This window comes from Archocentrus centrarchus, chromosome 23 (genome assembly GCF_007364275.1).
Source record: "Archocentrus centrarchus isolate MPI-CPG fArcCen1 chromosome 23, fArcCen1, whole genome shotgun sequence".
NCBI classification, from domain to species: Eukaryota; Metazoa; Chordata; class Actinopteri; order Cichliformes; family Cichlidae; genus Archocentrus; species Archocentrus centrarchus.
Genome location: NC_044368.1, coordinates 1,463,183 through 1,517,258, shown reverse-complemented (window position 1 = coordinate 1,517,258; position 54,076 = coordinate 1,463,183). Strand labels below are relative to the sequence as shown.

General features: G+C 44.7%; 4 protein-coding genes across 6 annotated transcripts; 2 read left to right on the top strand and 2 right to left on the bottom strand.

Annotated features, from left to right (window-relative positions):
* Nucleotides 1-750: 750 nt before the first annotated feature.
* Nucleotides 751-5,496, bottom strand: rtcb (RNA 2',3'-cyclic phosphate and 5'-OH ligase). Of its 2 annotated transcripts, none has more exons than XM_030720390.1 (12): nt 5,168-5,263; nt 4,904-4,982; nt 4,759-4,826; nt 4,583-4,682; nt 4,004-4,160; nt 3,758-3,914; nt 3,501-3,660; nt 3,236-3,411; nt 2,402-2,590; nt 2,214-2,324; nt 2,007-2,126; nt 751-1,927 (listed from the first exon to the last, which is right to left on the bottom strand). In XM_030720390.1, exons 2-12 carry the CDS (start codon nt 4,938-4,940, stop codon nt 1,820-1,822), a joined length of 1,383 nt encoding a protein of 460 aa, XP_030576250.1. In that variant the 5' UTR covers nt 4,941-4,982; nt 5,168-5,263; the 3' UTR covers nt 751-1,819. The 2 variants fall into 2 exon arrangements, with proteins under 2 accessions (XP_030576250.1, XP_030576249.1); XM_030720389.1 differs by having other exon boundaries at nt 754-1,927; nt 5,252-5,496.
* A 2,460-nt stretch (nt 5,497-7,956) lies between these two features.
* Nucleotides 7,957-16,328, top strand: fbxo7 (F-box protein 7). The gene is made up of 10 exons (XM_030720658.1): nt 7,957-8,099; nt 9,072-9,234; nt 9,329-9,569; nt 10,853-11,083; nt 11,152-11,296; nt 12,441-12,524; nt 12,607-12,702; nt 14,111-14,287; nt 14,569-14,609; nt 15,816-16,328. Exons 2-10 carry the CDS (start codon nt 9,113-9,115, stop codon nt 16,122-16,124), a joined length of 1,446 nt encoding a protein of 481 aa, XP_030576518.1. The 5' UTR covers nt 7,957-8,099; nt 9,072-9,112; the 3' UTR covers nt 16,125-16,328.
* A 5,427-nt stretch (nt 16,329-21,755) lies between these two features.
* Nucleotides 21,756-39,994, top strand: kiaa0930. The gene is made up of 10 exons (XM_030720596.1): nt 21,756-21,900; nt 31,683-31,831; nt 33,823-33,927; nt 34,024-34,101; nt 34,191-34,292; nt 34,678-34,818; nt 35,113-35,301; nt 37,464-37,623; nt 38,494-38,649; nt 39,833-39,994. Exons 1-10 carry the CDS (start codon nt 21,756-21,758, stop codon nt 39,871-39,873), a joined length of 1,266 nt encoding a protein of 421 aa, XP_030576456.1. The 3' UTR covers nt 39,874-39,994.
* A 3,447-nt stretch (nt 39,995-43,441) lies between these two features.
* nup50 (nucleoporin 50) lies at nt 43,442-50,436 on the bottom strand. 2 transcript variants are annotated; one of them, XM_030720680.1, is made up of 8 exons: nt 50,276-50,436; nt 48,882-48,962; nt 48,715-48,798; nt 48,442-48,643; nt 46,914-47,558; nt 46,441-46,525; nt 45,527-45,645; nt 43,442-44,265 (listed from the first exon to the last, which is right to left on the bottom strand). In XM_030720680.1, exons 2-8 carry the CDS (start codon nt 48,948-48,950, stop codon nt 44,066-44,068), a joined length of 1,404 nt encoding a protein of 467 aa, XP_030576540.1. In that variant the 5' UTR covers nt 48,951-48,962; nt 50,276-50,436; the 3' UTR covers nt 43,442-44,065. The 2 variants fall into 2 exon arrangements, with proteins under 2 accessions (XP_030576540.1, XP_030576541.1); XM_030720681.1 differs by lacking the exon at nt 50,276-50,436 and adding an exon at nt 50,034-50,146.
* Nucleotides 50,437-54,076: the final 3,640 nt, after the last annotated feature.

Genomic DNA, 54,076 nt, shown 5'->3' with positions numbered 1-54,076 from the left:
GTACTTAAATATTTTCTGTCTACAGACTGCAAATCTTAATGGAATGTGGAAGCCTCTCTCTGCCAGTAAATAAGTGCTACTCTTTATACAAAAATTATGGATTACGTGCTCACGTTTTAATGGCAGAAGTAGGCGGTCATAGAAATGTAACGTACTAAGTGTTTCAGGTGGTTTTTCTGTAAAATCTGTTTCTGTATCTTTTTTTTTTTTTCAGGGAGATACACAGATGGATTTTACTCTGAAGATTGTAAACTTTTGGTTTAGCTTAGCTTAGCATAAAAACTGGGAACAGCTAGCTTAACTCTGTTCAAAGTGAAAACTGCACCTGATGAACAGCTGTCTTATTTGTTAATGACTGTAAATGAAAGACTGGAATTACTGCTTGTTTAATATCCATATTAAATGAAGAAATGTTCCTTCAGTTTTGGCACAGTTCGGACTCCGTACCAACACTCAGCTGTTACACTAATACCAGGATCTGCACCACACACCTGAAGTGACTTTTTTTTTTTTACCATAAAAGTATTCACGCTGACACTAAAAGTCAGCTCCGCCTCTTGATGTTTACTTTTCTTCCGTCAACCAGCAAAAAAACAAAAAAAATCTGATTTATTTTAAAGATTTATTAGACATAATTTTCATGAATGAATTTTCAGGTTTTATTTTCCTTTACGTCATCCTGAGCAGACTGAGAACTGAAAAATTGCCAAATGAATTAATTAGTTTATTCATGGTGAAACGTGTTGACTTTTATTTTTGAACCTTCTGTTTGAGCCGCTGTTAAAACCAATAAAGTGTTTACTGATCATCTTCCTGCCGCTTCTTTATTTAGATATCAGGATGAAAACAGATTAAACACAATCAAACAAATTCACAGATTTTATTAAAGCAAAACTGATTTATTTAATATGGAAGTATATTCATGCCACTATAACCAAACATTTTAAAGTTGGTTAACGACCAACGAAAAAAAATCAACAGTATTAATTACCAACTGTATGAAGCCATTCAGGCAGACCCACTGCTGTATACTTAATATTTGGGGAGTTTAAACTAGAGAAAATACATTAATGCACAAACAAATTAAGTTTTTTTTCTTTTTTTTTTTTAAAAATCAGATTGATGGTGGTTAATTTTAAAAAATGCAGCTCCATCGGGAACCCAGGTGGCTCAGGTGAAGCAGGCAACCACATACATACCCTGTGGTGTGGGTGGTGCAGGTTCGAGTCCTGGCCTGTCACCAGTTTGCCTGCATGTCTTTCCTCCGTCTCTCGCCGCTGTGGATAAAAGCTTTTTCTCCTTTTTCTTACTGTGATAATCAAAAGGTAAAGACGGCACCTGCTCACTTCATGCTTTCTTCTTTATTTGATGATCATTTTATGGACACTAAATAACAGAAATTATTATTCAGCTTAAAGATGTTTGTTGGGGTGTCCTCAGCCAGCAGGGTTTCATTGAGTTTGTTGAACAGTTCAAGGCATGAATTTTTTTTCCTGGATTTGTTGCTCTTTTCAACCTCAAACTTCTCCAGATCCCGATCCCCCTCTGGGACTCGGGTCGTGCAGAACGTGGAGGGAATTTGCTCGTTTCTTCTTTTTAAATCGCTGCAGGAAGCACGGCAGCCTGAACCCATGAAACAGGAAACTGCAGAGATCTTCAGTCCTGAGAGTTGAACTATGACCTCCGCTCTGGCACGATCGGCTTTATTTGGCATCAAAACAAAAACTTTTTTTTTTTTTTTTTTTAATCCTTCAACTTAAATTCCCTTGAAACAAACAGTCAGGTTTAACGTCCATCATCAGTAAACTGTCTCTGACTCTCAGCCTTTAATGACGGCGATCGGTCTCAGTTTGATCGCCTTCTTGCTGATGCCAGCGTCGTGACACGTGTTCACCACGTCCGTCACGTTTTTGTACGATTCAGGAGCCTGAGGAGAGAGAAAAAAAAAGTCAAACACAGGAAACTGTTTAAAGGAAGTACAAACCAGCCCTGACTCCTCCCCTCACCTCCTCCATCACCAGTTTGGGTGACGCCACTCGGATGGCGATGCCCATGTCGGCCAGTTTGTCCAGGACGTCCTGGAAGTCCAGGTTCCTGCGGGACTTTGCTCGAGAGAGCGCGCGGCCCTGAAACAGAGGACAGGAAGTCATTTAGAGAGGTCAAACAAACAGAGGTCGACCGTGTGATGAAGCCGAGGGAGCTCGGAATCGTACCGCTCCGTGGCAGGTGGTCCCGAACGTCTCCGTCATGCCCTGCTCGGTCCCCGTCAGGACGTAGCTGCAGGTCCCCATCGTCCCCCCGATGAGCACCGGCTGACCTGTGAGCTGAAAACAGCAGCGAGTTCAGGTGTAAATCTCATGTCCTGACGGAGGTTCAACAGTCAAACGGGTGGCGCTCTTACCTGGTAGTCGACGGGGATGAGGGGGTGGTGAGGGGGGAAGGCTCGCGTGGATCCTTTGCGGTGGACGAGCAGCGTCCTCTGCTTCCCGTCCACCATATGCTCCTCCACTTTGGCGATGTTGTGGGAGACGTCGTAGATGACATGCATGTCAAGGTCATCCGGCGTCGTACCGAACACTTTGGAGAAGGCCTGAAAGACACGAAACAACAGTTACAGACTCCGCCCACCTCTCAGTTTAACTCAGAGTGTGACCAATCAAAAGAGGAAGTATCTGCCGCTCAGAGGTTCCTGATGCAGCGATAAGTTAGAATTTAAAAAAAAAGATTAAACAAATTGAAGAACATAGAAAGGTATATAAACAGATGCAGAAATATAGTTTTGTTACATTAATGGCACCTACAGTTATATTTTTATATTTGTGGCGTGTTTAACTCCACGTTGGTGGAACTTCGACTCCGGAGGACGTGGATGTATGAGAGCATCGATCTGCGTTTGGGGGTCTTTATCTGCGATGACCTCTGAGTTACACGACAGCACCCCCCCAGTCTGGGCTGTTTCAGGTATCTCGGGGTCTTATCCACAGGTAGAGGTCGGGGCGACTCAAACCCAGACAAACAGCAGAAAATGGCCGATGGTTTAATATTATATAAATTTATTTTGGCAGGTTGGATCCTCCGTACTTCAGACCTGCAGATGTTTCTTCAGATCTTCAAGACTTTACCTGACTTGTTACACCTTAAGCACCTGATGAGGTCACTGGGGTCCTAATGACTTTCTCTCATTAGGGCAGGTGCAGAGAAGTGTGTTTGTGACCAGCTGCTCAGGTGAGCGTACCTGTCTGGTGAGGAAGGTCATGGAGGAGCGGTTGACCCAGGCGTAGTTTCCTGCGGCCGCCATGCCCTTCAGGTAATCCTGTCCCTCCGGTGAGGTGATGCGGGCGCAGGCCAGCTGACGGTCGTTCACTGTGATTTTGTCACGCTTCATCGCCTTCTCCATGGCGACCAGAGCATCTGTAAACATCACATTTTATTCATATTTCAGAAGCAGAAACGAAGCGGATGATCTTCGGTTTTGTTTCTGCTTTCACCACCGTTCCTACCTGTGGCGACCTGATGTCCGAGGCCTCGGCTGCCGCTGTGGATCATCACGCACACCTGACCTTTGTGGTCGATGCCCATCTTCTTGGCGGCGTAGTCGTTGTAGATCTCATCCACCACCTGGATCTCGGCGTAATGGTTTCCTGCTCCCAGGGTGCCGAGCTGCAGCACGCAAACACAGAAGGGGGGGTTCTAAATCTCAGCCAATAAATGACGACAGGGGTGAACACAGGTGTGAGGGGCAGGGCTGCTGCAATACCTGTGGCAGGCCTCTCTTCTTGGCCTTGGAGGACACCTTGTTGGGATCGGCCTGCAGCATCCGGCCGTACTCCTCGCAGTGCTCCTTATCCTCAGCCCAGGCGTAGCCCTCCCTCAGAGACCAGTCCACCCCCATCTCCAGGGCCTCCTCCAGGTCCCTGATGGCACACACGTCAGTCAGGTGACGCAGGTGAGACCTGTACGTTCTTTATAATCTACTATCCGTCCTGGAGGAAGATCTACTTACTTGGCTCCCATCGGGATGACACCCTTGGAGCCGACTCCCACCGGGATGTGGTCGAACAGCGACTGCGCGAGCTGCTCCTTCACCGGCTGGACGTCGCTCTCGTCCAGGTTTGTCCTCAGCAGGCGAACGCCGCAGTTTATGTCAAAACCCACGCCACCTGGACGACACACAGAGACGCTGCTTTAGCAGGGTCAGACACGGGTAGCTTCACGAGTGGGCGCCACAGCGGGTAGGTACACATTAGCTGATTTTAACACCGGACGCCCTCCTGACCCAAACACGAAGGGATCTGAGTCTCGTCTTGGGAACCAACAACTTCCCACCGAACTCCATTTGTTTTCCATCCATTTTTATATTTTGCTGCCTCAAACTCAGTCCTGTTAAACGTATCATCAGTGCACCTTTGCACCAAGGTGAGACTCTGGCTTCACTTTATAAAGCTGATCTTTCAGGGCGTCTGTTGGTTTTCCAGTTTCTGACCAACGACGTCATTCTGGATTTCACTGATCAAATAATCGATGGATAGATATCATAATAATAGATAGTTGGAGTCCTGCTTTGATGAGAGGTGATTCCTACCTGGAGACACGACGGCGTTGGGGTCGTTCATGTCGAAGGCCGCCATGTTTCCTATTGCGAACCCGTACCCGGAGTGGACGTCCGGGAGGCCGATGGATTTCTGCAGACCAATCAGAGACACCGTGAGCACCGAGCCGCAGGGTTAATGCGGAGACGTACAGGAAGCTGACACTCACGTGCACGATCCCCGGCAGCGCCGCCACATTCCCGATTTGCTTCATGGCCGGAAGAAACCCCCCAAAACCTGAGGAGGAGAAACAGAGTGGTGAGGAGGTGCGGTCCAGGCGGAGAGGGTCTCAGAGGGGTTAAAAGGTCACCCACCTCCTCCTCGACAGGCATTACGAAGCTCCTCAAACATCAACTTCTCCAGAGAATCGTTCACGTAGAAAACTCCTTCCACCTGAGAGGAAGAGGAGGAGATAAGAGGGTAAAACAGCTTTAAAGAAGTTTCCCTGCAGGGTTTAAAGATGAACCCTCAGAGTCCCTCATTTAGCTCATTAGGCTCGTTTTCGCTCCCTCGACTCCTTTTAGCAGCTCTCTCCGCGTTTCTCTCTCACCTGAAGACGTGTTCGCTCACCGACTCACCTGAACGCATGTGTTTAATGACGTCACGGCAGCTGCCGGCTCAGCAGCCACGTTAGCAGTCAGTCGTTAGCCGTTAGCTCGTACCTGCATGTTGGGGACGAAGCCGTGTTTGATCCTCCAGCAGTTGGAGCTGATTTTATCCAGAAACTGCAGCTCATCGTTGTAGCTTCGACTCATGGTTCCGGAAGCGTCAGATTTCACTCTTTAACGCTGCGTTTGTCCGCTCTGACGTAAAGAGCTGTCACTGTGGCTGCTGCTCCGGTTCTTCTTCTGCTGATGCTGACGCTGCAGCTTCTTCTTCTCCAGTTTTATTGGCGGTTGGCCGACAACGAAATGGTGCATTGCCGCCACCAGCTGGTGTGGAGTCTGTCCTAAAGCCTGAACTCGGCCTGAGAGCTTTCACTTCTTCAGTTCCTTTGAAATAAATCAGTAAAGTTCCTGAAGGTTCCTGAAGGTTCCTGAGGGTTCCTGAAGGTTCCTGAGGGTCTTGATCAGCTGCCTTCTTCATATCTCTGAGTTCAGTAAAACATGTCCTCTGGACTCTTCTCCAGCACAGTCCCAGTTTCCTCTGTGCTGCTTCCTGTTTGAACCAGTGTGTCCCAGTCTGAGTCATGATGACGTCTCCTCTCACCTTGTTTCCTTTGGATCTTTTGACCCCCTCCCCCCTTCCTTTGCCAGCTCTCCTTCATTTTCTGCCTTATGATGCTCTTTATCTCCATAGAGAGGAGACCATAAGCCCATCATACTGCAGCAGGAAGGGTCCATGGTGGGACTGCAGATAATGGGACTGTTGGACGTCCTGTGGTGGATGATCTTGTCCCTGAAGATCTGCAGTAGTTCAGTGTTGCTGCTCTCCTCTGATTTCAGTGGCGTTTCTCTCATTTCTACCTGTAACGCTGCTGTTTTAAGTGCACCTGTGCAGTCTTAGAGCCTGATACTGTTTCATCTGTGGAGACTGGTGCCTGCTGCTGGATTACATGCTGCACACCTGTAACACTGGCCTGATTACCCCAGTGTGTGTGTGTGTGTGTGTGTGTGCGCCCCCACCCCCAGCTCTCCTCCACATCACCCCATCATCTGTGAGGACCCCGTCCCACCCTCTGTGTCCTTAAACGCATCATTTACCAGCACTGAAAATAACAGCTATGCTTCCCTGTGCTATTCCACTTTCTGCTGGCAGACTTCCCAAATAAATCCTCTCTGTCCTCACTGGTGTTTGTCTTCCTAATAAAAAATATTTAGTCCACCTGAACATTAGTCCACTGATCCCCCTCCCCCTCATTTTAATCAGCAGGCTTTCCCTCCACATCATATCACAGAGGCTGCCAGCTCGCTCTCTTTGTGCCGTTATTTCATTTTACACACACGAGGCTGGATCCATCATCCTAAAATCACTCTGATATTCACACACGTCATCCTTTATGTTATATACAGAACATTAATGTTTCATTTATTGTTCTCTCCATCGTCCTGCAGGTCTCTGTAATTATTGTAGGGTCTTTACCTACAATATAAAGCACCTTGAGGTGACTGTAGTGATCTGGTGCTATATAAATAAAACTGAAATTAATTCTGTCCTCCTGTGCTGCATTTTTTGGCAAATAATCAGCTCCTTCCATGTGTGATGGTACCCATGTACCATCACATCCCCATTTGTGGGACTAATAAAGGCATTCTTGATTCTTGATGTAAACCCCTCCTCACACCCTGCTCTGTATAGTGTTTGAATACCTGTGATAGCAGTGAGCCCCAAACTGCCACCATCTCAGCTGCAAACACTGGAAGTGGAAGCATTATTTTAAAACTAATTTCAGGTATGAATCCACTAAAATCCTCCGTCCTGCAACCCGCCTGCCCCTCTGCTGCTGCAGCTGTTGTTTCCTGTCCTTCCTGCTGTTGAGTGTGGATAAATAGAGTGCAGGTCAGCCTCAGGGTCTGCACAGAGAGCAGCGCTGAGCTGTGTGTGATGCTCATATTTAAAAGGGTTACTGTGAAACGGACTGCTGTGATTGGTCAGAATTCACCTGGAATAACTTAATAAATGATCTCTTACTGTTTTAGAAGGAAAACACGTTCAGTTTTTTATTTACTTAAACATTTATTTCTGGATGAACTGAGAATCAAACCTAAAACCGGCAGAATGGACCTGCAGACCAAACACATCCAGACTGAGTTTGTTTCCAGAGCTGAACTCCTGAGGTCATCACCGTGAACACGGCGCTGAGATGATTTTATTATCTGGTTTATTGTGATTGATTACAGATTCTGAATCAGCCTCACAGAGCAGGAAACCGCAGTCACAGCTTCGATCCGCAGCTCTGCTCGGAGCTGTACGGGACTTGTCTGCGTCATTGTTCCACGTGACGTCATAGCCAGAGGTGACGACAGCCAAAGTGGCCAGCAGGTGTCGCTGTGGGTGTCAGATTGTATCTAAACGGACTCACTAAAAAGAAATTTCACCAGACAAAATTTATTTATTTCTTTAAACAGCACAAAATATTTTGCATTATTCTGGATTTCTTCTTCTCCCCGGCGCTCGGCAGGTCCTCCATAGATTTATTTGCAACAACAATACTACTACTAATAATAATACATGCATATTTATATGCATATAAATATAAATAATAAGTATAAATAGTTGCATTTAATTGAATACGGACTGTTATTTAGGTCTTTTATGGCAGAATCCAATAATTATAATATATTTATTAGGAAATATTTTTGTTTTTATAAACTTTTCCACTGAGGAACCTTGAAAGAAGATTTATTGTGAAAATCCGGCCCGGAAGCGGTGTGTTCCGTGTTGTGGGTCCGGCGCTTCTGGTTTGTGTGTTTACGGAGAAACACATGAAGCAGGCGGACGTCCTCCCTGCAGCTCAGCGTGTTTCTGTTTGACTTCAAGCTTTCAGGACCGAACCCGCTCCTGAACCCGGTGAGTGAACCCGGGTTAGTGACGCCGGACCCGCGCTAACAGCCTCGGCGGCTCCGGGGAAACTGCAGCAACGTTCGGACTGAGAAACGAAAACGAAACGTTTGTTTTTATTGAGCTGATTTTATCCTCATTTTCCTCACAGCGCTCCGCATAAAGCTCTTAAAACGGCTCCAAATGTGACGTTTTCATGCTAACACGAAGCTAAAGTAGCAGAAACTTCACTGCGTCGTTAGTGACTCATCAAAAGTTAAATTCGGCTCATTTCTAATGAAGCAACGAGTTTAACGTGACGTGTGGATTTGCAGCAGAGTCACTTTATGCTCACACGATGGTCTTTATTATGAGCAGCTGATTCAGTTCATGTCAGCAGAGATTACGTCAGTGCTCAGAGACGTCACTCCCTTTATAATCATCTGTAACATAATAATTTAGGTGCTCCTTTGAATCATCACAAAATAAAGTAAAATAACTAAATAAATACATAATTACATAAAATAGTAAATAATATGCTAATAGTAAATGATAGACTAATAAAAATAAAATTCAAATAAATAAATACATACAAACGAAAGAAAATATAAATACATAACATAAAATAAATACATTGTGAAAATAATAAATATTTGCTCAGTAAGAATAAGTAAATGAAATAATTAAACCTAATAAAAATAAATTAAAAATGAATGAAAAAATTTTTAAAATTAATACATGTATAATTATGTAGAAAAATAATATTTTACAATAAAAGAATAAATAATGACCCTAAATAATAAAAATAATATTTAAAAATGGGTGTAAAAAAGATGTAAAAATAATAGATGAAAAAAATAAAATGTACAAAGTTGCATAAAAATAGTTCTAAATAACAGATAATTAAAAATAAAGAAAATATATAAAAATAATAAATAATTTTTGCCTAGAGAAAAAAATAATAAATGCAAAAAACCAACAGATATTCATATTTCTGTCCAGAAAAGTAACTAATTCAAGTCTGTGTAAAAGTCTGCGGAAGCATGAAGCTGCGGGTTCGGATTAACAGGCAGACCAGCCGGGTGGAGTTACTGGGAGAAGATCCCAGTTTGAAGGAGCTCAGAGGTCACATCAAGGAGACGCTGCTGCGCTCTCACGGACTCAGGTCGGTAATGTTCAGCTGTCCAGAGTTCTGCTTTTCTCTGTGACGTCTTTATTAACGTCTGTGGTTTATAAAGTTTCTCTTATTTGTGTTTCAGCTCAGACACAGAGTTCGGCTTGTCTCTGAACGGCTCCGAGCTCCTGACAGACGGCGCTCAGACTCTGGCGTCCTGCGGCATCGTCTCCGGAGATCTGATCTGCATCCACCTGCCGCAGTCTGAAGCTGCCGCCGTGGCTTCCACCACCTCAGCCCCGTCCACAAGCTCCACCCACACAGCAGCCAACAGCTCAACGAACCAGAGGCAAAGCGGGCAGACCCCCAGCATGTCCTCCAGCCAGGTGAGAGATTCAGCTGTGGACGCTCCTCCTTTGGTTCTGCAAGAATGTAGCCGGTTATTCAGGTGGGCGGGACAGGTATCTGCTGCCTTATCGAGGCTGTTTCCGGTCCAGGTGTGTGTGTGGTTAGACTCTAGACTTTGTTCACCTTTAAAATCAGACTGAAAGTCAGGCTCAGGAGCTGCCAGCAGCTACCTGGACCAAACCTTAAAACCTGAAACTGACCCAGACGGTGTCCGCATGCTTCAGTGCACAGTTTTACTTTCATGTGTTTTTACGAGCTGAATAATAACGTGAAATCATACCACACCAAACACTGTCAGTGCAGTAAGAGGGCGTGCAGCTCCCTCACAGGTCCTTACATATCCATGTAAACCTGATACAGACACACTTTGGATTAACGCGATCTCTCCTGAAAAACTTCCCGTCATAAAACAGCGTTAACGCTCTGACTTGTCTCAGTTTCCATCCAGCAAACAGCAGCAGACTGAAAGTGTTTGATCAGAGAAGCTTCCAAGTGAGCAGGAAGCAGCTCGGCCTCTGAAATCTGAGATGTTTCACAGGGTTCAGCACTTTCTGACTGACCTGCCCTTAAAATAACAGTTAATAAGTTAATATTTATCCTGAAAGAGTCGTTCTGGGTGCTCGAGCCTTCATCGTGGAGTTAAACAGCTTTCGTGGCTCTCTCATACCGAGCCCCCTGAGCTGGGAGCTCTCCATGCTGATGGTCCTGAATCTACATAAAGTCTGTGATTGGTTCCTGATCCTCATTTATTTATATTAGAGCAGTGATCTCAGGTATTTACAGCAGCTCATTTTTCTGTCAGAGGTCGATTAGAGAAACAACCCCACGCAGACGCGGCAGTAAACGAATCACAGACGAGCTCCGAGGCCCGAGGGGTCGGCGTGCATCAGGCCGGCTGCTTTGTGTCACTTCCTGTTTTCTAGCAAACATGAGTTGGTTCGTGTCAGTGTTTCCACAGCAGAGCTCCGAAGCTATGAAACAAACTCTTTCATTCTTCTGAAGGGCCGAGGGTCAAAAGGTCAAACAGTCCTCAACCATTTCCAGGTCCAAGCCCTCCTTCACTTCCCAAACATAAAACATAAACAGATGGTTAAGTGTTCGTGTTGGCTTTATTTTAAAAATGATTACAACAAAACAACAACAGATTATTTTATATGAAGTTCTGTCAGGACGTGCTGCTGCTTCACTCATTAGCACTGACAGTGGGACGCAGACGTGTCCTGTACATCACTGCGCTCACAGTTTTATGGTCGTTAAACAGCCGAGCGGCGTCAGTCCTGCGGTCCTCACAGAGTCACAGGAGTCCTGCGAGACGTCAGACTCTGAGCCTTCAGCTGCCGTCTGGGAGCCGATGCTGTGCAGTGAGGCCGAGGACGGTCAGGCGCCGCACTCTCTGGAGGTCCTTTACCACACGGCCCAGGCCACCAACCCCAACGACGCCATCATGGTGGCCGGACATCTCCTGATGCTCGAGACCGGGTTCATTCCTCAGGTAAGACAGGGGGGATCAGGTAAACAGGTAAAGGTAGACACTTGGAGTCAGTGTGTACGTCTCCACAGGGCAGTGAGCTGAAGCCTGGTGAGATGCCTGCTGGGTGGAGGTGTGCAGGTGGAGTCTACAGGCTGCAGTACACTCATCCTCTGTGTGAGAGCAGCCTGGCCTCAGTGGTAGCTGTGTGCATGGGCCCGATGCTCGTCATCAACAGTGAGTCCTCTTTAAACACATTCTTCATCTTTAGTTTTTCTTTAGCTCCGCCTTTGAATAGGTGTGTGTTTTCAGCTGCTGCTGCTCATTGAAATACTCTGAGCTTCAAGCTGTGCTTTAAAAAAACAAACGTGACCTGATAAAGGAAAATGTAAACTGTAAACTTCACAGTGATGTGAGGGCCATCATTTTTATTTTATTTTAATTCAATTTCAATTCAATTTTATTTATATAGCACCAAATCACAACAAGGGAGGGGCAGTCATCTGCTGTGAGGGGGCTGAGGGGGGAGGAAAAAGACATGCTGTGGAAGAGAGACAGAGATTAATTAATAGCTTTCAGGTTATCTGCTTTAAGCTGTGCGTTTGTGAATTATACCACGGAGTCAGGCACTTCTGATTTGAAGCTTTCCTTTTCAGAGGAGCCACAGTATCCAAAGTTATACGCAGTGAGGATGTAAAACTATTGACGAGATAATCGACCTCACTTGGAGCAGAGTTTAGGTAGCTGCTCTGCACTGTGTTGGCACTGAAGAGCATAACAATGAAGGAATTAGATCCTTAAACTTAGTTACAGCACTTTCAGAAAGACTTCTACTGTAATAAAACTTATTCCCCACTGCTGTGTAATCCATTAAAGTAAATGTAAATGTTACTAAGAAATGATCAGACAGGAGGGGGCTTTCAGGGAATACTGTTAGGTCTTCAGTTTCTATGCCATATGTTAGGACAAGATCCAGAGTATGATTAAAGTGGTGGGTGGGCTCCTTTACATTTTGAGAGAAGCCAATTGAATCTAACAATAGATTAAATGCAGTGTTGAGGCTGTCATTCTCAGCATCTACATGGATGTTAAAGTCACCCACTATAATGATTTTATCTGAACTGAGCACTAAATCAGATAAAAAGTCTGAGAAATCAGACAGAAACTCTGAGTAAGGACCAGGTGGACGATAGATAATAACAAATAAAACAGCTTTTTGATTTTCCCAATTAGGATGGACAAGACTAAGAGTCAGGCTTTCAAACGATTTAAGGAGAGCTTTAAAAATAAAAAAGAAGCTGAATATGAGCAGAGTCAGGAGCCTTTGACCTTTCAGTATCCTGGCCAGGCTGTGCTTCTGACCCATTTCTTCTTCACACAGCGACTCTGAAGGTGACGGAAACCGTCGACACCGTTCGCAAACTGTGTCTGAACGCATCCAGCTACGTGACCAACGAGTGGCCAGGTACAGCTGTGACTGGTCAGCATAACGACACTGCTGGTATCCGAGCATCTGTCATTAATTTTCTGTATCTGTCGTTGTTCAGGAGGGAGTGCAGCAGCGGCGTTTAAAGAGCTCAGCAAACTGTCCCGACTCTTCAAAGACCAGCTGGCGTACCCGCTGATCGCCACCGCCAGAGAAGGTAACGCCCCTCTCAGGCCTCTTTCCCACCAACAGGGTTTCGGTGCCGGTGCCTTAATTTGAACCGTTAGGCAGGGTTTCCACCGCGGAAGCACTCGGTGCTCGGCTGAAAAACGGGTTCAACTCCAGCCCCGCAAGCTAGCTGGTCTCAAACCAAGAACGCGTGACGAAAGCAGCAGAAGGGCGTGACTCTGCCGTCTCAACATCAAGTTTTCTACCATATTACATGTGTATTAATGAGAAAAGCGAAGCAATTTTCACGGCTGTGAATTAGGTTGGGCTCTAAGGCTGAACGTACTGCTTTGTATCAGTTCATATCACAGATAAAAGAACACAAAGTGTGTACTTGTCGTCTTGCTCTAAAATCTCAACCAAACTTATATACTGTTACTCATTGAATCTACAGTTTTATTACAGTTTTAATACATTTTAAGCTATACATATTAAAGTGTCTGTTGATCGGTCCATTTGTATTATTTCACCATAAATTAGCAGTAAAGGTATTTTTGTGCCTCCACCAAAGCCTAAAAATGTTAATTCTTCATTTATCTCCTACGGTGTTCCAGTCCAGGCCCTCTGCTGTTTGTCCTCTATATGCTTTCAGCTGAGAAGATCAGCAGCTTTAGAAGTTACACAGATGCTATTCTACTTTATGTCTCTTATGACCAAACAGATTTTGATTGAAATCATCTCATCTTGTCAACCTAATCCTCTAATTTAATCCAAAAACACAACAAATAAATTACTTTTACACAGTAAAATTTCTGACAAAATGAAGTTAAGAGGTACAAAATTGGTTGTGCAGTTTACAGTCATCAATAAATCTCTAAGTGACATTTTCTTTGGTTAAAATTGAAGAAAAAAAAGCAAAACTCCAAAATCTGGAGCCAACAAGAGAGACACGGGTCATATAGGGTGACATTTAGATGTTACACTCTATGCAGATGATATTCAATGTTATGTCTGTGTGTGTCTTCAGGTTTTTATTTACTGAGCTTCTTACTGGGTGTGTTTAATGTTTTAGTTGCTGTAACGGAAGTCCTTTGGATAAAGAAACATGAATATCTATCAGCGTTTTCATTATGAGTTAAGGGAAAGATGTCAGATGGTCCATTTTACATGATTTTTTACTTTTAGAGCTCGTACAGAGTTTCCTTTTCTAGTTTATTTTTTCATACAAACTCATTTCTTTTGTATGATAAGTGTAACTGATCATATCTGTTTCATCTTAATATCTGCATAATTCCAGTAAAATCTGTCCTGATGTGACTGGGAAGGTGCTTTAGACCATCTGTTCTTAAACAGCTCTTGTTTTACTCGTAAGAGCTTCAGTCGAGTTTTCATTGATGAAGTTTCTCTCTAAGGAGATGGTAACGAGCTAACATCTCACGCTAACTGTGGTGTTTCAGCGATGGCTCTCCCCGTGGCATTTGGTCTGCCTGCTCTTCCTCCAGAGCTCCTCCTCCGAGTCCTCCGCTTGCTCGACGTTCGCTCTGTGGTCAGACTGTCGGCGGTCAGCCGCCACTTCAACGCCGCCACAGCGGACTCGTCGCTGTGGAGACACCTGTACCGCCGCGACTTCTCAGGTGGGAAAAGAGTCCTGAAGATGTTTTAATTTAATAGGCTTTGTGTCTTTAAAACATCCTTGATTATTATATTTCTTTAACTTATCAGTGAGTCCAAGTTACAGCTTTGAATTTGCTCCTGAATTTAATTTTCCCTTAATTCTCTCATTAAACCCCCACATTCCATTAAATAAGGACTGTTTTTTAATCTCGACCAAGCAGGTCGTGTCTTTGATTCCACCTTGGCCCAGCCAAGCTCCAGCCCCCCCAAACACTAATTGAATGTGTTTGCTGTCGTTCAGATTCAGACCCGAGCAGATCCAGATACAGTGATTGGAAAGAGGTGAGAAACCCACTTTATGAGATTAAATCATTAAGTATGTTAAAATCCTTAAAACCTCTTAATGTGACGTTTAACTGGAGTTGCAATGCAGTGATTAATGAGTCTGATATGGCGGTTTGATCGAGTGTTTGAAAAGCTGCATTAATTTAATTCTTTCAGATGTGATTTTTAAATTAATACTTTTTAATAAATGCATTGATTAAACCCCACGTTTAGTGTGAAATCTTACATTTGACCTTTTTTGGTTTGATTAAAGGTATTTTTGAGTCAAATAAATACGTGTGTGTAAAACTGTATTCAAGTTAAATATAACATAGATACAAATCATTGTTAGTACCATGATTATTTTATAATGCCAGAAAAATTCTGTGGCAGCTTTAATCCTACACAGTGAATTTTACTTGAATTATTTTCCCTTTAATCCCACCTGACGCATCATAATCTCTGAGTGTTCAAACGGATGAAGCCCAGGTTATGAATTAGCAGCATTTATGGAATTTGAACTGTCTGTGAAGCTCATATTTTCCCACGGCGTCTGTATTTTTGAATAAAATAAAGTGCAACAGTCTGCTTGATTGGCGGCTCCACCTTGTGGTAGAAAATGGTATCACCGGAGTGCAGCCTGGCCCTGACTGAACTTCAGTGGATATCTTCATGTTGATCATCGTCATGTCTTCATCTGTGTGTGGATTTAAATTTATGTGTTTCTTCACATTCTGCTGATGTGTTTGGTTCATTTCAGAAGGTTTTAAAGGGTTTTTTTTATGAAAATAAAAAAACTTTTCACTACATTAAACTATCTGTTATTTTTCCGCCAAATTTACAGTGAAAAATCCAACGTTTCTTTTATAATGGTGATTTTTTTTTTAAATAAATTGATTCATAAATAGTTTTCAATTTAAATTAGATGTAATATCATCCACACCAGCAGGGGGCAGGCATTTACAAATCTAATCTATGAAGCAGACAAAACTTTAAGAGCTGTTTGTAGAAGATCTTCACTTATTAATTATGAAACCACATTAAGATCACTGTAATCCTTCAGAGGCCACTGAGTAATCGATTACTTCTCCTGTCAGGGTTAAAAGTTCAGTTCAGACACTTTATTTGGTACCTGATAAAAATGATTCAGAGAAGCATTAAATTCTGATTTGTTGGTGATGTTTGATGTTTTTGTGTAAATATTGTTTTTATTTTTTCCTCCAGGTCTACAAAAACCATTATAAGAATCGAAAATCAGCCCACCCCTTCAGCTTCCCTCGTTACCTCCCTCCTTACCTCCCTCCTTTCCACGACAGAGACATCTTCCGCCCCCTTCCCTTCCCCCACTTCCCCCCGGGCATCATCGGTGGCGAGCACGACCAGCGACCAACCCTGCCCCATGGCCTGCTGCCCCGCCCCCGCCACGACCCCATCGGCCCGCTCGCTGAACCCCACAGACGACCCCCCGACGATTTCCACAGAATCCGACCTGCGGGAGGAAGACCCGCAGACGTCCGGCGAGGATTCATCTGATCGACTCATCACTGATCAATAAAAGACATCAGTGACATCACTTCCTGTTTCACTCTGAGTCGATTGACCACAAAAATCAGTTTTTAGTAAACCTGGGATGAAAAACTCTCCGACTGCATAAATTTCTGACCGAAGCCTTTTTGTTTCATATAGTCAAAAATAATAAAAATGTTTCCTGCAAAGCAAAATTGAGTTTAAACTCATTTAAGTTTCATGTGACAGCAGTTTGATTCATTGAGTCTAAATTAAATGAAGACAAAGTAAAATCAAAAATACACCAAGCAGTAAAATCATCGTATTTTTACTGTATTCTAAATATTTATTTAATAACCAGCAGAAACTGATGAGCACCAAAAATAAAACTGTTTTCGTTTATGGTCTTAAAATGATTTAAAAATATTTATTAGTGTGAGTATTACTGTTGTTTGTATTATTAAAGAAACACCTCAAATTATTAACTGTAACACAAAGTTATTACAAAACATGAAGTTTTACTTCTCAGAGTCCTTTAAGGTTTTACTGTTAACAACATGTCATCTCTGTGGACGAAGTAACAGTGAAATCCCTGGAGAGCATCATCGTTGATACCTGGTGTAAACAGGTGAGTTTTAAGGTGGGATTTGCAGATGTGGCAGTGAGGTCAGGACCCCCCCTGTGGGAGGGCGGGAGGTAGAGGAGGAACGAAGTGTAAGAATGAGTGAGAGCAGTGATGTTTGGGGGTGTAAGGTTATGATGAGATTTGTAGGTGAGGAGGAGCATCTGATATTCAATGTGAGGGTTTTAGGGAGCCGGTGGGGCTCCTGAAGGGTGGGGCTAACGTTACAATGGCAGCAGACCATAAAGGAGTATGTTACAGTCAGTGATGGCATAGTTACCTTGAAAAAGTAATCTGATTACTGATTACCCCTTTAAAAAATGACTTACTTTCTTTACTGATTACTTAACTTTAGAAGTAAATAAGTTAGATTACAAGTTACTTTATTAGTTACTTTCAACAGCTGCCATAAAAATGATCGTCTGTATTTAAACGGCTGGCAATGACTTGTTGACCTATAACCTGTGAAACATGTCAAACTTCTCTCTCATGAATGATATCAGGTCATTATGAGAGAGAAACAGCATTTCTATCACAAGGTAGAAGCTGCACTCAGTTTTTGGCAAAGTGACTTTTATATTTGTTTTTTTATGAAGGTAAAAACATTAAAAATGTCTTTTTAAACAGAAATCTGGCTCAGAAAGCTGCAGAAATCACAGCAAATATAACATCACACCAAACTGCACACCCTGGGCCTCCCCCCTCTCACATGTTCCTGGATCAAGGACTTCTTAACCAACCGGCCCCAGACTGTGAGACTTGGCCCCCATCTCTCCTCCACCCGCACACTGAGCACTGGCTCCCCACAGGGCTGTGTTCTGAGCCCCCTCCTGTACTGCCTCTACACCCATGACTGCAGTCCGGCCCACAATAACAACCTCATCGTCAAATTTGCTGACGACACCACAGTGGTCGGACTCATCTCAAAGGGAGATGAGGCAGCTTACAGAGAGGAGGTCCTGAATTTGACAGCCTGGTGTTCAGAGAACAACCTGGCACTGAACACCATGAAAACCAAAGAGATCATCATCGACTTCAGGAAGCACAGGACTGACCCAGCTCCCCTCTACATCAACGGCGAGCGTGTGGAGAGGGTCCACACCTTCAGGTTTCTTGGTGTCCTCATCTCTGCTGATCTCTCTTGGTCAGATAACATCACAGCTGTTATCAAGAAGGTTCAGCAGCGACTTCACTTCCTGAGGGTCCTCAGGAAGAACAACTTGGACTCAAACCTGCTGCTGACCTTCTACCGCTCATCCATTGAGAGCCTGCTGACCTACTGTATCACAGTATGGTACGGCAGCTGCACTGAGGCAGACAGGGTCAGGCTTCAGAGGGTAGTCAAGACAGCACAAAGAATCGTTGGCTGCCCTCTCCCCTCCCTGATGGACATCTACACCTCCCGCTGCATCAGCAGAGCCAGGAACATCATCAAGGACAGCTCACACCCTGGCTTTGACCTGTTTGACCTGCTGCCCTCTGGCAGGCGCTACAGGTGCATCAAAGCCAGAACAAACCGACTCAGGAACAGTTTCTTCGCCAGAGCAATCACCACCCTGAACTCACACACTCACCCACTGTAACTGTGCAACACCCACATTAGATTATTCATACTGAACAATATCTGACATTCCTATATTGTGTAATATCCAGTATTCATTCACTAGTGCAATATTCATCATCTTCATTATTATATGTATACACGCATTTACTTTCTTACAATGTACAGATGCACCAATGTAGGTATGTATGTATATATTTTTATACATTCTATTTTTTGTATATTTTACACATTGTTTATTTTCTGTATATCTCTTGATCATATTGATTATACTAGATTATAATATTTTTATAATATTTTTATTTTCATTTTAGAGAGTTTGATTTTCTGTTACATGGCACTGAACAGGAGTGGCCCTCCAATCTCATTGTACATCCTGTATAATGACAATAAAGGCATTCTATTCTATTCTATTCTATATAAAGATATCTGAAGTGGCCAAAAAGCTCTGGATTGATTATAATGTAGGTACATAAAAATGACAACCATGAAACGAGGGCGCGTCAGCTGTGTTTAAGGGCAGCATTTCCTCTACTTAATACTGTCCAACCAGCTTCTTCAGCTCCCCCCACTTACTGGTTTGTACCGAAGTCCAGCTTCTGTTGTTTGGGTCCTGGGGGGGGCTCCTGCATTAGCCGCAGCTGCTTCACCACCTGGTGGGACTCCTCTGTAAGTGTGACTGTGCTGCGACTCCAGATGTTTCCTCATTTTTGACGTACTGTTTTTGAAGCTAGATAGCACTTTGTCACCAGCACAGAGCGCACAACTAACCTTGATGTTGTCATCTTCAGCTGACACAGACTCACAATAGTTCCTGTATTTCAGCTAGAAAACATGCGTCTCTCTCCTCCCTCTCTCTCTGTCCTCCACCATTTGGCTGAGAACTGAAGAAGCCTTTCAGATGAGAGGCAAAACTGAGAGCGATGACTGAGAATCTACACAGACGTACTCCTCCCTCTGTTGTCTACGTTTGTGTCTTGTTGTCACTCCCCAAGACTCAAGAAGAAAGCAAAAATATATCTTTTTACTAAGTTAAATGACAAAAAAGTAACACACAGTGACTTGGATAAGTAACTTTAATCTGATTACTGGACAGCAAATAGTAACGAGTTAGATTACTCGTGACCAAAAAAAAAGTGGTCAGATTAGAGTAAAGCGTTACTGACATCACTGTCTACAGTAATCAGAGTGTGAAGTGACCATCCATCATGTCCATCCCTCCTGTAGGAGGCGGATGATGTGTAAATGCGGACTGAGTCGGGTCACTGATGTGGGCCTCAGAGGAGAGAGCGCTATCCAGGATGACACCCAGACTCCTGACTTGGGGAGAGGGGACAGTAAAGTTATCAGTAGTGAATGTAAAATTATTTGATTTGGCAAGAGTGGAGTTTGTGCCAGCGAACAGAATTTCTGATTTATCACCATTTGGGGGGACTGAGGTTGGCTTGGACGGCATGTAGAGCTGGGTATCATCTGCATAGAGATGAAAATGAATACCATGTTTTCTAAAAAACGTCCAAGTTTTGGGAGGTAGATGATGAAAAGGAGAGGACCGAGGACAGAACCCTGAGGAACATCCAACCAGACGGGACCCTGGAGAGGGGGGGGTGTCAGTGAACCTTATGGAAGCTCATCTATGGAGGAGGATGGAGGTCCTGTGACAGGCTGCACTGAGATCAAGGAGCATGAGAATAAGTTTACTGATTTATTTAAAAATAATAAACACTTATAAGTTAAAAAAAAGATGATTAATTTTAGATTCCAGTCATTTTAACACCCTTAAAAAGTTTATTTTCTTTTAAAAAAAACATTTATTTATTTATTTGTTTGTTTGTTTGTTCATTCACGGGGACAAACACATTTATGGATTCAAAATAATATGTCAGTTTCCGGTCTGAATCTCCTTCAAACCTTTATTTCTGACGTTTTAACTCTCGTCACTCTCTCGTAAAACAATGACGTAATCTTTTGTCTTGAACAAAGGGTGCGTTCGTTTCCCTGCAGTGCTTTGCTCGGCGGTCAGGTCTGGTCTCTGTGGGCGGGAACTGCTGCGGGGCGAAGTCGGTGTTCCGCAGAATTCTGTCACCGTCAGAAAATGGTGACCTGACCGCGACTTTAGTGAGATTTAAACGTTCATTATAACCGGATTTAATCCGAGTTTAAGCGTTTCAGAGAGACGCTCATCCTACAGTCTGTGCGGGAGTTTCCTTTCTGACGGGGCGCAGGTGTGACCGGAACATCAGCACCTGAGGTTTCCGGTTTCAGCTAAAGTGAGCGCAGCCCTCCTGAAGTACAGACACTGGCGCTAAACAGAGATTTAAAACAACTCACAGAAGGCAGATTTTTATTCTTTTATTTTATTCGTTTTCTTTCGGGCCGGGCGGGGACTCTCCGCACGCTCCCTCCCATTACAAACAATTGTACCCGGGGTGCGTTTGATTCACGAGCCGCTCAGGCCCGGAGGAGAGTAGGCTTCAGTGAAATCCTGCAGGAGGAATCTGGCAGTTTTCTTTTCATTCCATTTATTTAATTTTTTTTTAACTAAATACATATTTACTGATTTGATTTTGTCTCAGATTTTGGACTTTTCAGCTCAGTTTGTTTCAAATGTCTTGAAATATTTATTTAAAATTATAATTATGGCTTCATTTTTTTTTTAGATTCTAAATTCATCCAGTAGTTTTTAGTTTATGTCCCAATTTAGGCTTAATAAGTACCTTCATATGTTTTATGTCTTAATGTGTTGATAAATATTAGGAGAAATCACACTTATGTCATTATTCTGATGTATGTTTAATGTTTCTTATGTCCTTTTTTTACTCTTAAAAATGTACTTACTAGGAATAATTTTATTTATTTATTTTTGTTTCATGAGTTCATAACTAAAGAGGTTACTTAAATCTGATTTTACATTTTAAAAGTTTGTAATTTTACCTCATATTTCAGCCTATGACAGCTGGGATAGGCTCCGGCACCCCCCAATTTTTGTTTATTAATGTTTACTTGTGCTCATTTGTGTTATTTTTGTTTTATATTTTGTTTACGTTTCATTTGTTTGTGTTGATTTTTGTTCAGGAGGACGCGGGCCGCCGCGCTCACTGAATTCTTCGGGCACGGCTTTTTCAGTCACACCGCTGCTTTCTCCCGCTCAGCTTGCGCGTGCCCGCGCTCCGGGGCTCTGGCCCTTTAAGAGACTCGTGTTGTTACAGGAAGTGTGAGGGGTGTTTCCAGCTGATCCGAACAACAGAAGGACCGGAGTCTCCCTCAGCAGTCCGACCAGCTTGCGCGTTTTTCGGCCAGCTCCGCTGAACTCGCCGGTCCCGACCTCCGGCGGCTCCGTAAAGCCGCGGAGAGAGTCTTAGTCCCGCTAAAGCAGAGGAAGAGCCGGGGTGGATCCTCGTCCTGCGCCGCCGTCAGCCGTGAACCGGTGCCGTCGGAAGCTGTTAGCTCGGACTGTCATGATCCCAGCTCGGAGATGGCGTCCTTCCCCGGTTTGTGTAAGGCTGTCGGGCCCGCGGAGGAGGAGAACGGAGAGCTGGACGGGTCCCTGCAGCAGATGCTGAAGGCTATCGCGGACGAGAGGAGCCGCCTGAACAGCCGACAGGAGATCAGCGGCATCGGTGAGTGCCCGCAGGTTTCTGCGCGTTCACATCCGCAAAAGCAGCACCTGAGAGCCCGCAGAGGGAACTCACCTGAGTGCGGGCCTCGCGCCAATGTATCCGTTTATTTTCGCCCCCTGGGGCAGGGCCGGGTCCACCTACTGAGGGGCCCCGGGGGCAGCAGTGTGGTGCTGGGACCCCGTTAAGACCCCAGCACGGTGCTGCCCTGGCTTTCTAACCGGTAACGTTTCTGCGGTCTTTTCCTCAACGTTTGTTGGCTAAAAAGTTTCCAGTGTTGTTTGTAGTGAATTAAAACTCAACCAGAAACTAAAACGAGGTGTGAAAATTTATTTTTCTTTGTGCACTGGACAAAGTCTAAACGTGGTTCATTCAGCTTGATGTTTTTAAAATATGGAAAATAACCATAAATACTGAAACCCTGCAGTTCCTCTGCAGTCCAGCAGGGGCTCCAGCAGTGACACCCCCGTACCCCCCCCCCCCCCGAAAAAAAAAAAAAAAAAAAGAACTGTTGGATTAAATATAAAATAATGATCTGATGGCAGTTTTGATCTTTTAAAGTAAAAATAATGTTTTCTAAATTTAGGCAGTGATATTTGTGATTAATCTTTCCTTCCTCTGAGCTCCACAAAGACCAGAAAAGTGTTTTACAGTTAACTGAATTCATTAACTGTAAATCAGCTCCCAGGGATCCTCCATCCTTGGTTTTTGGGAGTCTGTGTCGGGTTCTCGTCACCCGGTCCTCATCAAGAGCCTCCTTGAAAATAAAAATGAAAGTTTATCATCACCTGCACACAGATGCAGCCGCCGTCGGAGCGCCGCGCTGCCCGTTTCTGCTGCTCGTTTGTTCTGATGGATAAATCAATGAAGCTCTGTTCACAGCCCATGACTTCATCCCAGCAGCTTTACTGTCATCAGTGGGGGCGGGGAGGGGGGGGTAAATGTCAAACACCGGCTGCTCACAGTCTCTGCAGTCGAGGTCTTCTGGCTCTGCTTTACGTCATTAAGGACTGTGCAAAAGTCTCGAGTCACCTCTCATTTCTTTATAATCTGCTGCATGCAAATCCAGCATATGAGGCAAAAACAGAGTTTGTATAATATTGATGAGTTTGACAGTCAGTGTTTGGTGTGACCTCCTTTATCCTGAACCCTCTGAGGAGCTTCCTGTCAGTGCATTCAGCAGTCTGCAGGAACAGTTCTCCAGGCTTCCTGAAGGACATTCAAAGCTCTTCTGTGGATGTTTCTGCCTTTGGTTCAGTCCACTGTCAGGATGACCCCACACTGCTGCGGTGATGCTGAGGTCCGGCTCAGGGGGGGGCAGATCCATGACTGATAGAGTTCACCGGTGTGTTTTTCTAGGGATCATGAAGCTGCTGCCAATCAGAGGCTATCAGGTGGATCACAATCTGATGGTACTTTTCTATGTTCATAATTTCATCAATTATAACCAGATCTCCAGCACCACTGACTGAGCTGCAGCCCAAACCATCACAGAGCCTCCACCGTGGTTTTCAGATGCTGCAGACACTCACTGACCTCTCCTGACCTCCTCCGTACATGCTGACCATGATTATAACCAGAAACCTTCAAATGTGTCTCCATCAAACCTGCTGCCACTGATCTTCGGTCCAGTTCTGTGGCAGACCTCAGGGTTTCTCCCTGTTTCACTTCCTGAAGAAGTTTCCTGACAGCCGCCCTTCTTCTGATGAGGCTTCAGTGAACAGCAGATGATCAGCTGAAGGTCCAGATGATCTCTCAGGTCCTGTCAGGTCTTTGCTGGATTTGTTCCAGTTTCCTAAGGATGTGACTTTCAGATTCTCTTCGTCTGCTGTAGAGATTTTAGGCCGCATACTTCTGTCCTCCACGTGTCCAGTTTCCTCATTTTTAAGGACGTGCTGCTCATCGTGCTGAGATGCCTTCAGCTAACAGCTCTTTGGGAATCACAAATATTATTTTAGGTTTGTCAAACTGTATTTGGCATTTTTATGATTCTTTGCTCGGTTTGACACCTGAAGGATTTCTAGAGAACAGAAAGTCCATCTGTTAGTTTTGTAATTAATACACAAACGTCTCAAATTAGCACATTTTTGAACGGAGTCTGGACTGAGAGGAGGAGGACATGTTTACAGATCTGAGTAAGAGCTTTCAGACCAGATCAACAACCTAAACATCAGAGAGAAGACCAGCCTGTGGATGCAGGTGTCTGACACAGCTGTGGTCGCTTCTGGCTACAAAAAAACAGCCTCACAGCCCCCAAATGCTAAAGTTAAGACTTTAAAACGTGAAGTTAGGAAACCCCTGCGTGGAGTCGTCTCATAGCGCTGCACAGGCCTGGGGGTGCTCGGCTGTGTCGGGCAGCAGGTGCTTCTTCATGCAGACTCTGTCGTGTCCTTGGTTGGTCCTCTGCAGGCGGTGACTCAGGTCTTTACTCTGATCCAAGAGCAACGCCGGATCACCGCTAATGAATTCCTGCTCTGCTCCTTTTATTTTCAGTCTGTGCTTGTTTGAGTTCATGTCTGAGGCGTGATGATGTCGCTCACACGCGGCTGACTGCGGCTCTTATTGAGCACTGATGAAAATGAGGGTTTCGCACAGAAAGCTGTGACGCTGTAAGCTGCTGTTTTTACAGTCGTCCTGAGAAATAAAGCAGGTTGTTCTTACATGTCTGTTTTTGCTGGTTTGCACAGAAACCGTTCAGTGAGTGTTTTTATTTTTTAATTTCAAGCTGACTGCTGAGCAGGAGGCCTCAGGGACTCTCACTAATGCTTACAGTCATCATCAGATAGTCAAGCTGCTCCTCTGCAGGTACTTCACCTGCGACGCTCTTTGTAGGAACTGGATATCACCGGCTGCCTCTCCGGTGAGTCTCTCGTCCACCTCCGTGTTGGGCTGCAGCCGGTGGTCCTTCTGCTCTGCAGCCTCTGAGCTGCGGCTCAGGAACCGCCGATGGAGGAAGTCCGTCTGACCGCCGAACGAGAGACTCTCTGGAGAATCAGCTGAACACTGTTGGGGACCGCCACGATGGTGACCTCACCGGTAGAGCAAACATGAGGCAGGAAGGGGCCGGGTGAGCCGAGTACAGCAACTTTCAAAATAAGAACATGAATGACTGGCCGCTGCTAAATCTGTTGTAGATGTAGTAGATGGTATTCAAAAAAGATTAAAGTGAGTCAGCAGAAACAGCTGGGCAGCCCACACAGGTAAGGTGTGTGTGTGGTGAAACTTTGATGGTTCAGTTTCTCGTCACTGGCTCTGATGCATGATTTATGGAGGACTGAGGAATCGGTGCTGCCACTGCTGGGTTAATGTGCAGCATCAGAACTTTGAGTTGTGACTAATTCCTGCGTCTCCACTAGATCACAGCTGCTGAAAGTTTGATTGAAAATAAGCGACAGAAATCAGGGCGATCAAACCCGCTCGGTGGGTTTTTATTGGTTGGTGCCAGCTCGTGTCATTTGAATACGAGCTTTTATTTAAGAATTTCTGGTTGAACTCTGAACTCTGGCCGCTCTGAGGCAGCCAAACGAGACACAGGCGAACATTACTGATTCAGGTTTAATTACCTCCTAACGCCGCTGCCTGCTATAAATACTCTGACATCAGTGCGCAGCTTTAACGCTCAGCGCTTTGTTGTTCTGCTAACAGAGAAGATCGATCGGCTGCTCAGACCTGCTCTTCGGGAACTGAGGGCAGAGTTACCCTACAGTAAAAATAGCCCATCTGACTGTGACTCACTCTGCCTGACAAATTATTACAAATCCTGCTGAATATTTAATGCGCCGCCGAGCAGAAACCACAGTCTGAGTCCAGGGAGATGCAGTTAGAGTGTGTCTGCGTTACAGTGGGTTTGTATTAGTGCGTCTATATGCACATATGTGTTTGTATCTATATGACTGCAGGACATCACAGCCAGGAGGAGGCGCAGCAGGAGGCCTCCCATCTGTTTACAGTGTACAGTCTGTTTGTGGAGCTGCACCGATGGACCGAGACTGTAAAGGTTTAATGTCCAGAGACGCATTCAAACACTCTGCTGAGTTTCTACCATCTGTTTCTGTTAATGTGGTTAAAATATGTTAAATAACAGTGAAGTAAGCAAATGCAAAAACCTCAGTGCTGCTTTAATTTTGTTGATTGGTTTGTGACTTTAATTCGTTTGAGGCTGTAAACGTCTAGAAGAAAGTTCATGTTTTCGCTCGTTTCCAGCTTCATTCTTCTTTTATTCTCTGACTCCAGCAGAGCAGCTTTGCATGATTCACAGCTCAGCATCATGCTTCTTTATCTTATTCTGAGCTCCACAGATCAGCCAGCTTTCTTCTGAGTGGATGCCCCCATATTTGGATATGCCCTCTCTATGACATCATAGGGAGTCGGGAGTAAAAAACTGTGATTCAATGGAGTGTTTAGAGCAGTGTGCAGCTTTTAGTCCACAGAGGTTACTGTGCAAAAACATTTGAGGAGGACCGGCCAGTGAGTGGTTATCACTGAGTGAAATCAGTCACAAACGGGGTGCTGCACCAACAGCCTCGTGTGATTGCTTTGACTCGTAGCTGGTTGCATGGATAGCACTGATTTGTCTGCACACACACGAAACACTGAGTGGGAGCGAAACCTTAAAGTAAAAGTTGGGCCTCATCGCTGCAACCAACACATTTCAAAAGGCACAACTTTTACACTGGAGGCGAAAAATCGTTCCCGGTTTACTTTACGCTGACACTTTGGCGAGTGTTTACAGACCACTGTGTCTTCCATGCAAACTACAGGCAACTGTGGCAATCTGCTAACAACCAAAGCAATCACAAGGAGGTTTTCAGAGCAGCAATTCATTTCACCCGGCAACAGAAGCAACCACTCCCCAGCCGGTCGGGGAATACAGACTTTTCCAAAGCGACCGGTGGTTATCAGCGGGTCATCGATGGGCCTGTGTGAGTGCAGATGTTTGGGCAGATGTTGGAGTCGCCATTATAGCCTCATTCTCTTTACAACATGCCATTTTTAATATACCAAAATGGTTTTCATCACCAGTGTGTAAACAGACTGTAGCACAACTTAACCTGACACCCCCCCAGGTTGAAGCCCAGGTTAGGCGTGTCTGACACGAGCTGTATGGTACATGCGGCGGCTGCACAACATACGTGACACACAGAACACGTCAGACCGGATGACTGCAGGTCACTCGGAGGTCGCAGTATCTGCATTTTTCCGGACGCTCCTCGGAGCTTCTTTGCTAAAAGCTTTCAGACTTTCAGCCTCGTCGGCTCAGCCGTCACTGAAATTCATTCAGCGCTGGTGCGTGCACTTTGTTCATCCTTTCATTCAGGTCACTGGAGCTTCGACAGCGCATCACAGGATTATATAACTGTCATGAAAAATGCAGCAGGCCTACCATGGCGCTTGATATTTCTACCCACTGCTGGCAGAGAGATTTGGGGTGATTCAGCTCACTTTCCTCAGATGATGACTGATAGTGCGCTGGGCTTCATAGCACAGTTGATGTATTTTTAAAATGGCATACGCAGATATAAATAGAGCCCGACTTATCAATGTCTCAGAGGCTGCTGCAGAGCTGCACCGTACTTCAGTCAGATGTGCAGGATGGCAGGAAGCTTTAACGCCTTTAAATTAGACTCTGAAGCCCAGGTGACAGATCTGCAGTCTACACAGAGCACTCGAGTACTTCGTCTTAACTGCACACCTGGATGGGTTCAAACTAAATGACACATCACATCAGGACCGACTCATCCCTGACTGACGCGTCACACCGAGTCAGGATGCAGACGGGGTCCGAATCACAACTCGTAGAGTCTTCACCTGGACTCACCTGGAGCGTTAACCTGGTTTGTGGTCTTCTCTGGTTCAGACTTCGTCATCCTCACCTTCATCGCAGTGTGAAGCTGTGATTTCAGGTTTTATGCCAGACTAATCAGTCAGACGATCAGAGTTACGATGGCCACCGTGTCAGGTTCAGAGGTCAGAGTCAGAAACTTTCCTTTGTGAACCTGAAAGACACGACTCGAGAGATCGAACACTCGACCTGTGTGACCTGCGTGATGTCATTCAGGAGAGAGGCAGCAGCTGGTGATTCTGTGAAAAGATGTCAGCCGAAGCAGTTTGTTTGTATGAGACGCTGCAGTTTCACTTACACCATCAAACTTTCTAAAAAGGTTTTTCTGCCCTGGAGACCTTTTGAAATTAAAGTTAATTAGAAAATATCTGAAAGTAACCCAGAGGTGTTTCAGGCTGTGATTGGACTGTGGTGATGGGTCACTGCCTGGAGTTTTTGTGGTAGTTCGTCTGTGATTCAAACAACCAACAACACAAAGTGTGGCAACAGTTGAAGCTGTGCCATCACCAAACCTGGAAGAATGTGGTTTGTCCTTCCTGAGGAGCTGCTGCTGTTCCAGTAACAGGAATAACAGGAACTGATGTAACCAGTGAGGGTTAACAGACTGTAGATGAGTGCTGTGAGACGGGGTTTAAAGTAACTGAGTAATTACTCCATATTTCACCTGTAGTTACCTGTAGTTACCTGTAATGTGAGTTTCCTCTGGCTGGCTCAGTGTTCCCTGCTCGGGTTGTGTCGTGTTCACTGACTCACCCCCGTCTCAGGAAAACATCCCTCACGCCAAGTGTGACTGGACGAAGGCCAGAGGTCACTTCCTCTCTGCAGCCTGCGGCCCTGAACTCGGAGGTGTTGAGTTGTGTGAAATGTGAACGGCTTCGCTGCAGCAGCCTGAACATTAAATCACACGCTTCAGTTTCAGCTGTAAACGCACAATAATGACGGCTGACATCAGCAGCACACAGGAAGTCTTTGGTCTTTTTATAGGAGCGCAGAGGTACGCAGGAATCATTCAGACGTCTTCATTAGTTTATTTTATTCTCTTAACTTATGTCTAAAAATAAATATAAATTTCCATCTTTGAGCCCACAAAAAACTCTTTAAATGCTTAAAACCCAACAAGATAACAGGTAACAAAGAGCTTTAAATCTTCTCATGGAAGCAGCAGCAGATATAAAAAATCAGATTAATCAGTCTGTCATCAGAGTAGCTGATTAATCTTTTTTTTGGCTAATCAATCAATCTGCTCACTTAATTTTAAGTCCAGTTATTATCTTATTTTTGGTGCTTTGACCTGATGAAAATGATAATGAGGATAAAAATCACAGGAAATACGCTGGAGCTGCTTAAACGAGCGTTTCAGAGGCGAGTTCGGCCGGCGGGGCTGCGTTCACAGAGTCCGATTTCCCAAACATGTTCACTTTGCTGTGATTAAAATCAGTTAATTGAATAATCTGAGCTCTGATTCGCTGAAACTCTCAAAAATCGGCTTCCATTTGAAGCAACGATGGCGCTGCAGAGGTTGATGGTTCCAACTTTAAGATGAAGTGTTGCACACGTTGGTTTGAGTTGGTTGATATTTGAAGCATCTCTGGTTCACATGGAGACATTTTTGTCCTGTTGGGTTTCTAATGGGAAGCACCACTTTTATTTTCCTTCTCTATCGTCTTACCAGCAGGAAGAGTTCAGTGTTTTCCATTATTTGCAGGTTTATTCGTGCCCGTCTTTCAGTGACTGTGAAGCTTTTTTTTCTCCTTTAAATTGGAGTGTTTGCACAATTAATTTGGTTTCATCTCAAATGAAATTAAAGCCCGAGCAGATCGAAGCAGGCGAGGTTTGTCCTGTCGCTCTGACATCCAGTTAAACATTCATTTAATGTGTGTGTAAATCAATGAAATGCCAACGAGCCGCCGTGAAGGGGAGTTTGGTTCCTCTTGATGCTGAGAAACTCTGATGGACGATGACTGTGTCCTGAACTCTGAGCTGGTTTATAAAGTTTTTAAGGTTTTAATCATGAAACTTCTGCAGGAAGTCAGAAAATAATAAATGCAGAGACGGCGGCTTTTGGACAAATCTGTGCAAAATTAATGATTCAAGAATTACACTTTAAAATGAAATACATGCATCAGAATACAGGTGTGCACATTTTACCACATTTTTACTATGGATACATCAGAAATTTACACAACTATATTTACATTAATCGCCTTTAATTTGATATACAGCAGAAAACAATTCTTGTAAAAATCCAGAAACAGAATAAAAAATTTTTTAAGTTTGCCCCTCAGCAGGATTCCAGAGATGATCCAATCAGAAGAAAGGGGGGGTGGTGACACCATGGCTTTCATTCAGAAAAGCAGCAACTTCCAGCTGCAGTTCCTCTGCTGTCCAGCAGAGGCGCCACAATAACCATGTTTACAGCCTGATACACAAACTGCTTTGGTCTCTGTGGATAATTTCTGCCTTCATAACAGCTGTTTCTATATCTCCCTGTTTAAAGTCTGCATTATTAGGGGCGTGGCCTCTCTGACAGGTGGATGGCCACACAGGTGGTTGTAGCTGCCAGCTGTCTGCTAGGCTCCACCCTGAACTGGACCTCTGGACCATGTTTGTATTGTTGGTGCCTTTTTAATGCAATGATCTGACCAATAATATGGCTGCTGTGACTTCTTGGACGGTCTGTTAGTCCAATGAAGGCGGAGCTCCAGTTTTAGGATTTTATTTGGATGTTATTCGTATACAGTCTGTGGATGCAGCTCGATCTTTTCTGGGTCCAAAAACCAAAATAGTAGCAGCTGAAATGTAAATGTTGCGGCTTCAAACTGTGGAGTCACGATGGCTTCGTTAGTTTGTCGATGCTGATCTCCTCAGAGCGTCCAGCCAATCGCAGACAGGAATAACCCCACAAACATCCAGTCACGCACACGGCTCATGTTTAATTTAAAACACCTTAAACTGTGTGAGGAATCAAAGTTCACCAGTTTTCTTTAATTAAGTCTAAATGAGAAACAGTTTAATGAGCGTGAATCTTAATTGGATCGGTTCAGCCGTCTGACCCCTGACCTCTGCTGTTTCTCAGGTTTATCTGGAAGAGAAGCTCTAGCAGGAAGTTTCATTCCATGCAGTGTCATCCTCTGGCAAATGCCTGGCAACTGTTGCTAAGCAACCAGGCAGGTGCCTCCGGCCTGTAAAAAGGTAGCGAGGACCCCGTGGTGACTGGGGGGGGGTTGATACTGACTGAAACACAGAGCGTCGGCGCGGGATCGATCGGCGTCTTTATCCTCTCACATTCAGCCGTGTTTGATCTTTCAAAATAAAAGTGCACGCAGTAATCCAGCTGCCTGTGAATAATGCATGAGGTGGTTTTATGGGTCATGAAGAAGAAATGAGTGGATCTGAGCAAAAGCTGCAGCTGAATAATGGAATAACAGGCTTTAGAGACGCAGTGTGAACAAAGCTCAGCTCCCCTGAGCTGCTTTCAGACAGCAAACGCTCACACTGAGCGCGCTCAAACGGACAAAGGTGGTTCATGTTTGATGTTTGTGGGACAATTTCAGAGTTCCTCACACGTTGGAGCTCACAGTTAAATCTTTAGATCTTTAACCTGATGTGTGCTGATTTATTGATTTAATCGATTAGGATCATCTGATCGTTTACTGTCCAGGCAGCTGGCTCCGATCTTCGGGATCAGCTGCTGTTTGAAGCTGCAGGTGCTCGTCAGGTGATCAGTGGCTGCAGGTGTAAGCCTCTGATGAGCAGCAGAGCGCTAAATATGATTTCTGTGCTGATTGACGGTGAAGCTGCTGGACTCTGTCCACAGATCGGTGCTGATGTTGGATTCAAAATGACTGAACTGTCACTGATGTGCAAACTTAATGTTGTTGCTGGGAGAAGCTGATTTCCTGTGACTCTGGTGTTGACCTCCTGTTTCCGCGTGTCTCTGCAGGCTGTTTTAAAGACGACCGCATCGTTTTCTGGACCTGGATGTTTTCCACGTACTTCATGGAGAAGTGGGCGCCGCGACAGGACGACATGCTGTTCTACGTCCGCAGGAAGCTCGCCTACGTCAGCGCCGACAACAGCGAGGGCAAGAAGGTGACGGCAAGACACTCGATTTACAGAGTCATCATCACTCGCATGTTTAGAGCGCACCAGCAGAGCCTAAAGGGCCGGGATTTCAAAATAAGAGATTTCAGACGAAGCTAAATCCGGCGGTGAACCATCAGAGATGTTTTATGGATGTGAGGCTGCGTTCGTCTGTCGGTGAATAATGGATGCTTCGGTGGGCTGAGTGTGCAGCAGCGTTAAAATTAACCGAGTTCAGGCACGCTGGGAGTCGCCGAGCGTTCCCGCTGCAGTTGTTGTGTAACGTTGGCGTTCATGTGAGCATCATTCAGCGGGACACTGACCCCGGCCGCTCCCTCACACTGAGGCTTTCTGCTGTAAAACGCACCACGAGAGTCTGCAGAGGCTTTAATGAGAGGCGGTGAAGATGAACCTGATGGTGGTTATCAGAGTTACCCCCCCGCCTCAGACTTTATTGTCTGGCTGTGACCGTCACATCTGATCTGATCTGTCGACAGCAGAGCGGCTTCGCCTGCAGGCGGGCGCTGCTGTGTTCATCCTTACAGGAGCGTCTGTGGCTGTCAGTCAGTGCTGCTGTCTGTCACACTAACAGCACGTCAGCCGACGTAATAACAGCCGAGGAGACGAGCGGCGGCGACAGCAGCCGTCGGTTTCCCGTCAGTCTCAGCTGCTCGTCTTTTTCATTCAGCAGGAAGCTCAGCTCAGACGGCAGTAAGAAAGAAAAGGACGAGAATAAAAAGATTCAATAACGTTCGTTATTAGTTTAGTTTTAATCTTGAATCGTCTGATGAGAGAAAAGCTTCCTGATGTCTCTCTGCAGCTCCTGCAGGTATGCAGTAAGCTGTCAAATACAAACACATAAACATGCACCGCAGATCCAGCAGCTGGTCTGAGGTGTTTGTGCTGAGTTTGGTTTTCTCCTTTAACCTTTAACCTTTAACACGCTGACCGAGGCCTGCAGAGTCTGAGCCTGAGCTCTCGGGTTTTGGAGTTTCTCTGAGCGTCACATTGGGCTGAACTTGCTGGGATGGATGAAAATGTTCTTAATAAAATAATAAAGCAGAACCAGCTGAAAATGAGCAAATCTGAACATGAAGCTGAAACAGGATTTTAGGGCTCAGTTTTAATCCCAGAAAGTAAAATATTCTAAACTGAGATGAATCTGAGATGAACTCTGAGTCATTTTAATCGTTTTGTATCGTTCTTCAAGAGTCATGTGACCTCAGACGAGCTTCGTGTTTCTGCTGAATCAGCCTCAGCTTCTCAGTCTCACTTCCTCAGAGCAGGAGGATCTGACAGCCTCATAAAAACCACACGGTCTGATTCATGATCCTCATTTTTATCATGAAGGTTTGATCAGGACACACACACACACACACACACACACACACACACACACACACACACAGAAACCATGGCAACCGCTCCTACGCTCTACATGGTTTGTGAGTGATATGAAAGCCGGCATGTCGAAAACTCGTTTCTCCATGAAGACCAGCTGACAACGAGAGTCACCGACTGGAGCAAGGAAAGGAGGGAGGGAGGGAGGAGATAGGAAGAAAAGGGGGAAGCGTGAGATGAAGGAATGATGGGAAAAGAGGAGGATATATGGGAGAAGAGAGTGAGGAAGCAAGGTAGGAGAAAAGGAATGGAGATGTTTAAGGGGGTGAGAGGAATAAAGGAAGGCATGATGAAAGGTAAGAGTGAAGGAGGGAGTAAGGGAAGGAAATGAAGGTGACGGTGAAACTTTGAAGGAAGTATAGGAGGAACTATAAGAGGAAGGAAGAAAGAGACATTTGGCAGGAAGTATTATTAATCGTGATGCTGTAATATTAATAAAGTTTTCAGGAGCAGAAACATTGCTGCCCACCTTTGTGTCTCGCAGGCTCAGATGATGCTCAGATCAGTGATTCGTCCATAATTCAAGCATCCTGTTTCTGATTGGTTCAGAGGAGCTGTCACACAGGTGGTGTTGATGGAGGCCCATTGCTGTGTTTCAGGTGGAGGTCGAGGTCTACAGGAGGGACTCCAAGAAGCTTCCGGGCCTCGGCGACCCCGACATCGACTGGGAGGAGAGCGTCTACCTGAACCTCATCCTGCAGAAGGTAAAGATCAATACAGTGTCGTTTTTAGTTTGAAACAGGTTTTAGATGTGTTTAGACTTGGCTTTAAACTGACCTGAAATCTGCGTCCTCTTCCAGTTGGACTACGTGGTGACGTGCGCTGTCTGCACACGCTCAGATGCAGGAGATATCCACATCCACAAGAAGAAATGTCAGGTAGGCGCCCTGCAGCCGCTCGAGCCCACGAAGCTGCCGACCTTCACTCGTCCCGTCTGTGATTTCTTTCTTTATTTTTCTCCTTGCAGGAAGTGTTTGCGTCTCCCAGTAAACACGCCATGGACAGCAAAGGGGAGGAGTCCAAGATGAGCTACCCAAACATCTTCTTCATGATCGACAACTTTGAGGAGGTATAAAGATCGTTTGACCTCTGGATCGTGCAGAGCTTCTCTGAGTGCCAGAATAAAAATCAGAGCTGGAAATGAGCCTCATGTGCTGTAAATACTGAGGGGGGGGAGCTGAAGCTGCCAGTGGGATGAAGTGTGACCAAAGCCTCTCAGTCCATTTAAAAACTGCACAAACACCTCGTTTTGCAGGTCGACTGGAGGGAAAAACACCACGATTCTCTCCAGGGCCGAAAATCAATGATCTCAGAGGAGCGCTGCTCACTGCAGCCAGAGAAACGAGTCGATGGCAGCCGCAGCAGCCAAAACTCACTCTGCGCCTCTGCTGCCTCACAAGCACAGAAAGACGATTTACTTACAGGTGAAGTCATGTGAGCTTTTGTTTGCGCAGGTGTTCAGCGACATGACGGTGGGCGAGGGGGAGATGGTGTGCGTGGAGCTGGTGGCGAGCGACAAGAGCAACACCTTCCAGGGCGTCATTTTCCAGGGCTCGATCCGCTACGAGGCGCTCAAGAAGGTCTACGACAACCGGGTGAGAAACCGCAGAGACCAGGAACACCTGCTGCACTAACAGCATGACACAGCAGTATTAGTGTCCTCGTTTAGCTCGTTAGCACGCTCATATTTGTAAGCACCAAGTCCAGCTGTGGCTGATGGGAACTGAGGACAGAGCTGCAGACCTGAGACCTGAAGACTAAAGATCTGATAGGCATTAAAGAAAAAGCTGATGAGACTCATTTTGGGACGAGCCATGGAGACTTGGCTCTCCAGATGCGACAGATCGATGGATTGTTGGCAGGTTGTTGATGTGCGTGTTGTGTTGCAGGTGAGCGTCGCTGCTAAGATGGCCCAGAGGATGTCGTTCGGCTTCTACAAGTACAACAACATGGAGTTTGTGAGGATGAAGGGGCCGCAGGGCAAAGGTCACGCCGAGATGGCAGTCAGCAGGGTGCCGACCGGCAACACCTCCCCCTGTGGCACCGAGGAGGACCAGGTGTCGCCCATGCACGAGAGGGTGAGGAAAACTTGTCGTTTAAATATTTGTCCCGGACATTTTTAATAATTTTCCTCATTTCAGGAGCTCAAATGGACACATGATAAACTTTTAATACTTTTTTAGAGAAAGTTGCCGTTTTTTGTCTTGAAGCTACAGGAAGCAAAGAATGGATTTCCTCCTCCGTCTTACTTTGGTTTCTTCTTCAGAAGGTGAAACCAGGTTCAGACCACAGGTTTTCCTTTATCGTGGAAAGGATCCTGTAATCATCCACCACTGCAGAGCATTTCCCTTCAGAAACGCCTTCTTCTTTCTGCCGTTCTGCTACAGGTTGATTTTAGTCTCCTCTGTCTAAAGAATGGCCTTTCAGCCTTTTTTAAACAGGATTTTACTAAAGTCAGCTAAAATCTGCCCTTTTGTTCCTGAGGCTGATAAATGGTTTGAACCTTGTGCTGAACCTTCTGTTTGCTCTTTGACCTGGATGATAGACCAACTTCCTGCAGTGGTCTGCACTTGTTGTGATAAAGGGGATAAGGGTCGTTTTATCAACCACCGCTGCCCCCCCCCCCTTTTTTTAAATGTAATTATATGATGATGATGGAGAAAAATGAACAGCTTTTGACTGAACTGTGCAGCCACATTTGAGTGCATAAAAATGAGTTTCACTCCTCAGTGGTTAATTCAAATTTTAGTTTAACCCCTCGAATAAAAAAACTGGTCACAGAACTGTAGCTGGAGTATGTGTTGGTACGCAGGTAAAAGTAATGTCCAGGTGAGTGTCGGGGAATGAAAACCTGCTCGGCTCAGACGGGCTGAAGGCCGGACGAACTCTGATGTGCTTTCACTTCTGCGTCTGAGATCGCTGAGAAGTAGAACAGAAAACCCCAAAACTCAGGAAGCGAGCCGAGCGAGCGGCACGAAGCTCCGCTCAGACACACGAAATCAGGTCGAGATCAATAATACACGCAGCTGGACTCGACTATGCATCATTTAACAGTCGTGTGTCTCAGACGTCTGCTCAAACGAGCTCAGCATGAAATGATTCTTTGATTACTGATCTGAACAATAATTAAAAAAAAGCTTCACATGAACCAAAAAACAAAAGCATCTGATGGTGTTTATTGAAACGAGGACAGGAGAGCTGCTGGGTGGATAAACTTGCTCGGCTTAAATGGAGCACGCTGAGATGATCAGGACGTGAAATGTAGAGTGAAGAGTCTCAGCTGATTTCCAGATAAACTTCCTCCTCATTTCCAAAAATCTGCTGCTGGTTAGTCCTGAATTTTAGGATATTTACACGCGTTATTGCTAATTATTTATAGCTCAAATTGGTATGTGTCTCTATAAGTCAGTTTATTCATATAGCACATTTAACACAACAGTTGACCGAAGTGCTGTACATAAATTTAGGGTATGTCAGTCTGACAAGAGGAAAGAGGGTTCTCCTTTCCCCAATCTCCTCATGGTGAAAATTTGATCAGTCAATAGCGTTGAGAGACCAGCTGACCAGATCCATAATTTTAACTTCCAGTGGAGAGAAGCTCTAAAGCAGCGGAGCAGGGTAAAAAGGAAGGGCTAAAAACACTGGATATCATCCAGCAGCAGCACAGCACTGTAGAATCACCACATTAAACTGCTCCACTATCGACACACCATCTCATCACCTTTGGAGCTCTTGTGCCATTATTAAAATGAAACCGTTAACTATAATTCATAATGCTGCCACTGAAAACTCCAGATTTCTGCTCTTACAGTCCTGCAGGGCTCAGAGTTTGGCCACATGTTTCTGCTGCTGATGTCATCCTGTATGAATCGACCTCCTCCTGATGCGTTCATTAGAGCCTCAGTCTAAAAACCAGACATCAGTCTGTGAGGCTTTCAAACGTCTGTCGAGAGGTCTGTTTTCTCGTCTGTGACATCCAGACTCATTTTGTTCATTTGAAGGTTTGCATTTGACAAGATTTCAGAGCTTCTGTGTCCCTGCTCTGATCCGTAGCCTTATGCTTACCCTACATTAGCAATTTGATTTGATTGCAGATTAAAACTGAGCAGCTCATCAGAAACTAAACTTAAAGCGTCTTTTTTTTTTCTCCTCATCTTGTTCTCATTTTGCTCCTCTAAGAGGTCTCAGTGAGAGTTCAAATTTACTTCCTGTTTAAATCTAACCTGCTGTCCTCCCTCAGGTGACGTCGTTCAGCACGCCTCCAACCCCGGAGAAGAACCGGCCCTCTTTCTTCTCTCCGTCTCTGAGGCGTAAGGTGCCCCGAAACCGGATCGCCGAGATGAAGAAGTCTCACTCTGCCAACGACAGCGAGGAGTTCTTCAGGGAGGAGGAAGACGAAGGTAAAGGAAGCCGGTCAGAACGCCAATTCGGCCGCATTCATTTCATTTCTGAAGCACTCTGCACACACGTCAATAAAGTTTGACTGAATTAATTTGGTTTATTAATGGAGGACGAGTTCCCACAAACTGGCAACCCGGAGGTCACAAAACGCACCTGTAAAGCTTCGATATTCAGCATCTAAAATATGAAACATAACCTCCAAGGTAATAGCTTAAAGTAGAATATGTCAAATAAAATGTGATGAAATGGCTCAATAAGTAAAAATAATGAAACCAGCAGGTATGGAAGCTCGGAGTGTTTGGGTCCATGCTGGTGTCTATGGAAGCCTGAGGCTGCCAACATTAACCGGGATCCGTTCGACTTATTTAAAGTTTCTCGGACTCTAGACGAGCTGCAGTGGCTCCACGGTGGTTCACACGTTCGATCCCAGGAGGAGAGGCAAATCTCGTTGGGGTGGCATCAGGAGGTGCATCTGGTGTTTAAAACAAACAAACTGGCAAATCAATCAATTAAATTATTTTTTTTTAGGGAAAATGAAGTCGAGTTTGCTGACGCTGCAGCTCTGGTTCAAATTTAAGGGTAAAATCACTGCTGTAAATAAACGAGTGCAGCAGTTTCCAGTTCAGCTGGTTTCTATCCATGTGGGAATCTGGGAAAATTTCCCCTCAGTACAGGCCCGAGGTCATCAGCAGCACGTGAAAGGTTAGAGGTCAGCGTGGGGTCAGTTCAACAAACACCTGTAAGGAACCCACCTGTGAAACCCTCAGTGGGTGAAACAGTCTTTTAATCTTTATTTTTCCCTGTTTAACACTTAAAAGAAGTGTTTAGTAAATAAAGTTTTTTTTTTTAATGTTTTTGTGTGTTTTCAGATCTTCACACCACCACAAACCTGCGCTCGCGCTCGCTCTCGGGCACCGGGCGCTCGCTGGTCGGCTCGTGGCTCAAACTGAACCGAGCGGAGGATTACTTCCTGCTCTACTCACACCTGACCTACGTCACCCTGCCGCTGCACCGCATCACTACAGGTCAGAGGTCACACACGCATGCACACACTCTGCACTGTAGAGCCATACTGCCCTCTGCAGCAGACCACAGGAACTACAGAGAAGAAAGAAATTAAATAATTTATGTGATTATTTTATCTCAAAAATAATCAGTATTACAAAGAATAAAAACAGCCTTTGGATAATCTGAAGAATCAAGTATTTACAGTCTGGAGAGTTTCTGTCTGCACCACCGAACAATGTGATCGCTGACATTTTAATCTGTTTTAGTCAGTTTCACCATTGAAATGACCTGAAAATCAGAGCGATTTATGCAGAAAAAACAGATGCATGCTTTTAAAGCGTTCAACAAATATTTATCGGTCAAACTTTATTAGCAATGAACCTTCAAAAAAACTGTAAATCAAAGTGGAAAGTGAGCGATTTGGAGACAGATGATTAAACAAGGAGGAACAAACAGGACAGAAAAGGAAGAGCAGGAAGGACTTCAGTTTGGTTTCCTTTTTTTCAGGGAAAATTCAATCGCGAAAGCTGAGGGCAAAGGTCGTGCAGGATTCCTCGGATCAGAGGCAACTGAAAGTTTGGCTCAGACACACTTTGTTGGGTCTGACAATAAAATCCTAGTTGCACAAGACAAATGAATCTGAGCATCTAAATTCATCTCGAGGCGACTGTGTGTTGTGATTTGGTGCTAAATAATGAAATGAAACTGAATCCTAAACTTCGGGGCTTTTGCCCGGGGGGAGGGGCTTACAGAGGGCTTCAATTCTGCGTCAGGCCTGCGCCTGACAACACATCAATGAAACCTGCAACCGCTGTGATTGGTCTGTTCAGTGACAGCATTTCCTTCTATGCAGTTGTGGCCCCTCCTTCTTTTGCAGCCATTTTTCAAATCTTTGAAACACCTCTGCTAGCTGGTGTTTTGGCTTGCAGAAACAGCAGGGACGCACGCACAGGTAGAAATGTTGGTGATGGAGTCAGCGGCGGCTCAGCGCAGTGAATAAAGCGTTTAGAGATCAGGGAGGAGCATGTGCGCACGTTAACACACTAAAGACTCAACCTCTCGACCTGTTTCAGAAGAGTTAAAATGGGATTTATTAGTGAGCTCCTGCAGTGCCTTCATGCACCACCAGGGGTCATCACTGAGATGGACCGTGTGTGTGCGTGTGTGTGCGTGCTGTTATTGTGTGTTTTCGTGTTTCAGACATACTGGAGGTGAGGCAGAAGCCCATCCTGATGACATAGCAGAGCCGGACTCAGAGCATCACTACGAAGTGCCTCCTGCATCAGGCCGCCGAGACAACAGCAGCGCCCCCCGGTGTCCCGAGACCCGCAACCAAACCACCGCTTCGCCCGGAGACGCAGACGCGCCGTCAGAGGGACGACGAACAAACCAGCCATCCGAGAAGTGCCTCCGAATCTTTCAGTTCCTGCGACCATCTCCACGGAAACGGGGCCTGGCGTCAGGATCACGTGACCTCTGCGTGACGTGACCGGGAACGAGAGCGAAGCGACGAATGTTTTTCTTTGTAAATATCTGCTGCTTTACTCACTGAGACGCCTTGACTCAAGGTCGAGCTTTGAAAGACCGCCTCTGCTTCCTGTTGGGCTCGCCGCCGACCTCGTGGAGTTTTACCGTCCCTGATACCCGCCGCGTCACACCCGGCGAAATGGATTCTGGGTCAGTGTTTGTGCGTGAGAGGAAACGGCGGGGTCAAATCCACCTGATTCATACAGGAAGTGGTCACTTCAGAATAAAATACTAACCTGTCAGATTACAGAATATTTTCATGCGTCCAAGTTTCCAGATTAAATTAAACATCTCATCACCTTTGGATACAGGATTAGAGCTGAGATTAACGACAAAAATGAGAAAAGAATTGTAATTTTATAAGAAACATTTTCATGATTCTTTCCCCACAGTTACGTAGATAAAACATGAAATAATCTAATTTATTGTTACTTTTGAGATTTACAAGAAAAGTGTGACTAAAATATTTTCACGTTTTTATTTTCATAACTGGATGTTTTAGTAATTTTTTTTTCTTAATTATGAACCATTAATTTCATCATCAGATTAAATTTCTCTCAAAATGACATCAGTCCTAATGTGAAGACACTAAAACCTAAATCTCTATTTAAATGTACACATACTGCCTTTGTATGGGAGGATTTTCAAAATAAATGTCTTTAAGCCTAAATACAGAAAAAAAAATATTCTGATGCTGGAAACTTATTATGGATATAATTAATTTTATGAGGAGCAATAAATGTACTGATAAATCTAAATTTTTTCCCTCAATTCAGTAACTTTCCAGGACGTCCAGCTGACAAATTAAAATCTTGAGTTTATTAAAGTAATTTTGAGAAATTTTTTTTTTTTTTTTTACTTTAAAGTCCTAATTTAAGTTTTAATAACCAAAACTTACCAATATTCCCTTAAAAAAAATTTTTAACTGCTCTGGTGAATAAAAAAACATTTAAATTTTGAGTATAAAAACATTCAATTTTCTGAGAAAATGTGAAAATAGTTATCTTTAGTTCTTAAATTCAGATGTCAGCGTTGCGATATGAGAGAAACCGTTTAAACAAATATTATTCATAATGTTGCCATTTGAGAATAAACTCATTAAGCTGATAAAATTCAATAAAAAAACTTCTTGTAGTTTAGGAATTGTCACCTAAAATAATTTCAGTGTAAATATTTGGCTAAAATTTTAAATGTAATTTTTTTCTTTAAGTCTAAAAATGTTATCTTAAAATAAATGATACTTAAAGAATTGTTCATTATAAAATCTGAGCATAAAGTTAATAAATTCAGATTTAGTTTATTTGACCGTCCTCCCGCCGTCTCCTCTTGTTTTCGTCTTTCTTATAAAGTTTGTGTGTGTGATGAAACTCTGCAGTCGACTTTTCGCACCGACTCACTAAAGAACAAAAAGATCAAATCGAGCTTTTACTTTTTACGGCTTCAGTTTCAAACCTGCGGCTCACAAACTGGAAGTGACTTGAAAACCTGCCGAAGTTCCACCGACAGACGAAACTTTACAGGAACAAAAGAAACGGACACGGAGCTGTGCGTGGGTCTGTCCCTCTGAGCTCCTGAAGCCTTAAATACGACTCTGTGTAACCTTTGCTCTCTTTTCACTTCTTGTTTATTTAAACTCACCTGTGACACACCTGAGACACGACCAACCAGCCGAGGCTTCGACGCATCACCTGCTTCGCTCAGAACTCCAGAATCCGTTTCCAGCATTTCACCGAGTTAACGAGCGCCTCGTTTCTGAACCGTCCAATAATGTTTGAGAAAGCAGGAAGAATTTCACGATGAGAAATCTTTTTAAAGTTTTATATTCAGCGTGGTATTAAAATAACAAGGCCAGGCTCCATATTAAAATTCTGAATGTATTGAAATGAGTCAGTTTTGAAAGTGAAACAGATTTAGGATTAAAATGCAAATAAAATCCGGTGTTGTTGGATTAGTCGGAACTTTAAGGAAAAATCTGATCCGTAAAGTCTGAGAGAAAATGATTTACGAATTCTTGCTTTATTAAAATCATTTAGTTTTTGAATGCTGGAATAAAACATGTGAGATTAATTTTATTCTTCACACTGTCCCACAGGTATTTGGTGTATTCAGGTCATTGATCAGTGATTGGTTTGCACTGGGAGGCGGAGCCTTCGTGGATGAGTGTTTTCCTGCGTGTCGTATTCGACCCTTTTCTCTTTGCGTTCCTCATCAGTGTTATTGATGATGGTTTATGGATCTGAATGTATCCACGCAGCGTGAGAAACGGAGGACGGTTTGCACTGTAAAACGCTTTTAGAGCCTTTTTGAAGCAGTTTGTTAAACTCTGTTGATGACGTGTTGACAGCTTTTGTACACAGACACAGTTTATGTGCATGTTTCTGTCTTTTCTTCTGTTTCAGACTCTCTGTACACTCCTGTGTTTATTTACTGAAATACACATTAGCAGAAAAATGTCTGGACTTCCTGTTGTCTGAGTTCAGCCACAGAGACTCAGAGTCTGAACCAAATTCACATCTTTAGCTTTGTTAAAGTCGACTGATTCTGCTTCATGTTTTTAGTTTTAATCCTGAGACTCGGTTAGTGAGAATCAGTTCCTTTAAGTACGCCCTCTGTAAACACTGCTTTTTCCGATTGGCCATTTTCTGGAAGCCTGCCGAGGAGCAGCTGTAGCTGTAGCACATGAGGTACCAAATAAAATCCTCCCCCTTTGAGACCACCTTCTTCTGATTGGCTGAACCTTCCAAAACTGCAGGTAGGTGAGGCTTCTGTTCATATCAGAAAGTACAGAAACTGTCTCAAACTTGAGTGTTTACAGCAGTCTGATGACTGAACCTGGTATTACTGCACTTACACTGACCTCAACTGGCCATGTTCAGTATGAATGTTCACCGCGTGGTGGTCAGCACTGCTGCCTCGCAGCAAGAAGGTCTGGGTTCATATCCACCTTGGCCCCAGCCTTTCTGTGTTGGACCTGATTAAAATCTGCATTTATTTTTTTAACCCTGTTATTAATCAGACTCAGTTCACTCCCCAGAGTTACTGTTGGGAGGAAGACAATGGACGACAGAACCTGAGAGCTTCCTCGTTTTCATGCAGTTCTTCCTCTCGATGTCGGAGGTGGTCGTGGGGACCGAGGTGACCTTTCGAACTCATTCCAGTTTGATTTATTGAATTTTAGGGAATTAAATTAGAATAATTCTGATTTTCTCACCACTCAGACCTTCAGGAGAGCGTTGGATCTTTTGTGGTGGTGGAAGCAAAAAAAAAAAACAACAGAAGAGCTTCTCGTTTCGTTTCCTTTTATTCTCCGATAAATGTCTTTACAAATGTTCTCAGACGATGACAGCATCTCGAAGGCCGAGCTGAAGGCCACACAAAGGACACTTGGAAAACGACAGTCTGTGTTTACAGAGAATAAACCGCCGCGCTCTCCGGGGAACATTCACTCCGAGTAGAAACCCTGCCGACACAATAAATAGTTTCCAGAGCAAAACAACAAAAACACTCAGCAGACGCACTCTAAAAAACAAACTGTTACTGCAGGTATTTAATTTGTAAAACCAAATCGACTGGCCCGTTATTTGGAGCTTTCCCCCAAAACTACTCAGGAAGTCACGCGTTCAGTCACTCGACAGATTCAAACCGTAAAACTGAAGCACTACGAGTCTCTAACAGCAGCGGCGGCGATGAACCGGAGGGAATGTAGGCAACAACCTGCTTCGATTGTTATGATTCAAAAAACGATTCACAGTTTGACGACCAATTCGTTGTGATCAGACAAGGAAACGACGGGGTGTGCGAATAAACCGGCGCGATGAGGTCGGTGAGTCCCGGGGGGGTGGGTGGGTCTGAGAATGACCACGAGGAGTCTGCTCACACCTCGTGGGAGGCAGGCGTGGGCTCAGTTCAGGCTTTCTTCTCCTCCAGGATCTTGTGGAGCTCGTCGGCGTCCTCTGCAGTTTTGACCCGGATCAGGAGGGTGACGGGGGTGGTGGGGTTCTTGTCATCAATGGGCGGGTTCGGCGCGCAGACCACCATCACGTTGTTCTTCCCGACCCGAGAGCACGGCATGGTCGACGGCACGATGATGTTCAGCAGGATGTTTCCTGAAAGAGAAAACGGCTGTTACACAAACTTAAACCTGCTTTCAAATTTAGATCCATGTAACAAATATTCAATTTTTAGTTTAGATTTTATTTTTTCTGCTTGATTTTTCCACTTAATCCAATAAAACAAAACAAAATATAAATAAACGTGTTATATTTGTAATGTTAAACATTTTAGTATAATATAATAAAGTTAACAGATTCAAACTGTGGGGTTTTCTATCATTTTAAATAGACTTAACGAGCCGTTGAGCTAATCCGATGTTTGATTTTAGTGTCCAGCAGTTATGAAACAATAAACATGCTGATTGGCTGTCGGCTCTCCTCACCCCACCCATCTCCACCCACAGGTGTGGTGAAGACAGGACAACAGGACAAGATGGACTTTACTATGAACTCCTGACCTGACAAGTGAGAGTGCGAGTCACAAAGCTGCCGTCACTATCGCGTCCCGTGTCTTCGGTTTCACGCCAGTGGAGATGCTCCCCGTGTGTCGAGCCCCTAACGACAAACGTGTCGAATGCAACTCAGTGTACTTAAAAAGTGCCGCCATTTGCGGACTTCCAGCAGCAATTAATGTAATGACCCTATATTGTGTGTGAAGTGCAATTTCTCAGCTTTCAGACACCTTTTGAATTTCTCTGATAGGACAAACGGTCACATAATTATGGTAATTCAAAGTTTTTGATCAGCCGGCTCAGCAGTGATACGCTCGGTCTTAAACAGCTGTTTATGGCAGGTGCTCCAGCGGCAATTACAGGGTTAACACAGGTTTTCATTTATTATCAGCACTCCTGTGTTTACTCTGTCAGCTGACCCTGATCTGCTTCTTTCAGCTGATTTTGGTTCTTAAATGTCCGGACAGGAACATCAGTGACGGGACGTTTACTTATAGCTCCGATCCGATTGAGTCCCTTCATCGTGAATTTGCTCTGATTTGACTCGGCAGTTCCTGTAACTGACCAGCAGGTGGAGCTGTGATCACAGCTCAGACCTCATGAGGAACAGGAAGAAGCTGCTGAATGTGGATTTTCGAGGATTTTAAACCTTCTGAAACCTGAAGTTTATTATTTATAAGGGAATGTCTGTTTTAAATGCTCTGTCGCCCGTTTGTTACGCCCTCAGTCAGGAACTGAGGAGGTTTTAGGGCTAATCTGACAGTGACCATCCTAACAAACATCACGCAGCCTGAACCCAGCGTCACCACCTTGATACTAGCCCCCCCCCCCCCCCCCCCCCCCGGTCAGTGTGTTGCTCTCACCCAGGTTGGTGTCAGCTCGGATGATCATCTGCGTTTTCCCGTCGGTTGTCTGTTTGAGGTGCAGCGTTCCCACTCCTTTGTCTTTGAACTCTGAATCCTTCTTGTAGAACATTTTACACCTGGAAGCGGCGCAGGGACAGAGACAGGAAGTAAATCCTGATGGAACGGTTCACTGTAACAGTCAGGGTTTCTATGGCAACATCCTGAGACACTGGAGATCCCTGCTCTCTAAAATCTGACATTTTCTTAATAATACTGCTTACACACATTACTCTGAATTAAAGCTACCATTCATTTATATCAATACTTCTCTGGCTTGCAGACTAGAGAACCAACAGGGATCGAACCACCGACCCTCTGATTAACAGGTGACCCACTCTACCTACCGAGCTACAGTTGGCATCTGTGCTCAGGGTGGCACAGCTGTGAGATAACGCGCCGTCTTTGGCGTGATTAATATTTCTCCGGCGGCTCCACTCCGAGTGAGGCTGGGAGCGGGGGTAGGATGAACTAATGTGACTAACAGCAGGAAACAGCCAATCAGACGAGTCCAGCATGCAGTTACAGCATGAAGCTAATTTTTGTGGCTGTTAAACTATTTTAACTGGTGCAAATGCAGGTCTGCCTCTCTGTACTCGAGCTGTGAGGAGACTCTGCAGATGTGCGTCTCTTATTGATTAAACACAGCGATCAATACTCTGCATCCTCGGAAACCTGAACACATGGAATCGTTCCAGAGATGGAAAAACGTTGGATCAGTGCATCCCTTTCTAAATCCGTTCTGAACTTCCTAACAGATCAGTAAAGACTCAAGTATCAGGATTTAGATGCCATTATTAAGACATTAATTTCTTGGTGACTTTTATCTGAGAGCTCCTGAGCGCGCTCTGTGAGGAGTCAAATGTCTGACTTACTTCTTGGAGTAGAAAGCGTCGTCCTCTTTGACCTCTTTGACCTCCGGTTTGGGCGGCTCCTCCGACTCCTCGTCACCGTTCTCGTCTACGAACAATTTAAAAATTTAAATTAATCACATTTCATGTCACACTGAAATATGACAAAGAAAAATCAGTGCTTTAAAATTCCTGCATTTCAAACAGTTGATGAAAAATGATCAAATAAAATAAGCACATCAATTTATTGATTACAAACATGCAATAAAAAAAAAAATGTTAGAAATGAACTTGATTCAAACTCAAACCAATAAAAGATATTTATATTAATTGGATTTCCTGAAACATTCTTACTCTTCTGCCTTTAAACCACATTAAGTTTTGACTTTTTTTAAAATGTGTTTTTCTCATTTTAAACTTTATTTGATTTTACTCTCTTCTTTTAGCTGTACAGCAGCAGCTGCCATTTTTTGATGTGCGATATAAACAAATCTGACCTGTGGGCTGACTGTCCTCGCCTTTCGCTCCGCTGAAGGACAGCGGAGCAGCTGATCCTGGAGCTCCAAACAGGGAGGTCTGACTGGAGGAGGAGGAGGAGGAGGAGAAGGAGAAGCTGGGGGGAGTTGATTTTGATCCTAAGGTGCCCAGAACCGAGCTGTCCACCTTCTGCCTGAAGTTAAATGTGACACCAGCGGGGATCGGAGTGGCGGTGGAGCTTTTCTCCCGAGTTGAGTCGTCTGTCGTGCTTTTGGTGAAGGAGAACAAAGCGGCGGTGGTGGCAGCTGGAGCCGCTGAGCTGCTGCCAGAAGATGGAGGAGGAAGAGAGGTGGCTGTGGCTGGCAGCATCCCTCCCTGCTTCTTCTCCTCGGAGCCTCCATCAGCTGAACCGGCGCCATACTGCCGCTCGATGCTGGCCAGGTGGCGCTCATAGTCCCTGAAGATGGGGTTGAGGTCACACAGCGGGTTGTCGTTCACGTGCTTGGTGATCCAGTCCCGCACGGAGTAGTTGAGTGCAGTGAGCTGCCGGCTGTATTCCTTGTTGCTACTGCTGGAGCTCGGAGATGTGCTGGGGGCGGAGCCATTGGTCTGCTTGGTGATGTCAGCAGTGGGTTTGGTTGAGGATGGCCCATTAAAGGTCAGACCTGAGACGAGGAAGGAAGAAATGTTAGTGATGGCAGAGCCCCTCCCCCCTCTGTAGCTGTCACCTCCTTCCTGCAGTCTCTCTCTCTCTCTCTCTCTCTCTCTCTCTCACACACACACACACACACACACACACACACACACACACACACACACACACACACACACAGTTCCAGACAGAAAAAAAAAATTCACCTGACATGTTTAGCCCGGGGGGTGGGTAGCATCAGCTAATTATTATTAGCTTGCTAATGTTAAATGCCACGCCCACTTGCTAATTGAGTAATGGTGAACAGTTAGGACTGAATTAGAATTCTGCCTCGAGTCTTTGCGGGTAACCGGAAATCCTCGTGGACGTGTGGTTATATTTCTCGAGAGGTGCAGGTCAGGTCACGTCGTATGTCACAGCATAGTGTTGAGAAGGGACCAATGCATATTAAAGTGAACCAATTTTTATTTTTAAATTAAAATATAATGTGCTAATAAATAAAAATGGCCTCTGTCCAAAAGTTCAAATTAGGCTTCAAATTAAATCAAAAACAGCTGAAAAGTTTACATATGATTGAGTTCATGCAGAGGTTTATTATTCAGAATGAATGCTGATATTAATGTAAGGAAACAAATAGGAGCCATCGTAGCTGCTCCTGCTGTCCTTCACTCGTTAGCTAACGTCACTGAATTTGTTATTCTTAATTTCAAATGAGTTGTATGTTCAGGCAGGCTTGAAGTGGAACTGGAACATGGTAATGACTTCCTGTTTCTAAAATTTAGAGGGTTATTGAGGATCTCTGTGAGCTGAAACATTTCGGGTTCAAACACAATGATGAAGAACAAATAGGAGACTTTCTAATCAATAACAATCAAACTGATCTGTGTTTTGCTCACCGGGTGCAGTCGAGGGTGCTGGAGGAGAGGAAAAACCGCCAAATGAAGGCGTGACGCTGTTCCCGTTCGTCAGACCACCGAGGCCTTTGAATCCTACACTGTTCCCGAACCCGGAGAACACGGCTGGAGTCGAGCCGCCACTCGCTGCTGACGCGGTCAAAGAGAAGCCTTTAAAGCCTTTGAACGCTCCTCCGGCCTCACTCTGAAACAGGAGAACTGATTATTTATGGCCATAATCACACACAAGTTTAACGTGGGTTTTTCTTCTCGTACCTCGGCTCCAGTGTTTCTGCGTTTGGCCTTCTTAATCGCTCGATTCTTCAGTACATCTTCACTTGCTACTGAAAACGTCCCCGCCTGAAAGGAGAGCAAAATGACCCAAGTCAGACTCCCATAATCACCACTTCCTGAAACCTGACAACTTCAGTTTGACCTCTCACCTCCTCACCCTCCTCCTCCTGATCCCAGTTCCTGTCCGTGAGCTCCTTATCAGCGATCCTCTTCGCCATCCCACCGGCTCTCTAACCAAAAATAAGAAAATGGACAATCAGCCTTCCTCTAAATCACCACAACTGTAATAAAATACATTTATGAAATAAGGGTTTCAAGACAAGTGCATTTACTCCCCAGGTCTCCAAAAACCCAGATTCAAAACATGCACATTAGTGATAACTCACCTCATAAGTTAAAAGTGTCGGTATCTGTGATACTGGCCCTGTATTTACTTGGTATCACCAATACCAAACTCTGCAGTATGACACACCACTGCACATAGCTCAACCTGAATGCTGACTGGTTGATAAGTCGGTGAGAACAGGGAAGGGAGCCCGGCAGAGTTCACCAGGAAGCAAATCAAAGCTGAAAAACAGGCTGAAAAGCTCAGACTGTGGCAGCAGAGGACACACTTCAGTGTTTATAACACTCTGCTTCACTTCAGCTGATGGACCAACAACAGCAGAGAAATCACCTGTACTTTGTACACTGCACCCAAACAGCAGAGTCTCTGAGATGGCAGGTAGCTGTCCAGCACCACCATAAGCTCCCTGTTTAAAGTCTGCTCTCACTTGGTTTCGGTTTTAGTTCATCTGAGCAGACCTGAGTGTTTTTATCTGATCTGCAGCCAACGACAAAAAAACAACAGGTGTGTCTTTGTGCTTTTGACGGCGGTCAAACTGAATGTTTAAAGGTTTCACGTCAAAATGTGTTAAATTAAAACGGGTTATTTGCCGTATCTTATCCAAAGGTAAAGATCAGTCAAACCAACATCCAGCTTCATTGGTTTCTGTACTTTAAAGCTGCCCCGACCGAACTGCCCTCAGTGGGGCAATAAAAGCACAGGTCAGTCAAATGTTATTCATGGAGGCCGATCATCACTGATTAATTGATTATCAGCAGCCGCCGTGAAGCAGCTGTCAGAATATTCTGGATGACCTACAGGTAGAAATGGCCCTGTGAGCTCCTGCTGCAGTCCAATTTTATTTAAATCAAACACTCAGACTAACACACACCTGTGAGGGAGCTTCGATCCGGTTAACTAGCCTGATTTGGTTAGCTCTTTTTCCTTTTCTTTTTTTTGTTCCGGTGATGTTTACCTGAGGGGTGTCGCTGTTTAACTCACGGCTTATTCGGCTTTCCGGTTACCTGATGAACTGGCCGACCTTCACCGGTGAGCACACTGAGGCCAGCGACCCTGCCCGGGCGGTTAGCCGTAGAGCTAACAGCGGGCTAACCGGGCCGCTCACCCGCAGCTAACGCTAGCCTGCAGGCTAACTGACACGAGCTGCTCCCGCTTCCGGCCTTTATGGCTTCTTATTAACAGGTAAATATCACTCACCTTCTCTGTAATGTAAATTCCGTTCTCTGCCTTTGCACGACTCTCTGAGAGCTCCAGGTAGCGTCTGGCTGAACACCTTAACAGGTAACACCGCTCTGTGTTTTTGAACGAGCCTCTTCACGCCGCCATTTTACAGAGCGCTATATCCGCATGGGTTTGCGCGGCCCACTTTCCACGCATGCGCATCAGAGAGCGGCATTTATACTGTGGGAGTTGTAGTCCACAAGTGACTTTTCTCAGCCCGTTTGAGCTGTAAGACATAAAAGGATAGACAATCAGCTTTATCTATCCATGAAGCCAGATGACGCACATCAATTAGTTAAACTGCAGGAATGTCTTAAAGACATTAAGGCCTGGATGACCTCTAATTTCATCAACTCAGATCAAACGTGTTCTTGTTCTCGGCCCCACAAATCTTAGAAACATGGTGTCTAACCAGATACTTACTCTGGATGGCATTACTTTGGCCTCCAGTAACACTGTGAGAAATCTTGGAGTCATTTTTGACCAGGATATGTCCTTCAATGTACATATTAAACAAATATGTAGGACTGATTTTTTTTTTTTTTGCTTTTTTCCATCCAGTCAGTTGTCCTCACCTACCTCAGCTGAGACTTCACCCTGTCCTCTCACAGTCCCCGTTCAGGAGACGCTTTGATTACTCCCCCACCATCAACACCACCACAAAAAAAATTAGTGTCAGTCCTCAGGCACATGTGGGCACTTTGTTCAAAACTTATTAAAAACTGATTAAAAAGAAATGATTAAATCTGCTGGTATTTGACCCATTTCTCAGTGCTTTGACCCCTGGAAGGTACAGGTCATGAGTCAGTCTGGTAACGCCCAGCTTCACGTCACAACAGGGACTTTTTTTAATTTAATGCTTGATGTCATTTCTCATCTTTTGCTCTTTGTATTTTCCTGCAGCTTACATAGAAACACCATCATTATGGAAAATGAACAAGCTGAAGCCGTCAGAGCTTCCTGTGAAGAACATCAGAGGTTTTAGCTGCTGTTTTTTCTTTTCCTGCTGCATTTTAAACATGCTTTTTATTTAAAAGTCATTTAAAACCTTCTGAAATGAATGAAATCTGTCAAGAGAAGATTGGGAAACACAGCTATGACTTTATGCTAAAACAGCTGCGTATGCTGTTGGAAAGATGTCACCTTATACTACGGCTTCATATAATACTTTTTACATCACAGGATGGTGCAGTGAGTTCATGTAAACATGGTAGTTAAGGAAGTATTCTTCTCAGGACGCTCAGGACAAACCAGTACAAATCTGAAGACAGGTGAATAGGAGTGAAAAGATGATGCTTTTGAAGGCATAAACAAGAAGGAGGATTGCAACAGATAATTACAGGAATCCGTCAACAAATGTGGCCTGCTTGTCCCACTAACATAGCTCACTTCCTGTTCTGGGGCTAGGAGCATGTCACAACAACAACATTCAACAAGGCCCACCAGGTGGCTCTAAACCCAAGGCAGAACACCCCCCCCCCCCCCCCCCCCCCCCCCCCCGATATCTGTAAAGATGCCACATAAAATGTCTTAAAGTCTTTTAGTATTACTTTTTCATCAGGAAAACGATCTCAGATACTGGCCTGAGGAACCTTTTGTCTGATCCTTGCTTGGAGACCTCAAGCTCTACTTTGCGAACTCTCCCATCATCGCTGGGAAAAGTGTTCGTAATGATTGCCATAGGCCAGTCATTTCAGGCTGCACTGCTATCCTTCAGCAGCACACTGTCACCCTTCTCAATGTTAGGATGTGACTTTAATCACTTCTGACGAGTTTGTAGTGTGTGTAGATATTCTGTTTTCCAATGACTCCAAAAACAGTCTGCCGGACACTGCACCTGCCGCCATTGCGTTTTATAAAAATCCTTCTCTGTGAACCTTCCAGGTGGAGGTTGTGCACTTGGCTTTTGAGTGAGAAGCATAGCTGGGCTAAGTATCTGAGGTGAGTCTGGATCTGTAGAGATAGGAACTATAGGCCTGGAGTTGATGATAGCTGTTACTTTCGCCATTAAAGTAGAAAGTAGTACTTCGTGAGTCAAATGAGAATGGTCTGTGACATCTAGGCCCACATGAGTAAAAGGCGGAGATGTGCTAAGTCGTTCCTCTGGCAGGTGCGCCATCATCTGACTTTCCATCCTGCCGCGCAGCTTCTGACAAATCACACATCCATGAAGAACTCTGCCTACACATCTTTTGCCACTTATCAGCCATAATCCAGCAGTTCTGTGCAGACACGGCCTTGGTGTTCCACTTGCTCATGATAATGCCGTATGAGTAATGTGGAGACATGATGTTTGCCAGGTAAATTGACCGGATTCTTTTCCTGGTTGCTAAGGTAAGCTGATTTTAGTCTGCCACCAATCTGTAGGAGACCTTCCCCATCTATGAACGGTCCAACTTAGCCAATGGGCTTCTCTTGCTGACGCTGCCTTTCTTGGAGAGAGTGTCTAAGTCATCCAAGAAACTAGCTGCTTGCTCAGAGTGCGGCTTCACTGTATCACGCATTTAAAAAAATAAAATAAAATCGAGTTCTGTTTCACAAAGTTTTCACTGTACTGCGGGATTTTGCGGTATATAGGTATTTATATAACACCCAATAACTATGTTCATCATGAAGAGGTAAGCTACATCTAAGCCTTTAATGGAAATAGAAGTTTCAGCTGAGGGTGAAGATGGTGCACCACCTTCATCGCCATCAGTACTGCACAGCCACATAACTCATCATATTCCAGCTAGCGGTTGATCCCCAGCGGCTGCGCCCTGCTGAGATGCCCTCGCGCCGGGCTGAGGATTTCACCGCTTCACTTCCGGAGCACTGCTGTCCCTGCATTTAGCAAACAGGAGCCCGCCCTGCGGACTTCGCCCCGGCTAGATCGCTGCTAGCACCTGTGTCATTTCAATGCAGTTTGCAATCTACCACAGAGCACGGACAGCTTCATTCATAATGTGCATGTTTGATCTCACTACGGTCCGGCCTGCACTTGATTCGCGGGCTACAGAAATGGAAATGACATCTGGCATGAACCGGAGGAGAAGCAAGGGGAAAAATGAAGATCAAATGAAAATTTCAGGCTTCCTGTTCTACAAAAAAAATCTCAGCATAAAAGGTAAATAACAACCTTCATGTATTTTGATACACAAACTGAAAATTTAATGCAAATTTCAGGGCTGCAACGATTCTGCGAGTAACTCAATTCGATTATTAAAAATCCTCGACACAAATTTGTTGCTTCGATGTTTCGTTGTAACTCTGCAGCTCAGGTGTCTCCGTGTAAGCGGAGCATTTCCTCCACATTAGCGGTATTAAAGTTCTCTGTCGCTGCCACGGATTTCCATCACTTGGAGAAAACGACTCTTAAACACGAGTGGATCATCGCTGACAGGTTTTTCCAGCCCGCACTGCTCTGTGCTGTGAGTGTGCCTGTGCAGAGCCGGCCCGAGGCATAGGCGACATATGTGGCTGCATAGCGCCCCCTGACCACCAGGGGGCGCTCAAGCTCACCTACATTTGTGATGAAACTTTGTTCTTTTTTTTTAACATGCCAGTGTCCTAAAACAAAGAAGAAATCACCTCTTCATATTTGTACAATGAAGAGGTGGTTGTGTATTTGTAACAGTACTCATTTAATGAGAAGGCCACTTGCTGACTGACTGCGTGTGTCAGCGTGAATTCAGGTAGTTTGGGCACGCATGCGCATCGGCAGTGCTCCAGGTGACCTGATGGTCCGTCAGTTTCTGTCATTTGTGGATGAAGCTACGAAACAGAAACAGAAAGGAG

What these genes read in the sequence shown, in the direction of transcription:
- nup50 (XM_030720680.1), bottom strand. Translation starts at nt 48,950, where the DNA reads ATGGCGAAGAGGATCGCTGATAAGGAGCTCACGGACAGGAACTGGGAT. An exon ending in AGGAGGAGGAGGGTGAGGAG is followed by an intron (nt 48,799 to 48,881) that starts GTGAGAGGTCAA and finishes CTCTCCTTTCAG; the next exon opens with GCGGGGACGTTTTCAGTAGC. An exon ending in AGCACCCTCGACTGCACCCG is followed by an intron (nt 47,559 to 48,441) that starts GTGAGCAAAACA and finishes TCCTCGTCTCAG; the next exon opens with GTCTGACCTTTAATGGGCCA.
- fbxo7 (XM_030720658.1), top strand. Translation starts at nt 9,113, where the DNA reads ATGAAGCTGCGGGTTCGGATTAACAGGCAGACCAGCCGGGTGGAGTTA. An exon ending in AGACCGGGTTCATTCCTCAG is followed by an intron (nt 11,084 to 11,151) that starts GTAAGACAGGGG and finishes ACGTCTCCACAG; the next exon opens with GGCAGTGAGCTGAAGCCTGG. An exon ending in CCCGATGCTCGTCATCAACA is followed by an intron (nt 11,297 to 12,440) that starts GTGAGTCCTCTT and finishes TTCTTCACACAG; the next exon opens with CGACTCTGAAGGTGACGGAA.
- kiaa0930 (XM_030720596.1), top strand. Translation starts at nt 21,756, where the DNA reads ATGGCGTCCTTCCCCGGTTTGTGTAAGGCTGTCGGGCCCGCGGAGGAG. An exon ending in TCCACAAGAAGAAATGTCAG is followed by an intron (nt 34,102 to 34,190) that starts GTAGGCGCCCTG and finishes TTCTCCTTGCAG; the next exon opens with GAAGTGTTTGCGTCTCCCAG. An exon ending in CAGGGAGGAGGAAGACGAAG is followed by an intron (nt 37,624 to 38,493) that starts GTAAAGGAAGCC and finishes GTGTGTTTTCAG; the next exon opens with ATCTTCACACCACCACAAAC.
- rtcb (XM_030720389.1), bottom strand. Translation starts at nt 5,344, where the DNA reads ATGAGTCGAAGCTACAACGATGAGCTGCAGTTTCTGGATAAAATCAGC. An exon ending in GCTTCGTCCCCAACATGCAG is followed by an intron (nt 4,983 to 5,251) that starts GTACGAGCTAAC and finishes TCTTCCTCTCAG; the next exon opens with GTGGAAGGAGTTTTCTACGT. An exon ending in TAATGCCTGTCGAGGAGGAG is followed by an intron (nt 4,827 to 4,903) that starts GTGGGTGACCTT and finishes TCTCCTCCTCAG; the next exon opens with GTTTTGGGGGGTTTCTTCCG.